Source organism: Cajanus cajan, chromosome 3 (genome assembly GCF_000230855.2).
Source record: "Cajanus cajan strain Asha chromosome 3, NIPB_CcT2T_4, whole genome shotgun sequence".
Classification (NCBI taxonomy): Eukaryota; Viridiplantae; Streptophyta; class Magnoliopsida; order Fabales; family Fabaceae; genus Cajanus; species Cajanus cajan.
In genome coordinates, this window is record NC_138519.1 from 34,442,702 (window position 1) to 34,512,748 (window position 70,047).

The 70,047-nt window shown below is 33.2% G+C and overlaps 3 protein-coding genes across 4 annotated transcripts in view; all 3 read right to left on the reverse strand.

Annotated features, from left to right (window-relative positions):
• The window catches only part of LOC109819174 (2-alkenal reductase (NADP(+)-dependent)), a 3,715-nt gene extending 3,201 nt beyond the window's left edge, over positions 1-514 (reverse strand). Inside the window, exon 1 of the mRNA XM_020384803.3 lies at positions 258-514. Coding sequence (XP_020240392.1) covers positions 258-491 — 234 coding nt within the window. The 5' untranslated portion in view covers positions 492-514. The remainder of the gene's footprint in view (positions 1-257) is intronic.
• A 47,208-nt stretch (positions 515-47,722) lies between these two features.
• Positions 47,723-48,529, reverse strand: LOC145956260 (uncharacterized). The gene is made up of 2 exons (XM_083071831.1): positions 48,454-48,529; positions 47,723-48,117 (listed from the first exon to the last, which is right to left on the reverse strand). Exons 1-2 carry the CDS (start codon positions 48,527-48,529, stop codon positions 47,723-47,725), a joined length of 471 nt encoding a protein of 156 aa, XP_082927957.1.
• A 7,255-nt stretch (positions 48,530-55,784) lies between these two features.
• LOC145955743 (2-alkenal reductase (NADP(+)-dependent)) lies at positions 55,785-60,298 on the reverse strand. Of its 2 annotated transcripts, none has more exons than XM_083070860.1 (5): positions 60,011-60,297; positions 57,219-57,396; positions 56,580-56,746; positions 56,355-56,437; positions 55,785-56,262 (listed from the first exon to the last, which is right to left on the reverse strand). In XM_083070860.1, the coding sequence occupies exons 1-5, from the start codon at positions 60,233-60,235 to the stop codon at positions 55,884-55,886; spliced, it is 1,032 nt and encodes a 343-aa protein (XP_082926986.1). In that variant the 5' UTR covers positions 60,236-60,297; the 3' UTR covers positions 55,785-55,883. The 2 variants fall into 2 exon arrangements, with proteins under 2 accessions (XP_082926986.1, XP_082926987.1); XM_083070861.1 differs by having other exon boundaries at positions 56,108-56,251; positions 60,011-60,298.
• Positions 60,299-70,047: the final 9,749 nt, after the last annotated feature.

Below are 70,047 nucleotides of genomic sequence, written 5' to 3' on the forward strand. Positions count from 1 at the left end.
ATCAACACGGTATACGCAACCGACTTCCTAGCATGCAACAACTCCTTGTTAAGTTCAAATTACCGAACAAATTTTCAATGCTGCAGATTCCTTGAACAAGTGACACACTTTGCTTAAGATGTTACATCAACATTTTTCTTAAAAGTGTGAAAATTGAGGCATGTTTCACTTGTTCCTTGTGAAATCTGAAATTTGTAAATCATGTTCAATGATAAAGAGTAAAAAAGTTTTGTGGTGAAAGAGAGTGCAGGACTCACAGATGCAAGGGTGTAGGTGCCAGTTCCAACAGTACGGTCCTGGGTCATGAGGAGTCGCATGTATGGATCACAGGACAAGTAGAGATTTTTTAGGAGGACCTCACTGGAACCTTCTGGAAGCTTCAAAACCACAGTGCTTTCAACAATGTTCATGTCGGATTCTTTGGGGAAACCGGTGACATAGTTCTTTAGAACCACTTGTTTGTTCCTCACTTGCTCCATGCTGTGTGTCATTCCAGTGTTGAGAACTCGGTGTTGTGTTATATTGTGTTGGGTCGTAGGGATTAGGATAAAACAGGAAAATCAAATATATATTTTTTAATATAAAAAAATTATAAAAATAATCCCGATATAAATTAAATTTATATTTCATGTTTTTAATTATTCTAACCTCGTCTTTTTTAATCATTAAACTAATTTAGTGATTAAAATATTTTTTCTTTTTTATGTTTGTGAATAAATTGAATTAAATTCAAGAGAAAAAAGAGTTACTTACAAATTATGTGTATTTTTCTGTTAAAAGACGATTTAAAACCAGAATGTCATTGATTGCCTTAACATGCAGAAACAACCCTTGCGCTTTCTTACAAGTGAATTACCATTTTGTCCTTGGCTTTGTGGGGGCACTGTTATATTAGATTTTGATATATGAAAAATGACAAATTAATTTCATAAATTAACTCATAAATTGGAACGTTGTTTCTTGTTTGTGACATTGATCACAAGGTAGATGAATAGTACATGACATCATATTACAGATCAAAATAACATTACGTGCCAAAATAATAACAAATAACTATTTAAATAAATAATATTATTTAAATTCTTAACATATACAATTTATTGTTATTTGAATCTTTAAATAATATAATTTATTATCATTTTAGTTTCTAAATAATTTTAAACATTTATAAAAAAAAAAAAGGACTTGAACTCAAATTGTTTAAGTAGTTAAAATATCTTGAACGACTAAATTACTATGTTTATTTAGTGAATAACTTACAAAAAAATTATTTATATATTATATATATTATGATATCTTGTACATGAAATTTACTCAAAATTTTTTGCACCGTCGAATTATTTTATATAAGATATAAATTATTAATTTATAATTTATTGATCAAATCATAATTAAATCAATGATGAATAATATAATAAATTAATTATTATTATGATATTATTTAGTTAAAATATTAAATAATATATTATGTAAAAAATTATTATAATATTTAAATAAAATTTGAAGTCATTAAAGTTTTCTAATTTGCCTGTTAATTTGATTTATGAAGACTCAAAGATAAGGCTTAAAAAAACGCTAATTGTACTTTTTTACAATATGAACTTTTTTATTTTAATTATAAAATATTATATTTATTTCTTTACTTAACTTTCTCACTTTGTTAATTCAACTTAAAATAAATATATTTTATTATTTACTAGTGTGAATAATAGAATAGATTAAAATCACAAAATATTAATAATTATAAACACTAATTAATTATTAACTATATTTCTCTAATACTTTAATTTTTTATCCTTTTTAAGTTTCAATATGTATCATCTTATTTTTAAAATCGTAAAAAATACAAAAATCAAACAAATATTATGTTACCATTTCTTTCATATTTCAAACATTATAATTCATAAAGTAAAATATCGAAAATTATCAATTAAAAAATTGAAAGAAAATTAAAAATAAATTAAAATTTATTTTTTCTTTTATGTTTTTTGCCTTTAGTAATATAAGATTATTGAAGACTATCTTATCTTATATTTGTTACTTATAATAAAGCGAACAACTTTGTCATTAATTTTTTATACAATAATTTTTGTGTGCGTATAAATATATTTTTAGTTTTTTAAATTTAGAGTAAACTTATTTTTGGTTTCTCAAGTTAAAAATTGTTGTGTTTTAATCTTTGTAAAATTTTATTTTAATTTCTTGGATTACTAATAACATATATAAAAGTAACAAATTGAAAAGATTATGTAAAATCAACTAGATTTAATGTTATGTTTTGATCACTAACAAAATACTAGTAAATAAATTTTATGTGAGAATATTTAACAAATTTTCTAATAAAATTTAAGTATAAAAACTAAAATTATATTTTTTTTAAATTATAAGGACTAAAAAAATATTTAATTCACACGCACACACACACGCACACACACACATATATATATATATATATATATATATATATATATATATATATATATACTAACAGCTTGCAGCAATCTCTCTTCATTATATTATTTCCTATGAGATTTTCTATAAAAAAATAATTATATTCGTAGCAAATTACAACTTTAGAGTTGAAGTCATTGGAAACATTAAGGATTACTTTAGGAAAAATTTCTCACACAAAATATTATTTCTATAAAATTTAAAACTATATTAATTATAAATTGTATTACCATAAGTATTGTATTACCATAAATATTAATCAATAAAAAAAATATCTTAACATTAATATAGAAAATCGTAAAGACAAAAAAATATCAATTATATAATTTATTAATATTAATATAATTATAAATGGTATTATAATAAGTATTAATCAATATGTAAAATACATGTATCTTATAATATTGTATAATTTTCTTACGAGATTTTCAAAAAAAAAATTAATTATAAACTATAATAACATAATAACATATTAATTATATTTATTTTTATTATTAATTATATTAATTATTAATTATGAATAATTTTGAAATGAATAAAAATAATAAAATCACGCTAAAATTTCTTTCATCAAATTTTCATAAAAAAAATATTTCATATATAAAAAAATTGCAGCAAAAATTCACGTCATTTTTTTAAAAAGTAAGTTAGATAAGAAAATTTATGCTAATTTTTTTTTTACAAAATCCACGTAAAATAATATTTCAGGTATAAGAAATTGTAATGGAAATTCATGTAAGAAAATTAATTATAAGAAATAGAAAGTGTAACAACACAATAAAACATTAATTTTATTAATTATGAACAGTTTTAATATAAATATAAATAATAAAAAAATAACAACTTTTAAAGTATTTTTTTTTCAAACAATTTCTAAAGCATTATTTCTTCATGAGATTTCCCACACACAAAAAATATTAATCATTGGTAGTTGAAACTATAATAACATAATAAAATAAAATATTAATAATAATATTAGTTATGGAATTTTGAAATAAATAAACAAAATTAAAAAAAAAATTGTGACACTCTTTACATCAAATGCTATAATACTTGAAATAAATAAAAATTGAATCAAAAAATCTCATAAATAAATCTTAATTGTTCAACATGGAAAGTATCACATTTTTAACTAATAATAAATTAAAGTCTAATTGAAACCTAATACATTAGAAGTAATAATTGTCCTAAGAGCATAACGAAAGAAATCAATGTTATTCCCTAATGTCACATCCTATGAGAGCAAAATTTCAAAAGCAAAGACTAGGCTTCATCACTAATATCATCACCATTTTGATGAATCTTACCTATAATAACATCCAAAAATGAACAATAAGAAACAAGGAGTAAGAAACATCTCACTTTGTCTCATGGCGTGGGAGATAGTCGGATAGTCAAACACACAACAAGATATAACAACAATAATATATACATATACATATACTGATGGACTCCTTCCACCATGGGGTTGATCATTGACGTTCAAGGTAGGAAGAAGCTCCTTGCTAAGGCCAAAATGATGACCTTAAGGGTGGATGTTCCTTCAAGGGTGGAGGATTTAGGGAAGGTGGGCGTGAAATGGGAAGGTTGGGCGAATATGGAAGATAAAGGGAGGGAGGTGTTTTGGGTGCTTCTAGGTTGGCTCTCTTCACTAAGTGGAGGTGAAGGCAACTCAAGGAACCCTAATCTCACTCAAGGGAGGAGAAAGGAGAAGTAGGCCGTGGAGACTTAGTGACTATGGAAAGGATTTGAGGCAAAATGCTCTCTCAAATTCATATAATCCAAAGTGTGTACAAGGTACTAGGCTAAGGGTACTTATAGGAGTGGGAAGGTATCTAGGGTTGCATTTAGGGTTACATGGCCGTGTAATGCAGCCCAAATGCAACCTAAATGAACCCCTAGATGATGTGTGGGTTCCTTCCTACCAAAAGACCAAAATACCCTTTGACCTAAAAATAGAAAAAGTGGACTTTTGACCTCACAAGTCAAGGTTTAAGCCCAAAAATAAATCCTAAACTAATTTGCCCCATAATACAAAGGCTAAATGAAAATACATAATAAAATCCTATTACCTAAAGTACCCCAAAATACAAGGGTAAAAAAAGGAAATAAAGCAATAAAGTCATATACTACTCAAAATGGTTCTAGGAGATGAATCAATACTCCACACTCATGATAAGTATGGCTCTAGTATGGTGTCTCCTTCATCTTCCTCCATTCTCCTAGCCATGGACCTAGTAATGGGTCCAATATGAAACTCCAAGGGTGGTCCTCCATCATCCCCTCCTTCTTGAGAAGGATTTGTCCTCAAATCTTCAAGATTATCCATATCATTAGTTTCTAGAAAAGGTGTAAGATCACAAACATTAAATGAGGAACTAACTCCATAGTCAGAGGGAAGATCTAAAATATATGCATTGTCATTAATTTTTTGGAGAACTTGGAAAGGTCCATCTCCCCTAGGGTTGAGTTTGGACATCCTTTGAGTAAGGAATCTATCCTTTCTCAAATGAAGCCAAACCTAATCCCCAACCTCAAAAGTCACCTTTTTCCTCCCTTTGTTGTTATATTTGGCATACTTTTGGGTTTGTTTCTCAATTTGGCTCTTGACTTTCTCATGGTATTGAATGATAAAATTAGCCCTTGATACTCCTTCTTTGTGAAACAAAGAAGTAGTATTAGGGAGTGGTAGTAAGTCAAGAGGGGTGAGAGGGTTAAAGCCATATACAACTTCAAAAGGGGATAGATTAGTAGTTTTTTGAACTACCTTATTGTAGGCAAACTCTATGTGGGGGAGACAATCATCCCAAGTTTTCTTATTTCCTTTCAATATAACCCTTAACAATGTGGATAGGGATCTATTCACCACTTCGGTTTGCCCATCAGTTTGTGGGTGACACATAGTGGAATATACAAGCTTGGTTCCTAGTTTTTCCCATAATATTTTCCAAAAGTGACTTAGGAACTTCGTATCCCTATCGGACAAAATAGTCTTGGGTAGACCATGCAAACGAACCACTTCCTTGAAGAAAAACTTAGCAATATAGCTAGCATCATCTACTTTGTGGCATGGTATGAAATGAGCCATCTTACTAAAACGGTGCACTACCACAAAGATAGAATCAAAGCTCCTTTGGGTTCTTGGGAGACCAAGCACAAAATCTATATTAATGTCAACCCAAGGGGAGCTAGCTATAGGAAGGGGTGTATAGAGTCCATGAGGCATTACTCTAGATTTGGCTTGGAGATAAGTAATACACTTAGAAAAATGCCTTTGTACGTCTATTCCCATGTGTGGCCAATAAAATTTTGATTTTAAAAGACTTAGGGTTTTATCAACCCCAAAGTGGCCCATGAGTCCCCCTTCACGACTTTCCTTGACCAAAAGCTTCCTAATGGATCCTTGAGGTATGCAAAGTTTTCCCATCCTAAAAAGATATCCCTCAAGCAAGTAAAATCCATCAAAAGGCTTTTAGAGGCATTTGGCAAAGATGGATTAGAAATCTTGATCAAGTTCATACAATTCCTTTAGATTATCAAATCCAAGGATTTGAGACCCTAAGGAGAAGAGTAATGTGTGTCTCCTAGAAAGAGCATCGGCCACTACATTATTCTTTCCTTTTTTGTACTTGATAATATAAGGGAATTGTTCAAGAAATTCAACCCACTTAGCATGCCTTTTGTTTAATTTCCCTTGCCCTCTAATGTAATTGAGTGACTCATGATCGGTATGAATAATGAATTCCTTAGTCACCAAGTAGTGCTCCTAAACTTGGAGGGCTCTAATAAGGGCATACAACTCTTTGTCATAGGTGGGGTAATTCAAGGTGGCCCCGTGAAATTTTTCACTAAAATAGGCAATGGGATGTCCCCCTTGAAGTAGCACGACACCTATGCCAAAACCGGATGCATCACATGTTAGAAAAGAATGGCTCAATCCAAGAGGAGGGGTGAATTGGATTCTATTACACTTTAAAATTTTTTAGAGTTCTTAGGATCTTTATTTCAATTCAAACTTTTCTAATATGAATTTTCAAAGAAGTTCCTTAAAAGACTTGTTAATGAAAATTGTAGACACCCAATTTCGTCTAGGGGCATACAAACAAGGAAATAGACCGCTGTTATGGAGGGAAGGAGCTCCCGAACCATGCAAACAACAAGACAGGACTTTAGAAGGCCCAAAAACCCAAACAAACTGATTTTAGAAGATTGGAACGGGCTGTTCCAAAACTGGAATGGGCCGTTCCCAACTTGGAACGGGCCGTTCCAAGTTCCTAAAAGGGTTTAGGTACCCATGTGAAGGGTCCTTGATGGTTAGTTCTCAACCCTTGGCTCTTTTTTATCTAAATCATTTCTCCATTTGGAACACCATACTTCCTAGAGTAGCAATTCCTTATTGTGTGACCTTTCTTACAACAATAATAGCAAGTTGTTTGTTTAATGAAATTGCCTTTGTATTTTCTGAAAAATTGGTTTTTCTTAAAAACTCTTTCCTTTGTTTTTAATGGCATGTTCATGCTTTGATTAAAACCAAGTCCACTTCTATCAAAAATATTTCTTTGCTTTCCCAAAATGATATTCAAATTTGCATTTCCATTTGTGAACTTTGCAAGAGTGATTTTCAAATCAACATTTTCCTTTTCCAAAGCCTTTCAATTTTCACAAACAACTTTTGAAGAAGGGGAGGTTTCACAATGAGCTTCATTGAAGTTCAAAATAGTTTGAATATTGTCATGCTCATTTTTCAAATTTTCGAGCTCTTGTTCAGCTCTAATTAAAGCATTTTCATACCATGACAGCTTGTCTTTAAGCTTTGAATTTAAAGCATCTAATTTCATAGCCTCTTTGTGAATTTGAATGAATGCTTCTTGAAGTTGATCATAATCTGGATTAGATTCAAGGTCAGAATCACTTACTATTATGTATTGATCAGCCCCATCCATCAAACATAAATTGTTCTCTTCAAATTCAGATTCATCACTTGTTGTGCTTGAGTCATTGTCTTCCCAAGCAATGTAGGCTCTTTTTCCTTTGACATTTTTCTTCATTTTCTTTTCCTCTTGTTGCTTCTTTAAGAGGTTTGGACATTCAGCTTTTATGTGTCCTAGTTTTCCACACTCAAAAAAATTGTAAGAGGATGTATTTGCTTCCTCTTTCTTATTAGCCTTCTTGTTGAACTTGTAGGGGGAATTCCTATTCTTTCTTAGGAATTTTCTAAACTTCTTCACCAGCAAGTTGAAGTTCTCTATTTCAGAATCTTTGGAGCTTGATTCTTCATACACTTCTTTGCCTTTGACTGGTTTCAAGGCTCTTAGTGACACTCCTTTGCCCTTTTTGTCTTGTTGTTCATTTTCCTCAAATATATGCAGCTTTTGCTCATGCTCTCTTAGCTTTCCAAAGAAAGTAGCAAGGGTCAATGAAGCCAAGTCCTTTGATTCTTCTATGGCAGTAACCTTTGCTTGCCATGATCCATCCAAGCATTGCAACACTTTCAAATTTAATTATTCTTCAAATTTCCTGCCAAGATCAACAAGGTATTTATCAAGTGTGTAAACCTCTTTTGAAAATCAGAAATTGATTCACCATTGTTCATTCTCAACAATTCATATTCTTTTATGTGAGTATGCTTTCTAGATCTCTTTACATCACTTGTTCCTTCATGAGTGACTTGCAAAGTGTTCCACATTTCTTTAGCAGATTTGCATTGAGAAATTCTAAAAAACTCATCAATAGACAATGCACATGTAATGATGTTCTTTGCTCTATAGTCATATTGGGCTCTTTTTCTCTCATCATCACTCCACTCACTCCAATGTTTTTCTCTCTTCCTATCATCATCTTTGGTCATAGGGATATAGGGTCCATTTTCAATTGCATCCCACACAGCAATGTCAATTGCTTCAATGAAAATTCTCATCCTAATTTTCCAATAGACATAGTTTTCACCATTGAAAACAGGAGGTCTATGAATAGACACACCCTCACCATAAGGTAGGTTGCTGTTGGCCATTTTTGAAATCTTGAATAACTCTGAAGAACCTTGCTCTAGATACCAATTGTTAGAAAAGAATGGCTCAATCCAAGAGGGGGGCTGAATTGGATTCTATGACACTTTAAAAATTTTCAGAGTTCTTAGGGTTTAAAGTTCAAAGTTAAGAACAATCAATATGCAACTCTTTTATTCAGTTTAAAGCAATGTTGTGAATACAAACATGTTAATCAAAATTATTCCCTTTAACACACACTCAAGATATTACTCAAAGTAAAAGATAAGGGTAAGAGAAGATTGCACAAGTCTTTTATCCTGGTTCAACCACTCCACATGTGACCTACCCAGTCCTCAATCATAACCTGATCAAGATTTGTTCCACTATCTCAATGAAGAAGGTTTACAAACATACCACATATGCATATACTCCTACATTCAAGATAACCACTTTCTTGACCCCAATAAAGCACCTCTTGTAGAAACTCACTACAAGAATTCCTTACCACTTGAGACACCTACTCAAGATTTACAATTATTCAGAAAGAATTAAAGGAATGAATTCACCTGGAAGCTGAACAAATCAGACTGTGAATTCAGAAGTAAATCTCAATCCTTCTCTTCCAAGAATGTGACGATGATGATGATCTTTTTCAAAGCATTTGAAAAATGTTTTACTTCTTGGTTTCACAAAGAAAACACTCCAAGAAGGTCACAAAGACTTCACAATAACGTTTTTCTCTTTTTGATTGTTAACTCATTCTCTGTTCTAAAGTTTCAAAGTGTGAAAACTATTTATAATATTTTCAGAACTAGATAATCGATTATTTTAAAGGATAATCGATTATTTTGTTCTTCATGATTTCTGGAAATCAACCAAGAACAGATTAATCGATTATTTTGTAGGATAATCGATTATTCCAGAGAGTGATTCCTGGGACAATCGATTATTTCACAAATAATCGATTATTACAGCAAGGCATCCTTTTCACCTGTTGCTGGAATAATCGATTACATTTAATGATAATCGATTATTTTGAGTCAGTTTTCAAAAACTCTGTTTTATATCTCAAAATAAATTTTCAAGTACCTAACTCATCATCATACTCACTCTTAGTCAAATTAGATAAAGATGGACTCATGCACAAAGCACACACATGCAAAATAAGCTAAACAAAATAATACAACTTATGAGCTATCCCTATTACACATCATAATAGCCATATCTTCTTCTTGACTTTGTTTTTGACTTGTTGATGTCCTTGGTCAGCTTTGATTCTCATAAACCATATTTTGTTATCATCAAAACCTTCATTCTCCAAGTTTGAGTTGATTCACCACTCCATGAATCTCAACATCACATTCTAGCTCAAAGGTTTGAGAAAAATTTGGAAGGGCTAGAATGGGTGCATTGGTGAGTTTTCCTTTTAGAGTTTGGAAGGCTTGTTCTTGGGCTTCACCCCAAATGAAAGGTACATCCTTCTTAACAAGTTCGTTAAGAGGGGATGCAAGTGTGGAGAAGTCCTTCACAAATCTTCTATAGAAGCTTGCTAAACCATGAAAGCTTTTAACTTCTCCAACACTTTTTGGGGTGGGCCAATCTTGGATGGCTTTTATTTTCTTGAGGTCAACATGCACTCCATCTTTTCCAACTATGAATCCCAAGAAATTGACTTGATTTTGACAAAAGGTACATTTTTCAAAGTTGGTATAGAGGTGGTTGTCCCTAAGAATTATTAAGACTTCTCTTAGATGTCCAAGATATTCATCTAAGGTCTTGCTATATACAAGTATGTCATCAAAGTAAACTACTACAAACTTTCCTATGCAATCCCTAAGAACATGATTCATTAGACGCATGAAAGTGCTAGGGGCATTAGTGAGGCCAAAGGCATCACTAGCCATTCATACAAACCAAATTTGGTCTTAAAAGTGGTTTTCCATTCATCACCTTCTTTAATTTGAATTTGGTGATAACCACTTTTAATGTCAATCTTGGAAAATATGATGGCTCCATGCAATTCATCCAACATATCATCTAACCTAGGGATTGGGTGCCTATACTTTATTGTAATATTATTGATGGCCCTACAATCGGTGCACATCCTCCATTTGCCATCTTTCTCGGGCACCAAAAGAACGAGGACGGCACAAGGGCTAAGGCTCTTTTGAACCCAACCCTTCTTCAACAAGTCATCAACTTAAGACTCTATCTCTTTGGTCTCTTGAGGGTTAGTCCTATAGGCAGGCCTATTTGGAAGACTAGCACCCGGTATGAGGTCTATTTGATGTTCTATCCCTCATAAAGGTGGAAGTCCACTTGGAACTTCTTGAGGAAATAGGTCATCAAACTCTTTCAAAAGTTTTTGAACCTCTTGAGGTAGAGACTCAAGCTCATGACTAGTGGCAACTAGTGTCTCTTTGAAGTAGAGAAGGTACAAAGGTTGTTCAATCAAAAGTGTTTTCTTAATGTCATTCTTAAGGGATAAATGAATTTTGTGAACAACTTCTTTAGAGGGGACACTTGCCTCTAAACTTGGTAGCCCCTTCTTTGTTCATTAGGGGAAGGTCTTTCTTTTCTTTCTTTGGTTTTCTCTTTTTATTTTCTTCATCCTCTTTTTTGACTTTCATTTTGAGTTGGTCCTCACTCACTTGAGAAGGTGATAGAGGGCACAACATAATTTTCTTGCCTAAGTGATGGAAACTTATTTTGTTGGTAAGGCCATCATGAATAGTCTTTTTGTTAAATTGCCAAGGCCTTCCAAGTAGAATATGACTAGCATCCAATGGCACTATGTCACATAAAACTTCATCTTTGTATTTTCCAATGGAGATAGGTATATTCACTTGTTGATTAACTACAATACCTCCCTCCTCATTGATCCATTGTAATTCGTAAGGTTTTGGATGGGGTATAGTAGTTAAGGCTAACTTATCCACTAATTTAGTGCTACAACAATTACAACTAGATCCACTATCCACAATGAGAGAATAAGTATTTTCTAAAACTTTGCACCTTGTATGAAACAAGTTCTCTCTTTGGGATTGATCTAGATCACTAGGTTGGTTTCCAAGAAGCTTTATAACCATTAACAAGTCTCCTTCACAAGGGTAGGTTTCTTCCTCGGACTCTAAAATTTCTTCCTCATTACTTGAAGAAGAAGAAGTAGCTTCATCAAGGCTACTAAAGTGGTATTGGCCCTTAAAATCATGGGTTTCTTTGTTGGGCATTGAGAGGCAATGTGCCCTCGACCAAGACACTTAAAGCACTTGATGTCACTTTTCTTAGTTTCTTTGGAAGATGTCCTATGAGTGGTTTTATCCTTTTCTTTTTCTTTTTCTTTTTCATTAGGAAAAGGTCTGGAAGAGGGGCCCACCTTCTTGAAACTCTTAGAATAAGAAAGAGTGGAGTCTTTTCTAAAAGTTTTTCTCTTAAGTTGATGTTCCACTCTAGAACAAAGTTGAGCAAGTTCATTCAAATCTCTATATGGTACGAGTCCAACTTTGTCTCTTATTTCAAGGTTGAGACTGTTGAGCTTAAGAGAGCTTGAAGCCTAAAGAAGTTTTGATGATCACAACACAAGTGTACAACAACAACTTACAACTTGGAAGCACAAAAACAAAGTCAAAGAAAAGTCAAGAAAATGCTATGTAATGGAGCAATGTAATAGAGTTTACAAATTAAGTTGTTTTGAATGAGATTTTATATTGTGTGTGCTTAGTATGCTTTGTGCATAAGCAAATCTATATCTAAAGCTAGGTAGAGGTATATGATGATGAGTGAAAAGGTTGGAAAGTTATTTTGAGACTTAAAAACGAAGTTTTAAAAAATAACTCAAAATAATCGATTATCGTTAAATATAATTGATTATTCCAGCAACAGGAAAAATGGGAAGCCTTGCTGCAATAATCGATTATTTGCCAAAATAATCGATTATCCCAGAAACAACTCTTTGGAATAATCGATTATCCAGCAAAATAATCGATTATATTGTTCTTGGTTGGTTTCCAGAAAACCTGAAGAACAAAATAATCGATTATTCTTTAAAATAATTGATTATCTACGTCTGAAACTTTTATAAATAGTTTGAACTTTGAGAAACTTCAGACATTTGAGTTAGAACTGATAATCAATTTGTGAAAAACGTTTTGGGGAGTCTTTGTGACATCTTGGAGAGTTTTCTTTGTGAAATCCAAGAGCAAAAACGTTTGTGAAAAACTTTGTGAGATCATCATCATCATCATATCTTGAAAAGGGGAAGATTAAGATTTGCTTCAAGAATTCCAGGTGAATTCATTCCTTTATTCTTTGTGAATCTTTGTAAAAATCTTGAGAAGGGTTTCTCCAGTGGTAAGGTTTCTTGTAGTGGGTTCTACAAGGGGTGCTTTCTTGGGGTCAAGAAAGTGGTTATCTTTTGTGTTGAAGTATATGCATGTGTGCGTGCTTGTAAACCTTCTTGCTTAAGATAGTGGAACAAATCTTAACCAGGTGTTGATTAAGGACTGGATGTAGGTCACATGTGGAGTGGCTGAACCAGTATAAAAGACTTGTGCAATCTTCTTTTACCTTATCTTTTACTTTGAGTAATTGCTTGATTGAACATTAAAGAAGATAATTCTTGATTAACATGAGTATGTGAAACTTGTTGGTTTAAATCTGAATTAGAACATTATATTTGAACCTCACAATTTTGTAATCAAGAAAGCATATTGCATTCATACTTTCATAACAAGTCTTTAAGAGAGCTTCATTTGAAAAATTCAGTCTTAGAAAAGTTTAAGTGAAATAAAGATCCTAAATACTCTGATAATTTTTAAAGGGTCATAGAATCCAATTCACCCCCCTCTTGGATTGTGCCATTCTTTTCTATCAATTGGTATCTAGAGCAAGGTTCTTGAGAGTTATTCAAGATTTCAAAAATGGCCAACAACAACCTACCCTATGGTGAGGGTGTGTCTATTCATAGACCTCCTATTTTCAATGGTGAAAACTATGTCTATTGGAAAATTAGGATGAGAATTTTCATAGAAGCTATTGATATTGCTGTATGGGATGCTATAGAAAATGGACCCTATATCCCTATGAAAAAAAATGGTGATGAGCTAAAGGAAAAACATTGGAGTGAGTGGAGTGATGAGGAAAAGAAAAGAGCCCAACATGATAAGAGAGCAAAAACCATCATAACATCTGCATTGTCTATTGATGAATTTTTTAGAATCTCACAATGCATATCTGCTAAAGAAATGTGGGACACTTTGCAAGTCACTCATGAAGGAACAAGTGATGTGAAGAGATCAAGAAAGCATACCCTCATAAGAGAATATGAGCTATTTAGAATGCAAAATGGTGAATCTATTTCTGACTTTCAAAAGAGATTTACACACTTGATAAATCACCTTGTTGACCTTGGCAGGAAATTTGAGAAGGAAGAGCTGAATTTAAAAGTGTTTCAATGCTTGGACAGATCATGGTAAGCAAAAGTGACAGCCATTGAAGAATCAAAGGATTTGACCTCCTTGACATTAGCTACTCTCTTTGGGAAGCTGAGAGAGCATGAGCAAAAGCTGCACATATTTGATGAACATGAGCAGCAAGATAAGAAAGGCAAAGGAGTGTCATTGAAAGCCTTGAAATCTGCCAAAGGAAAAGAGGTGTGTGAAGAAACAAGCTTCGATGATTCCGAGACCGAGAACTTCAATTTGCTGGTGAAGAAGTTCAGAAAGTTCATGAGAAGAAAGAAGAATTCCCCCTACAAATTCAATAAAAAGAAAAACAAGAAAGAGGAAGCAAGCACATCCTCCTTCAATTGCTTTGAATGTGGAAAACCGGGACACATGAAAGCTGAGTGTCCAAATCTCTTGAAGAAGCAACAAGAGGAGAGGAAATTTAAGAAAAATGGAAAAGGGAAGAGAGCCTACATTGCTTGGGAAGATAATGACTCAAGCACATCAAGTGATGAATCTGAATGTGAGGAGAACAACTTGTGCTTGATGGCTGGAACTGACCAAGACACAATTGTAAGTGACTCTGACCTTGAATCAAATCCGGATTATGATCAACTCCAAGAAGCTTTTATACAAATCCATGAAGAAGCTGTAAGATTAGGAGCCTTAAATTCAAAGCTGAAAAATAAGCTGAAATGGTATGAAAATGCTTTAATTAAAGCTGAACAAGAGCTTGAAGATTTGAAGCATCAGCATGAAAATCTTCAAACTATGTTTAACTTTAGTGAAGCTCATTCCTCAAAAGATGTTTGTGAACATTGCAAGACTTTTGAAAAAGAAAATGATGATTTGAGATCAACTCTTGCAAAGTTCACAAATGGAAATTCAAACTTAAACATTCTTTTGGGAAAACAAAGAAACACTTTTGATAAGAGTGGACTTGGGTTTAACCAAAGCATGAGCATGCCATTTAAGTCAAAGAAAGAAGCTTTTGTGAAAAACCAAAATTTTAGAAAATTTAAAAGCAACTTTTCTAGACAAACAACTTGTTTTTATTGCTATAAAAGAGGCCATACAATTAGGAACTGCTATTCTAGAAAATATGGAGTTCCAAATGGAGAGATGGTTTGGGTTGAAAAGAGTCAAAGGCTGAGAACTAACCAACAAGGACCCTTCACATGGGTACCTAAATTTTTCCTCTGAATTTGTGTTGTAGGAATGCTTGAGGGCCAAAAATCTACTTTGGTATCTTGACAGTGGCTGCTCAAGGCATATGACTGGGGATCCTTCAAAATTCTCAAGTCTGAAATTGAAGAATGAAGGGTATGTTACTTATCGTGACAACAACAAAGGGAAAATTCTTGGCCATGGAAATGTTGGTAATTCCTCCTCTCAAACATTGATTGAAAATGTATTGCTTGTTGATGGTTTGAAACATAATTTGTTGAGTATTAGTCAACTAAGTGATAAAGGCTTTAAAATCAAATTTGATGATACATGTTGCTTGATTTGTGATAAAAAGACAAAAGAAATCAGATTCATAGGAAAAAGAATTGACAATATATACATGCTTGACTTAGAACACTCAATAGCAATCTCAAGTACTAAGTGTTTAATAACCCAAGAAGAAAATATATGGCTTTGGCATAGGAGAGCTGCACATATTCATATGGATCATTTGAATAAGCTGTGTAGGAAAGAATTAGTGGTTGGTCTACCTAAACTCAAGTTTGGCAAGGACAAACTATGTGATGCTTGTCAAAAGGGCAAGCAAGTGAAGGCTAGCTTTAAAAGCAAAAATCAGATTTCCACAACTAGACCTTTACAATTAATTCACATGGATCTGTTTGGTCCTTCAAGAACCATGAGCCTAAGAGGAAACTACTATGGTTTAGTGATTGTTGATGACTACTCAAGATATACATGGGTTATGTTTCTTGCAAATAAAAATGATGCTTTTAATGCCTTTAGAAAATTTTCCAAACTTGTTCAAAATGAGAAGTGTTCAAACATCACCTCTATAAGAAGTGATCATGGAGGTGAGTTTCAAAACATAATGTTTCAAAAATTCTGTGAGGAACATGGTATAAACCATAATTTCTCAGCACCTAGGACACCTCAACAAAATGGGGTTGTTGAGAGGAAAAATAGGTCCTTAGAAGAACTTGCTAGAACAATGTTGAATGAAACAAACTTGCCAAAATATTTTTGGGCTGATGCTATTAACACTGCTTGTCATGTGTTAAACAAAGTTCTGATTCGGCCTATATTAAAGAAAACACCCTATGAAATATACAAAGGAAAGAAGCCTAACATTTCATATTTTAGAGTGTTTGGGTGTAAATGTTATGTGCTGAATAATGGGAAAGAGCAACTTGGAAAGTTTGATGCAAAGGATGATGAGGCAATTTTTCTAGGATACTCTACAAATAGTAAAGCTTATAGGATCTATAATAAGAGAACTCTAGTTGTAGAAGAATCTGTCCATGTGGTATTTGATGAGTCAAATAAGCAAGAGACTAGACAAACTGAAATTGAAGATTTAACTGAGTTGTTTGATCAATCCCTATTGGAGAATGAAACAAGTGAAGTACCTAAGGAGAGTGAATCACATGAGAAAGCAAAGGAAACATGTGAACAAATGCCCAAGGAATGGAGAACTTCTAGAGACTTATCAATGGATAACATAATTGGAAATATTGGTAAGGGAGTGTCAACTAGGAGTGCTATTAAAAACATTTGCAACACTATGGCATTTGTGTCACAAGTTAAACCTAAGAGCATTGATGAAGCACTTAAAGATGAACATTGGTTAATGGCAATGCAAGAGGAACTAAATCAGTTTGAAAGAAATGAAGTGTGGGATTTAGTGCCATTACCAAAAGATTATCCAATTATTGGAACCAAGTGGGTTTTCAGAAATAAGCTTGATGAATATGGGATAATTCTAAGAAATAAGGCAAGACTAGTGGCCAAGGGGTATAACCAAGAAGAGGGGATTGACTATGATGAGATTTTTGCCCCTGTAGCAAGGATAGAGGCCATTAGATTACTTCTTGCTTATTCTTCTATAAAGAATTTCAAGCTGTATCAAATGGATGTGAAAAGTGCTTTCCTCAATGGGTTGATACAAGAGGAAGTGTATGTTGAACAACCACCAGGTTTTGTGGACTTTAAGAATCCTAATCATGTGTACAAGCTCAAAAAGGCACTCTATGGCTTGAAGCAATCTCCTAGATCATGGTATGACAGGTTGAGAAAATTTTTGATTGAGAATGACTATGAAAGAGGAAAGGTGGATAATACATTGTTTGTCAAGAAATTTAAAAATGATACAATGTATGTATAAATATATGTGGATGACATTGTGTCTGGATCTACAAATACCTCTCTATGTAAAGAATTTGCTAAAACCATGCAAGGAGAATTTGAAATGTCAATGATGGGAGAGCTTACATTCTTTTTAGGATTACAAATCAAACAAATGCATGATGGAATATTCATAAGTCAAAGCAAGTATTGCAATGAACTTCTAAAAAAGTTTGGTATGGAAGGTTGTAAGGAGGCTGCCACACCTATATCAAACAATTGCAATCTTGACTTAGATGAGAAAGGAATTTTTGTTGATAGTTCAAAGTATAGAGGCATTATTGGATCACTCTTGTACTTGACAGCAAGTAGGCCTGATATAATGTTTGATGTGTGCCTATGTGCAAGATTCCAAGCTAATCCTAAAGAATCTCATATGAAGAGTGTGAAGAGAATCCTTAAGTATTTGAAAGGTACAACCAATGTGGGGTTGTGGTATCCAAAGGGAGTCTCACTAAGTCTGATAGGCTACTCAGATTCAGACTATGCTGGGTGTAGACTAGATAGGAAGATCACAAGTGGAACTTGTCACTTACTAGGTAGTGCACTTGTTTCATGGCATAGCAAAAAGCAAGCGTGTGTTGCTTTGAGTACAGCTGAGGCTGAGTATATAGCTGTTGGAAGTTGTTGTGCTCAAATTCTTTGGATGAAACAACAATTAAGAGATTATGGATTTGAGCTGAATAAAATTCCTTTGAGGTGTGACAATACTAGTGCAATAAATCTGACCAAGAATCCAATTTTGCACTCTAGGACAAAACATATTGAGATAAGACACCACTTTTTGAGAGACCATGTGCAAAGGAATGATTGTGTTGTAGAGTTTGTAGAAACTAGTAAACAACTAGCTGATATTTTTACAAAACCTCTATCAAGGGAAAGATTCAACAATTTGAGAATTGAATTGGGAATAATCAATGAATCATGTTTAAATTGAGCATGCTTTGAGAATGATAATTAGAGATGTTTGGAAGAGAGTATTTAAAGTGACAAATAAGACTTGGTGAAATTTGAGAAGTTAAAATTTCTGAGAAGCAAAACTTCTCTGGAATAATCGATTATCTTAAGATATAATCGATTATCTTAAGTAAACCCACGAAAATAATCGATTATTTGGGTAATAATCGATTATCTGGAACATGAAGAATTCCAAGAGCCTCTGAAATAATCGATTATTTGGGCAATAATCGATTATCTGGTAAGAAGGAACTCAAGAGTCACTGTAATAATCGATTATCTTGGGTAATAATCGATTATATGGGAGTTGGAATCTGAAAAGTCACTGGAATAATCGATTATTCGGTAAATAATCGATTATCTGGACTGTGTTAGGAGAAAATACCCTCTGTAATAATCGATTATCTTGAAAATAATCAATTAACTATATCAGATTGTGCTTTTAAGGGGTTGTTACTGATGCAAATAATCGATTATTTGCTTAAATAATCGATTATCTAGGCAGTTTTTAAAATTCTTGATGCGTTTAAACAGTTTAGTGTGCGCCAAACGTTTGGAACCTCCTATAACCTCCCACTTAGAAGCCATTAGGGCATAAACCCTCTCTTTTCTCATTTTCTCTCATTCTCTCTCAAACCCTCAAACCCTAACTCTCTCAAACCCTCTCAAATCTCTCATCTTCTTCATCTTCTTCAACACCCACTCATGGCATCTTCATCAAAGAGACCAAAGAAGCTTGAAGTGAGGGGGAGAAAACGACCTCTACCCTCTGGGCAACTGATTTCAAAGTGGTTCCCTGATGAGAAGACTCAAGAATATTATTTTGAGTGGTATGCTGGCCGGAGAATCATTCCTTCGAAGACCCTTAAACTTGAATGGTTTAAGAATGAGGGTTTCAGTTTTCCAACCCTTCTGGAGCACCAAGGATTGAAGAGATTTTTGGAGATGGATGGACCTTATTATCCTGAGTTGATAAGGTTATTCCTTTGTTTTGCCACAAGCAACGACGTCATTATGCAATCGGTGGTGAAAGGGAAAATGATTCGGTTGGACGGACCAACATTGGAGGCTGCTGCGGGGCTGAGTGGCACTGGACAGGAGAAACCCCAACCTTTCAACTTTGGGGATTTTGAAGAGCTGACAACCTTCCGGGACTGTCAAAGGAACCCGGTGAACACCAATTATGAGAAATTCCTTGCGGGAGGTATGAAAAAGAATTCCCGTCTAATTTCTTTTATTATTTCTTGGATGTTGAAACCCAGGTTGCACAATCATGCACAAATGTCAAGGGATGAAATTTTGTTGATGCATGTTATCAAGAAGAAAATCAAGATCGATTGGGTATCGGTCGTAAATGATTATATGTGGAAGGCAAGGCGAAAGGAAGACGACCCAATTCCTTATGCTCTTTTGTTATCCAAGATTTTTGAAATTGCTGGTGTAGAATTGTCTGGAGACAGAAAAATAGTTTTGCATGCTTCAAATAAAATAGAGATGTCTTCATTGCATCACATGGGGATGCTTAAACAAGAAGACAAATGGGTGTTTAAAGGTGATGTACCTCCTACTCCGGAGCAGGCAACCGATGAAGACGGTGTTCCGTCACACGATGAAGATCAGCCACCACAGGTGGAAACTGAACCGAGCAGGGAGCCTGAAGCGGATTTGAAGCCGTTTTCACCTTTTGAGCAATTGATGATCAACAAGATTGATGCGGTCATGGAAATGTCAAGGAGACATGAATCCTTGTTTTCCGGTATTCTTGACAGGTTTGATGACCTGGATCATGAAGTGAGGCTGCTCAAGACTCACCTTGGCATACCAGAGGATGACGATTGATCTTTGTTGTGATTCTGTTTAGTTTTAATTAGGAGTTTTAATTCTAGTTTGGAACAATTAATTTCGATTTGGTTGTAAGGTTTTTAATTTCTGAACAATTTTAATGTTTGGTAAATTCTGATGAACAATTTAAATTCTGATGAATTTGGAGCTTATTTTGCTGTTAATGGCTTGATTGTGGTTCAAATTGTGATTTGGAAAGCTAGTACTGAAATGCTCTGTTTTGTCAACATATGAGTTCATATTCTGTTTTGCTTGGCTGATGCAAGTATGTTCTGTTTTTGTGAGCATATGTGAATGCTCTGTTTATGAGTTTTGTGAGCAACTTGAGCCTTGATTAATGGCTGATTACAATACTCTGTTTTGAGTGTTGATGGTTTTGATTGGAATGCTCTGTTTATGATATTATTTGTAATGTTTTTCTTGGCTTGACTTGTTCTGAATTGTGGTTAAATTGTTGAATCACAACTTTTGACTGAGATATGGCTTGTATTGTTTTTGATAATGCCAAAGGGGAAGAAAAGGTTGTGTGTATTAGTTGTTGTTTTTGCAGGTATTGTGCTTGTGTGTGTGTAGTGTGCAGGTTTTATATGTTGGAATTAAAGGCACAATATGAGGATTGAAGCACAATAGCATTGGATTGATAATCATGGGTTGTCATCATCAAAAAGGGGGAGATTGTTGAGCTTAGGAGAGCTTGAAGCCTAAAAAAGTTTTGATGATCACAACACAAGTGTACAACAACAACTTACAACTTGGAAGCACAAAAACAAAGTCAAAGAAAAGTCAAGAAAATGCTATGTAATGGAGCAATGTAATAGAGTTTACAAATTAAGTTGTTTTGAATGAGATTTTATATTGTGTGTGCTTAGTATGCTTTGTGCATAAGCAAATCTATATCTAAAGCTAAGTAGAGGTATATGATGATGAGTGAAAAGGTTGGAAAGTTATTTTGAGACTTAAAAACGAAGTTTTAAAAACTAACACAAATTAATCGATTATCGTTAAATATAATCGATTATTCCAGCAACAGGAAAAATGGGATGCCTTGCTGCAATAATCAATTATTTGCCAAAATAATCGATTATCCCAGAAACAACTCTCTGGAATAATCGATTATCCAGCAAAATAATCGATTATATTGTTCTTGGTTGGTTTCCAGAAAACCTGAAGAACAAAATAATCGATTATTCTTTAAAATAATCGATTATCTGCGTCTGAAAATTTTGTAAATAGTTTGAACTTTGAGAAACTTCAGACATTTGAGTTAGAACTGATAATCAATTTGTGAAAAACGTTTTGGGGAGTCTTTGTGACATCTTGGAGAGTTTTCTTTGTGAAATCCAAGAGCAAAAACGTTTGTGAAAAACTTTGTGAGATCATCATCATCATATCTTAAAAAGGGGAAGATTAAGATTTGCTTCAAGAATTCCAGGTTAATTCGTTCCTTTATTCTTTGTGAATCTTTGTAAAAATCTTGAGAAGGGTTTCTCAAGTGGTAAGGTTTCTTGTAGTGGGTTCTACAAGGGGTGCTTTCTTGGGGTCAAGAAAGTGGTTATCTTTTGTGTTGAAGTATATGCATGTGTGTGTGCTTGTAAACCTTATTGCTTAAGATAGTGAAACAAATCTTAATCAGGTGTTGATTAAGGACTAGATGTAGGTCACATGTGGAGTGGCTGAACCAGTATAAAAGACTTGTGCAATCTTCTTCTACCTTATCTTTTACTTTGAGTAATTGCTTGATTGAACATTAAAGAAGATAATTCTTGATTAACATGAGTATGTGAAACTTGTTGGTTTAAATCTGAATTAGAACATTATATTTGAACCTCACAATTTTGTAATCAAGAAAGCATATTGCATTCATACTTTCATAACAAGTCTTTAAGAGAGCTTCATTTGAAAAATTCAGTCTTAGAAAAGTTTAAGTGAAATAAAGATCCTAAATACTCTGATAATTTTTAAAGGGTCATAGAATCCAATTCACCCCCCTCTTGGATTGTGCCATTCTTTTCTATCAGAGACCACTTTGAAACCTTGAGATGGTGGTCCTCTCTTCTTCCCTTATCCCAACCCTCATCATTAGTAACTCCATAGATTACCTATATTCTTGCACACTAGATGACCCTTGTTTCAATCTTTATAGCTTGTCCATAAGCTCACGGTCATAGTATAGAGGAATATGCCTCCTCCTCAAGGCACTATGGAACTCATTCTAATATTGAATTGGGGGCTCATAGTTTATTCTTCTCTCTTTTTCTAAGGAGGTCCACCAATACATGGCATGCCCTTGGAAGCTAAGGGTTTCCAAAGAAACCTTTCTTTCTTCACTCACTCCATGGCAAGAGAACAATTGTTCCACTTTCATTTCCCAATCTAAATAATTTTCAACATTGTCTTTGCCATGAAATGGGGGAAGAGTGATGTTGGGTTCCCTATTGGAAGACTCCCTATGTCTTGGTTGCCTTGGGGGTCTTTGATAGTAATCATCATTGTGATGACTACTATAGAAGTTATCACTTGGAGGTTGGGTATGATGTCTTTCCTCCTCATGAACACTTGAGGGTATTCTAACCCCTTTACCCTTTGAGGATTTAGGGGAAGAGACTCTTGGTCTTGAACCACTAGCCTCTCCTCCCACAACTAACCTAGCAAGCAACCTTTTTCTTTCTTCATTATTTTTCTCATTTTATTTTTCTCTTTTTCTAAGCTCTTCCTCAAAATTTAAAGGTCTTCAACTCCTCCAATTTGGCTTCCTTCACAAAGAATAAACTGGGTTAGTCCTCTCCTTTAGTGTTTACACTTCTTGAAGTATGGTAACCTTTCCAAGGTACTTGGGACCTTCACGGATTTAATCTCCTCTCAATCCCCCAAAGAATTTTGCTAAGGGGTTTTGAGATAGTGCTTCACCTACACCCAAAGACAACAAACCAACCAAGAGCAAGAAGGAGGCCAAAGGAATAAAAATGAAAAAGCTCAATTAAAAAGCTAAACTCAAAGAGAGATTAATGAGACAAACATAAGAATTCCAAGAAAGACAAGCAAAAATTAAGACACATTAAAAAGGCTAGCACTCAAAAGAGAAAATCCTAGAATGGCACTTGTAGACACCCAATTTCGTCCGGGGGCATACAAACAACAAGATAGGACATTAGAGGGCCCAAAAGCCCAAATCAACTATTTTTAGTGGCCCGGAACGGGCTGTTTCAAAATCAGAACGGACCGTTCCCAAGTCCGGAACGGGCCATTCTTGTATTGGAACGGGTCGTTCTGAGGCTCCTAAAAGGCCTAAAAATTGTAGGTTGGAACGGGCCGTTCCAAACCAGAACGGGCTGTTCCAAACCAATCAAAGGGGCTAAAAAACTTTATCTGGAACGGGTCGTTCCTAAACCAGAACGGGCCATTCTAAAAGGTTAAAAAGGCCTAACAAACCTAGTTTGGAACGGGTCGTTCTGGAAAAGAGAATTTAGTATTAATTTGTACCCCAGAACGGGTCGTTCTCATTTCAGAACGGGCCGTTCTGGTTTTCTGGAATGGCTCGTTCTGATTTCAAAACGAGTCGTTCTAGGGTGCAAAATTAACACATAACATTCAGATCCGGAACGGGCCATTCCGAATCCAGAACGGGCCGTTCCGGCCCACATCTGATGCCTATAAATAAGAAATCTCGGGCACAGTTCAAGGGGACCCCAAAAATTTCGTCCAGGACTCTTTAGAGCTCGAAATTTCTCTCTCTCTCTCTCCTATTGTATTTCTTGAGTATTGTGAGGCAATTGTAGTGTGAAAGGTTGCCACAAAGCACCTAGATTTTCCATATCTGAAGATCTAACAAAGCTTGCCACGAGGTATTTCATTTAATCTTCTTTTCTCTCTTTTATTTCTTATTTTTAATATACATTGTTATAACAAAAGCAATCATGTAAACGTTTTAGGGTCAACTGTGTAATTTAAATTTCAAGCATGTAAATAGTAATTCATAAAGGGATCTAATATTTAATTTATTATTTCTTATCACATTAACTTCATCATAGGGTACCGATTTAGGGCGTTGTAGGGGTGCTTAATACCTTTCTTACACGTAACCGACCCCCGAACCCAATTCTGGTTATCAAGGCCATTATTGGACCTTTTAAAAAATCTTTTCTTTTTCCAATGTTTTGAGTAAAAAATTGGTGGCGACTCCTAAGAACCTATTTTCAAAACCATTGATTAAGAATTTGTCTGGCGTCCAAGCATTCCTTAATTGATGAGATTTTCAAAAGGATGTCTAAACCATAGGTCGCAAGATCGAAAATTTTCGAGTTGCGACAGATGGAGACTCCACTAGGGACGTTTAAAGAGGGTCAGGCCCATTTAATTGATGAAGTTAATAAAATAAAAATAATAATTTAAATATTTTTCCCCTTTACTTTGTTTGCTTTATTTGTTTGGCTTTAATATCTGTTTTCTTGTTTAAATTTCGCATCTGTTTGAATAAAAAAATTGTACACAAACCTTTGCACACAACAGTTCTCCCTACACCCGGGGGCATGAGGGTATTAAACATAGGGAGTGGTTGACGTACAACCGGCCCAAGTTTGGCCTTGGAGCCTGCGAGCCTTGTCGGAAATCACACTCAAGGTGATAACCGGTTACTCTAGCCCGAAATACTATAACAGACCTTAGAGTTTGCCAGGTGACGGCGACAGAGATATTGGGTCCCTATAATGGAGGCACCTTGGGGGCCTTAAGACCAATGAGATTAGAACTGTCCTATACAATGCACTTTTCTTACAGGGACCACAGACCAAGGATTTGAATACGATCGTTCATGGGTGTATATTGATTGAGCATGTGTGTGTGCATTTGTTTATATTATTTCTTCTAATAAGATGGATTGGAATTTTAAAATAAGCAAACAAATAATAAAAAAATAATAAAAAAATAATAAAAATTTTATACTCCTTTGTACATTCTTAGGTCAGCATTCCATTAACATCATATAGGTAGTTTTCTTTTTGTAAATAAAAAGATCAATGAAAGAAATATCTTCTTTACCATGCATCATTCCCTTTTAGATAATAGAAACATGATAAAGTTTAGGCAAAAACAAAATGGCATGCATTCTAGGTTAAAATTAGGTATTAGCAACATATAGAGAAAGTTAAGAAAAGTGAATGCTCTAATATACGACAAAGTCCAAATCGATTTTAAAAAAAAATACTATAGTTGGGCCTTTGCTTTGATATGTTAATATTGTCAAAATCTATTTGAGCATTCACAAATAAAAAAATCAATGAGACTGATATTTATTATTCTCAACTTTCTCTTCATTTTGCATTGCATTCATTTAGAACATATCCTTCTTGAAAAAAAGAGTAAATGAGAATAAAAAAAGAAATCAACCTATGTGCGTTAGTCGGAAGTAATGGAAAGTGAGTCATGTATAAAGAGTTTAGGACAAAGAAATCCACAATCATCAAGATGCTAACTCTTTCCCTAAAAGGATAAAGCCGTGTCATACAACCGTGAAATCCAAGCGGAATAGAATTTGAGGAGGACGAATCCCTCAAACACTGAGCCAAAATGAATAGAGCTTTCTTGAAAGATGATTTTAACAAGACAAAAGCATTGCTTGTTAAGGAGCTGCTAGAATGAAAACTCGCAAACGACATTCTAGGAAAAAAAGAAAAAAAAATCGAGAAGCAATGTTTGTTCGAGCTGAAAATCGAGAGACCGCTTGAATGTTCCTCTTGAGAAGCAAGACTCCATGAAAAGCTCTATTATCTAAAGTACCCCAAAATACAAGGGTAAAAAAAGGAAATAAAGCAATAAAGTCCTATACTACTCAAAATGGGCCTAGGAGATGGATCAATACTCCACACTCATGATAAGTATGGCTCTAGGTATGGTGTCTCCTTCATCTTCCTCCATTCTCCTAGCCATGGACCTAGTAATGGGTCCAATATGAAACTCCAAGGGTGGTCCTCCATCATATACATATACATATACATATATCAATGACAAGATAGTGCAGCAAGGTCAATCATAGTTCACCTCAATGTTCATCACATGAATACACATTAACACATATAATGCAATAAATACAAACTTCAAGGTGCATATACATGTGGCACTAGTAAAATCAATTACCAACCATTGCTCGAAGGCCACACTGCTCGAAGGCTCACAATTATTAACTATTGCTTGAAGGCTAAATCTTAGTTATACGTATGACCAATATCAAATAGGACTTAATGCATTATCATATTATAAAATATGTAACACAAATGTATGTCAATTTACATGTGACAATAGTCTCATCAATATACTACGGCAAAACCTCATTCACTTTATAAAATATCAATGTACATATTCAAACAATTACTATTTAACGATTTGTCATACTCATTTCATTTACAATATTCAATTCTCATAACTTCAAAATTTCATATTCAATCATATTTATCAATTAGTATAAGAATCATTCCTTGGAAAAGATAACCAACACACAACACATAGTATCACATAAGAGTCACATTTTCATAGTTCAAACACACATTACAGACTTTAACTCGATATACCTCAAGTCATTAACAACCAACTCACATTATAACTTATTCACAATTGTTCTCTCTCATGACTTCTCTTTCTAAAATATTGTTATATGTATCCAAACTATTCACAAGATCAAACATGTAAAGCATAAATCTATTCATTATTATCCTTTACAAACTGTATTTTCATAACTTAATCTTCTAAGGCGTCGTTTTGTCCAAACATCTTATCTAGAGCTATACATATGCTATAATGTTAATCTTAATTTTATTAGAAATATAAGACAACTTTCTACAACTTCTATGTTGACCTCAAGAGTTAATTCTGTCATCTACTATTTTTTAAAAAATATAAAACAACAACATTTCAACCTAAATTTGACAATTTGACATATTCTTACTAATTTAATCATAAATAAAGTTATAGACCTCCTCTTTAAGTGATTCCAATGGCATTTGAAAGCTAAAATCCAAGGCTACAATTTTCATGAAAGGCTTACGACGTACACATGTTACATTTCGCACACAGAATATGAGATTCATCTTTTAACACAAATAACTCGATCATTCCTTAACATTTTTATGTAATTTTTGAGTCTAAACTGTAGTTTCAAATGTCTACTTTCTAAATCAATATTTATAACTCATTTTTTTGTAAATCACACATAGAGAAATAACATAAATACCAAAGTATATCATACTATAATTTTTAAAACAAGACACAACTCACACCCAAACTCTCTTCTCCTAATCCAATAGGTAAAAAAATAGTTTAAAGCCTAATACTACTCTATTATGCCATCAATTACTCAAATCCAACATCAATTTTATATATTCACACAATTAACATAATCTTCACTTTACTATATACATAAGGGTTTCCTTTAGGAATTACAAGCACTCATAGATTCTCAAATGATTTAGATTACATGAAATTAATTATATAAATAATTCAAACATCACATATAATGCACATAATTACATACTCATTCAACTTCTCATATAATCATCTAAAATGCATCCCTTAGGGTTCTCATAATAACTCACGGATAATTCAAGATCCATAAGATTAGTTCAATATACAAAATTAAACATCAATATTTGTAATTAAAGCAATGAAGAATTATATAAAAGACAAAATTGAAGGAACAAATACAAATTGGATTTTCTTCTCATACAACACATACAATAGAAAGGAGTTTTTGGCCATTCTCACTACCCAAAAATCATCTGATGGAACCCTTAAACCATTGATGGATGAGAAGTACCAATGGAAGGTCTCCATTTCTCCAAGGATCATAGTTCTTCAAATCTTCTAGCACTTGAACAAGGTGATAGCCCAAAATGAAAGTGTGGACAAGTGGTTTGATGAAAGAATACTCACTGTGAGCCAGAAGTGGTTGAGTAAAGAATACTAGCGTCGATGAGTGAAGTTGACGGGCTAGGAGTTGGTCAACAATACTCACTAAGAGCCAGAAGTTGCTGAGTAAAGAATACTAGCACTAATGGTGAAGTTAGCGGGTCAAGAGTTGGTTGAGAATAATCATTGGGAGCCAGAAATGGATGATCAAAGAATACTAGCAGTAGCGAATGAAGTTAACGAACCAGGAGTGGTCGTGACCTGGGTGGTCTAGAATACTCATTGCTAGCCTGAAGAGGCTGATTAAAAAATATTAGGACCAATGAGTGAAGTTGGCCGACTAGGAGTGGTCATGACCTGGGTGGTCTATAATACTCACTGCGAGCCTAGAGAGGCTGAACAAATAATACTTGTATTACATTGAATATCTAGTGAAACCCTTCATTTGAAGGAGACTAGATGTAGCTTAGTTTAAGTGAACCAATATAAAATACTTGCTCTATACTTTAATGTTTTCAGACGCACTTTTATTTGAATGATTTAATTTACTGAAAACTTCGTCTAATGCTTATCGTCTAAAAAAACTATCTTTAGACAAAAACCACACTTATTCAATTTGCTATTTGAAAGAAAAGTTTTCGCTTAAGAAGCATTTCCTTTAAGAAAATGATAAATTCCCAGACACAAAAGTATTTTGTTGAACCAATCCTTGGAAGTTCCAGTTTACCATTCACTAATATTATTTTACTAGACAAAAAAAAGCCTTCTTGCAAAAATATTCTTAAAATTCCTTTGTTCACATATACATATATTCAACCCCCATTCTATGTGTTTTTCATCTAACTTCAATTGGTATCAGAGCTTGACCCCTTGGGTTGAGCATCTAACAATACAGGGATACATAACGATCCATGGAAGAACAAAGGACAAGTTAAAAGCTGAAGAGCAAGAAACTCGAACAACTGGTATAGGTAAACCTAGTATCAAATCATCTACTTTAATGATGCATGTTGTTTATGTTATAAAAGTAGATCACATCTGATAATTTAGAATGTTATATATGTATATCCAATTTTTTTTGAAACACACATGATAACCAACGTAGTTAATCAGTATGTTTAAATATTTCTCAGAAGCGCAGTAAGAATTACTGCGTCCAAAAAATCCTTAATTGATGAAGCGTCTAGGAAGTTTTTCTTGCGTCTAAACATTCTTTTCTCACGTCTAGAAATTTAGTCTACCACACTCCTAATAAATAACCTTCATTATCAAACGATGTGCCCATCAAATCAGTTTGAGACAAATATTTTTTAAAAAAAGAAAGGAGGATAAAATCTTTAAGTTAATGAGTAGCATGACTGTCACTCACTACAAGAAATGACGATTTTGCGACGGTTATATGGCCTACATTGCGATGGTTAGAACTGCCGTAAAGACAACATTGCGACGGTTTGGGAACCATCGCAGAATTGTCCGTCACCAGAAAATTTTGTGATGGTTATCAGAACCGTTGCACAAACCGTCGCAAACTTGGAATTGCGACCCTTTCATCAACTATCGCACCAACTGCCTCTATATTAACATTGCGACCCTTTCATCAATTGTCGCACCAACTGCCTCTAAATTAATATTACGACTCTTTTTTTACTTGTCAAAAATTATAATTTTTTTTAATTTTAATAAATTTATTAATGTAACAATCCTCATATTTGGCCTCACAATCCTCATATTTGGCCTCTCAAGGGTTCTATTTCACAATATTTCACTATTTAGCGTGTTTTATCCTTACTTGTGCAATTTCTGGGAAACTTCCCAGAAGGTCACCCATCCATGTACTACTCCAGGTCAAGCACACTTAACTGTAAAGTTCTAATGAGTAGGCTACCGAAATGTATATGTATGTTGTTAGTGTAACTTATACAAATTAATTCATTTAAGTTATCCTCAAATATACAATCTCATATTTGTACTATAATAATAATATATAATAATTTTATATTATGAATAATAATAATAATAGTAATAATAATAATAATAATATATTTAGTTATTCTTTATTTATATGTACTTACTTTTATAATTAACATCTACTTATTTCTATTTAAAATTATAACTTAAATTATTTAATTTTATAATTTATAATGATAATATAATTTATAAAATTATAAATATTTATTTATTACATACTTATAAATTAAATTTTAATATTTTAAATAATTATTAATTAATTTAATATATTTATTTACCTTAAATCAAACATATAAAATTCAAAAAAATGTATTTATCCTTGTTTTATTTTCTAATTATCAACTATTAATAAAATACTAACTTAAAATCTTATCTAATTATATATAATATTCTCATATCAAATTTAAAAGAAGATATTAGTTATACAAAAATATTAAGATCATATAGTAAATTGTCAATAAGATTTTAGTTAAATAATTTAAAATAATTAATGTTTCAATTATATTGTTAATTAGCAAATAATTTATTCCAAAACTAATTAAATTTTTTATATTAATTATTAGTAAAATTTAATAACTTTTATATTAACAATTAATTGGATCGATGAAATTCGACACACACCATGAGTTATTGAGCGGAATAACTTTACCAAGAGTTATTTTGTAAGTTATCTTAAATCAAACATATAATATTCAAAAAATGTATTTATCCTTGTTTTATTTTTTAATTATCAACCATTAATAAAATACTAACTTAAAATCTTATCTAATTATATCATAATATTTTCATATCAAATTTAAAACCAGTTCTTACATTTTCGACAAATATAAATTTTTCTGAAATATTTCATCAATAATATAGCTTTTCCTACAAAAATTTTCTCATCAAAAATATAAATTTTCCGACAGATTGAATTTAATTTTATAAGAAATCATCTTCGATTAATATAACATTTTGTATATATGATTTAAGAGTAAAAGATTTTCAATTTAACGGTTGAATTTACAAAATTTACATTTAATATAAAGTTATTGAGCGGTGCAACACTTAGTAAAATTTACACCGATGTAATTATAACCCCCTCATATATATATATATATATATATATATATATATATATATATATATATATATATATATATATATATTAAATGTGACTTTTACTAAGTATTACACCGCTCAATAACTTTATATTAAATGTAAATTTGGTAAATCCAACTGTTAGATTGAAAATTCATATCTCTCATAGATTATATATACAAAACTCTATATTAATCCAAGATGATTTGATACTTCATTTTTATAAAATAAAATTGATGTAATATATTCATTTCAAAATACACTAAAATATAAACACTTTGATTACCTTCATGTTGTTCAATTTTAACAAAATTTGATATACACTTATAAAGTGATATGAACTTTCAATTTAACGGTTGGATTTACAAAATTCACATTTAATATAAAGTTATTGAGCGTCATAATACTTAGTGAAAGTTACACCGGTATATATATATATATATAGGGACGGATGCACGTTTGGAATAGTGGGGCACTTGCCCCCACTACTATTTGACATATACATAATTTTTTATCTAAAAAATAATATATTTAAAAAAAATTATATTCTAATAAAATAAAATATAGATTCTAAAAAAAATATTTATTTATTTGATATCTGTCAAATTTTTGAAAGAAATTAATTCTCATGTGATAAAAAAAATTTCTTAATAATGAATTAATTTTTAAAAAATTTTAATTATAATATATATATATATTGATATATATATATATATATGTCTTAATATTCACATATATAATGTAATATATTAAATAATTTTTTGATAAAATAAAATTTGTCCATGCATGTTTATCTTTTGTGTTTTTTATTTATTGTATACGTTGATTGAAAAAAATCAAAATAGTAAAGTTGTATATATTAATTAAAAAAATCAAAATAAGAAAAATCTGAAGATTTATGTTCCATTTAGAATTGTTATTATAAGATATATTTTAAAATAATTTATCATCTAAAAATATATATTAGATATTAAAAACAAATTTATATCATAAATAAATTAAACTGGATTTTTATAAAATTTAACATATTTATTTTTATATTTTTAATAGTGTTATAAAGATGGAATTTAAAATACAATTTATAAAATTTAACATTGTAAATTATTCAATAATATGTGATCTGATAACTCAAAAATTAAGTTATAAAATGATAATTATATTTATTTATATACTCTAACACATCTTACATACAAGATAAATTCATAAGTTTGTTGAAAGATAAATTTATATTCTAGTCACGATTTTAAAATTATATAAAGAAAAAAAAATCGTGTACCTCATGTTAAAGGAAGTATATATAAAATTGTTAATAAAATATAAGTTTATTAAGATAATATATATAATACTTAAAAAAAATTAATTTTAATAAAAAAAATTATCTTGTAGATTGCGACGGTTTATAGTAAATCGTCGCAATGCTGAAAATTTTGCGACGGTTTATGACTAACTGTCGCAATGTTAAAAAAAATTTGCAACGGTTTATGACTAACTGTCGCAATCTTCAACAAATTTTGTGACGGTTTACGATAAACCGTCGCAATGTTGAACAATTTTGCGACGGTTTTTGAAAAACTGTCGTGTGAAGGGTCGCAATATCAAAGCGACGACGGTTTCTAAATAACCGTCGCAATTTATCATTTTCCTTATAGTGACTCAGGGTTCTTCTTGGAAAAGACATTTCCCTTATCCAAAATTTAATGCATGTCGCACGTCTCACCATACAAGGACTACAACGGGCGCCATGTCGTAATAATAATAATAATAATAATGCAAACAAAAAAAAAACTCTTTGCCTAAAAAATCTCTATATATTCCTCTGCACTCAGTATCCTACTTCACATGCCTTAAACTCTCAAGACTTCAAAATCCTTTCTGAATCCCAACACTCTATTCTCTTCCAAATGTTCCTCACCCACTACAATGGATGCACAAGTGGAAAACGCTACACCGATGATCATCCCTGCTGAAATGCGCAAGGCCATCAACTGTGCCTACACCTTCTCCACGAAGGTAAAGCTAGTGATGTATCTGGAGAATCACTTCAACTTAAGCCAGATGAACAAATGGGGAATAACCATCTACGAGGATTTGGCCAACTATCGAATCCTAGGGTATTTCAACATTAAGGAGTCACAAAGGAGGCCACAGCATGAGATGGGTGAAGAAGTGAAAACAATTGTTCTGGAGTCCGTGTTAAAGAAGCAAAAGAGGAATGAGTGTTGGCAAAGAAGTTGTGAAGATAGAGGGAGCCAAACAACACACTGAGGAATACGATGAGCAGGAGAAGAAACTGAATAGGTTGAAGCATGAGGGCAAAGCCAAAACGACAAACTTAACCAGCTGTCTACATCAGCCTTCATTTCCTCTACCAAGAATTCATCCTGACATCCTTAAACTTCATTCCTAAAATTATAGGTCATATTCGCTCTTTCTAAGCGTCTGACCCCACTACAAGTGGTCATTAGAATCGATGTATAAATACATATATAATGTTGTTTGCCCCCTTTAAATTCCTTCCTTCTATGTCTGAACCTAAAGAGTAATATGATTTTATTGAGACATACAACAAGTTTAGAGCAGACTAAGACAGGAAGTTGAATCGTCTATTCAACCTGATGATGTCACAACCTTCCAAAGATCTACTTCCGTCTCTATGACCACCTTAGGGGAGTTAGAATAATAGGGATAACCATGTTAAAAGGAAATTCTTTTTACTATGTAAATTATTCATGGTGTACATATTTCTAAGTTAGGTCAATAATATATATATATATATATATATATATATATATATACATTTTCTTATCTAGAATTATTGGTTGACGTATGAAATAATCTGCTCAATGCTATTCTGGACATGATAACTCTTCTGGTATCAGACTATTTCTAGAAACTTATCCATTCCGTCTGAATGATCACAATAAGAAATATAGTATAACAAGGATAATCATAATAGAGAAAAAGAGTTTCTTTTGATTAAATAGACTATCCATGTTGTACATATTTTTGATTCAGATCAATGAATATTTTTTTTTTAAAAAAAAACTTCTTGTTTGATGTATGAATTGATCTGCTCATGATTATAGTTCTCTGACTCTCTAAGCATCTCACTTAATTTTTATGGTGTCTAATTACCCTCAGAAACTCATCTATCCTGATGACTACAAAGGGAGAAGATTATTAGATGTATTCTGTATCTACGTGATTGAATAAATTCTTCTTCTAGTTAAATATCTTTTCTATTCAATACACACTTTTATGAACGCTTGTAGTTTAACTCATTCTAATTGAACCAAAGTATACATGTATTATTCAAAGTTATTGTCTTAGTAACTGGAATGCTCTGATCAATGTCTTGATATCTATGTTATGATCGATATTATGATGAATATTCTTGCGTGGAATCTTGATTGTTATATTACTTATCCTGGAATAAAGGTATTCTTAAAAATTCTCACTCTGCTATGATATAAATCCCGGTATCTATTTCTTTTTTATGATTACAAAGGGGGAGAAATATAAAAGAATTAATCAAATATGTTACAAAAATCAAAGCATCTTAAGAGACAATCTAGTAAAAGAGAGAGCACAAACTTAGGGGGAGAGGTGCAATGAATTGACAATAACATATGAGCTTGCTGTGACATATGAATACCTCTGATTTAGTTTATCTGAAACCATTTGATCAATTATATTTGTCATCATCAAAAAGGGGGAGATTGTTAAGTCAGACGAAGCAATTCCCAATAAGGATTTGAATGAGACAAATATAATGCATATTGTTATTCCTAACAAATGTGTTAGTGTTTCAGATAAACATAAGTACATGCAAGATGAAGAGTTCAAACGAAATCAGGTCCAACACAAAAAGGAAAATAATGAAGCCTCAGATAATACAAGACCACAGAGGATGGAAAAATCTAAATCAAAGCATCCTAGATGAAGATAAAAGTCTGCACAGTTGACTAGACGAAAGAAAAATTCAAAATCTATCTTTTGAACAAAGACTCAAATATACAGACGAAAATGAAGAATGTTGAATTGTGTCTGAAGTCTACTAAATCACAACGAGAAGCACTGCTTATCATCCATACTCTCAGAAAAACACATGAATTCATAAAAAATAGGAGAAGAGAGAAGAGAAAAATGGACTAACGCTTATCCACAAGTCAAGTTGCATGTGTAAGAATAAGTACACCTACTTTTTAAAGAAAGACAACGCCTCTGCAACTACAATGCCAGGAAAGTACAAAGATTTCTAGGTCAAGATTAAAGCCATACATAGAAGTAAACAAATGGTACAAAATACTTCGTGTAACGCAGATTCAGCGAGCAAAAATTTAATGCAAGATCAAATACATTAAATACAAGATCTACAAAGCCTGGACGTACTAAAATCAAAAAATGGTCGGTCAAGCAACAAGATTAAATCTAATAAAAAATAAAAGAATATTCAACAAACACTGGACAAGGCCTACTACAGGTCAAAACCTTGAAGCATCAGATGAAAGGCTAAAACATGGCTAAATCTGGAACAAGACAAAGATGGGTTAAATATCAGATAAAACCAGATGGCCAACTCTGATAAAAGAACAATCAAGGCAAGACACATCTTGAGAAACAAACTAATCAAGCTTACTAAATAGATAAAGTATAATATGTGCACCAGACATATATGAGTCTAATATCAGACAAAGGTGTGTGAAGGACAACCTCCAGTGCAACATAAGGAATCAGACGAAGCATGTGTCAAAAACCAAAAGAAAGTCAACAACATATAAGACGAAGGACAAAACAAACTGAAAGACATGTCAGACAAAGAACAAAGTCTGTCCATCTGTGACGTTGACTAGATCAAAAAAAAGTCAAAGCATTAAACTCAAATGCTCAGATGAAAATCACAGATTGAGATGTATAAGACTAACAGACGCAGACGAAGATTTCCACGAAAGCACTTAAAGAATTAAGTCCCAAAGTACAAATTAAGGCATCGTCTACAATCACCTAAATGCTCTCAACATGAGAGCATGATGAAAGAAGAAGAAGAAAAGCACGCAAAAGCAAAAGCATGCATTTGTCAAAAAAAGTACATAACTTTTTTACATAACGACAACACTCTATAGCTACGTGACTGAAAAAGGACAAAAAAGTTCTTAGGTCTCTGCTAAATTCAGACACAATTGCTAACAAGACAAAAAAGACTTCACACAATATCTATAACAGGAAGCAACATTTAATACGAGATCTCAAGCATTAAATGAGAAAATCAAACTAGTCATGAATGACTATATCTGCTTCAACGGACACTTGCAACGGGCGAATTCTACAGGTCAATATATATATCACTACCTCAAACCTTGAAAGGTTGGCTTTTGACTTTTCATTCTTAACAAAAGTGATATCAAGCCCACGAAGCAATGAAACCAGAGATAAAGCTTCTAGAGTCAAATATACATTGATGTAATTATCTTTGTAGACTAAGGAGTTCCAAGTATGCATCTTAGGAACATGAACCTTAGTGAGTGTACTCAACCTATGTATCTTCTCTATGAGAGTAACCCACACACTCAAACTAAACCTGTCTAGTTAATATATGTAAAGCCTGAAGAGGCTATGGAAAAAATACTTGTAAAGCCTGGAGAGGCTTGTCAAAGAATACTCACTGCGAGCCAGAAGTGGCTGAGTAAAGAATACTAGCATCGATGAGTGAAGTTGACGGGCCAAGAGTTGGTTGATAATACTCACTGAGAGCCAGAAGTGGCTGATTAAAGAATACTAACGCTAATGGTGAAGTTAGCGGGCCAGGAGTTGGTCGAGAATACTCACTAGGAGCCAAAAGTGGCTGATCAAAGAATACTAGCATCAGCAAGTGAAGTTGACGAACCAGGAGTGATTGAGAATACTTAGACCAGGAGTGGTCATGACATGGGTGGTCTAAAATACTCACTGTTAGCCTGAAGATGCTGATTAAAGAATACTAGGACCAATGAGTGAAGTTGGCTGACCAGGAGTGGTCGTGACCTGGGTGGTGTATAATACTGACTGCGAGCTTGAAGAGACTGAACAAATAATACTTGTATTATGTTGAATATCTAGTGAAACCTTTCATTTGAAGGAGACTGGACGTAGCTTAGTTTGAGTGAACCAGTATAAAATACTTGCACTATACTTTAATGTTTTCAGACCCACTTTTATTTGAATGATTTAATTTACTGAAAACTTTGTCTAATGCTTATTGTCTAGCAAAACTATCTTTAGACGAAAACCACACTTATTCAATTTGCTATTTGAAAGAACAATTTTTGCTTAAGAAACATTTCCCTTAAGCAGATGATAAATTCCCAGACGCAAAAGTATTTTGTTGAACGAATCCTGGGCAGTTCCAGTTTATCATTCACTAATATTATTTTACTAGACGAAAAAGAGCCTTCTTGAATTTATATTTAAAATTCCTTTGTTCACATACACACACATATTCAACTCCCCCTTCTATGTGTTTTTCATCTAACTTCAATTTAATCTAGGTAGCTACTTATCATTATTTCCTTCTAAACTGAGTGTAGTAGAGTAGTGTCAACATAGAGCAGTTGAGACTGGTGCAAAGCAGTCATTTTTAGTACGTTTTCTGTGATATCCAGGATTTTGCTTTTTGTTTTTTCATAGATATTTTATCTTTTTCCTCTTTAATGTGCTTCGAGAGTTTCAATAGTCCTTTTTGTTCAATCTGCTAAAAAAAATACATTAAATGAAGTTCAATGTTAATCTTATATAATAGTTGTTCATTTAATGTCATCAGACGGACTATATGTTTCATCTAAATTCTTTCACCTTACAAATGATATGTATTTTCTTCACATTTTGTCTAATATGTTTTATCTTTGAAGAATGCTAACTTTTGCTTAAAGAAAATCTTTTGTTTGTCATTATTAAAACATAAAAGATCATATGTTATCTTAAAATAAGATTTTTTATTTAACATACTCACTATAGAGTTGACTCTTAAAACCCCTCCAACACTGACCAACATAACTAACATATTTATTCATCAACTAGTCAACATTGGAAATGTCATAAGTGAGTTGCATATATAACCATTTAGTTAGTAAACGTCCAATATATAATGTTTCATACCATGTTAGTCTACCATATCTAGTTCTTGACACTCTCAGAGACATGCTTCAAACTCTCATAAGTAATGGAATCCTTGCTCCTCCTAGTTAAGGTTACAAAGTCGTGAAACCGTTGCTTATGCATCCCAATAGCAATCCCTTTTTCCATGTCAATGTCAAAGTACTTAAACTCCCTTTTTATTTTGGCTAGTAGTCATGTCTTTCAATGTAAAAGGTTGCCTAACCCTCTTCTTGTTAGGTTGACTCAACTAACTATGCTCTACATCTTCTGAATGAGATGAAGGACGAGAAGAATGAGGAGGAGGAGAAGGATGAGAAGTATCATTTATTATAGCTATAGGTTTGTAAAAAAGAAAAGCAAACATGTAATAACAACAAATGATTATACATTAATTATGTGACCATTATATTCAATCTCAATATTATTTAATTAATATAACACTTTGAGATAACTAAGCATATAAATATGCTTAGTTAAACCCATATATAAAATAAACAATATAATATAGTAAACATATAATTACAAATATCAAGACAACAAAAATTAAATTATTAATAATTAAAATATTATTAATTATTACTAACTTATAATGTAATTCATTTAATTATTAATAACTTACAATTAATTTTTTATTTAAAATACTAAATAAGCACCCAAAGTCCAAACTAGCTCCAAACTAGCAACTCAAACCAAACCCAAACTAGCAAACCAAACCACCACCAACTATATAAGCACCCAAACCCCAAACCAATATCCCAAACTAGCAAACCAAGCCAACACCCAAACCAAATCACTATCAACTAAATAAGCACTCAAACCCCCAAACCAAATCCAAACTAGCAAACCAAACTAGCACCAAAACCAACACCTAAGTACCAAAATATGCACCAAATCAGCACCCAAACAAACCCTAAACCAACACTCAAACATCATTTAATAATCATTCAAAATAATCTAACTTTAACTGCTCAAAAAAGAGAAAAACAAGAGGAGAACAAATTTGAGAGTAGGGTAGTCTAAGAGCAAGGTAATGACTGAATGAAGAAGCTCGAATGGAGGAAGTGGTTGAACAAATGTAAAAGCAAAGAAGATGATTCACGTTATCCGAACACAAACTCTAAAAACCATGCAAGTGAAGGAGAAAACTATTCGAAGCTTGGAGCATGTAGAGAACGAAGAAGAACGTCATTGGACTCGAAGGTACAAGTCCCCTTGGTTGTAGGAGCATTTTGCTTGCAATGGTCATCGAAGTTGCCTAAAGAATGTGCATAAAGGAGTTGTAGGAACAGTTGTCGCTTTGTCGCCAAAGAGAAAGAAGAAGAATAAAGAGCGTGAATGGATTCACAACCTCTTGTGGCCTAATAACAAGACATTCTATGGTCGGTAACTATTTACTCGTCATAGAATGTGAACTTTTTATGACAGATAAGTCAACGCCTGTCATAGAATGGTTAGAGCAAAAAATTGACTAATACATTCTATAAAGAGTGTTGACTTACTTGTCATAAAATGTTTTGACCTATTTACAAGTATGTTATTGCATCACTTTTTAGGTTGCGTGGTTGACACCTAACATAAAAAGTGCGTAAAAAAATGTTTATTTTACACTAGTAACATAAAAAGTCTCTACTACATTAGAATACTACATTCTTAGAAATGTTACTATTAGAAATCACATTCTTAAGAATATTACTATTAGGATTTTTTTAGAATATTTAAAAATTTGTTTGATAAGATTCACTAATAAGAAAAAAGGCTTTTAAATTAAAATCGATTATTTATTCAATTTTTAAAGAATCAATTTTGTAAGTTCTGGATTTTTAAAATAGATTAAAAACCAATTTTTAATTAAAAGTCTATCTTTTAAAACTAATTATTACATAATCAATTTTAAAAGTGATAATTTTTTATATATAAATAACATGTCTTTTTGGGATGATCCAAAACCAAAAACCTTCAGATTACATTTACAAGGTAGTTCATTTACAGATTAAGTCAAATCGATAATGAATATCAATGCAGCAAGCTATCTACATATTTTATGCAATAGACACATGTTACAAACTATATAATAATCTCTAAATAAGTCAAGTAAACATACTAAAATAATGTAATACAACATAAACTACAAAACATGTTACAAACTAATAATCCTAAGTCTTGGTATATCTCCGTATATGACGAGTGGAGTAGCCGAACATGTTAGTTAGCTTTACAAAATTAGTTTCACACTAGCCTATTTTATAACTACATACAAAATCGAATATTTTGCAAACTAATTTTAAAGGTGATTACCCTAATTACAAAAATGTCACCATCTTACCTTTAAAATTGGTTCTCTTATAACCAATTTTAAAAGACTAATTTTTTAGCTATGTTTTTCACTAGTGGTTATAACTTTCTTGAAATATTTTTAAATTTTAAATTAATTAAAGCAAAAAATGAGTTGAAGTTGAATAAGTAAGTTAAAATATAATTTCTCATGAAAATATAACTTTTTCATCTTCCACCATGAAAATAAAAATGAAGTAACTATTTTCTGTTAATAAATAATACTTGAGAATATTTTTAAAAAAAATTATAAAAAAAATATATAAATATCATATTCTCAAATTCATGTTTCAGATAATAAATCTTTAATTGTGAAAGAAATACACTCTTGTGGCCATGATTCCGCATGTAAGGACCACAAGATAGGAGAGGTAGAGATTTTTGAGGAGTACATCATTTTGGAACCTTCGATGTTGAGAATGGGAAAATTAGGGCTAATGGGTCATTATCATCTATTGGTACGTTATTAGCAATGTTGCTTACCATGTCATTTTTGGTCTTTCATACCGTCCCTTTTGCCTTTGCATCGGTTTCACCGTTTCAGGATTTTATTATCGATCAGTACTATATAAAATTTATAATAAATAAATATTTTCAAAATTTTAGATTACATTTTAGATTTATAATAAAATATTTAAATTATTATATATAAGATTATTTTTTGTTACTTATATATTTTAAAATATAAAAATTTAATTTAGATAAAAATGCAGACAAAATGAGATAAATTGATGATAAATATATTTAGAGAATTTCCATGATACCTTCATCATTTTCTATTTTAATAGTGAAATTGGTACATGTATTATATGAAATATTAATAAACATCTACAGATCTTGTTTAAAATTGAACTATTGTCTATTGTGCTTCATAGAAGTGTATCCACGAATTTTATCGAAAAACAGAGATAAACAAACGAAAACGCAACAAATGAGGTACCAACTTCATATTGAGAAGATTTACAAATTTTGTTTACTATCAATGATTTCGAGGAACCTGTTGTTGGGACGACATGAGAGGTTGCGAAGAATACTAATGGAGATAGAAAAATGAAATGCTAGTGAATGAACAACTCACTTCCTATTAGGTACACAAGTTTGGATTATTACCCAAATAGTTTTGGAAACACAACCTTGATGGTTGTTTCAAGGTGTGCATGGTGATTTTGAAATTTCAAAAAATACATTATGAGAATCAAATAATATATTTTGAAAAATAAACAAACATTTTATTAAAAAATTGCAAGTCTGATATTGGAAAAAATCCAATTCCCACATCGATTAGAAATAAAATAATTAAATAATATATAAGTAAAGAGTAATCCTCATTTTATAAACTGGTTTTATAGGATTAAATTAAGTTTAAATTCACTATTCTAAGATAGTATCAGAACTATTCTAGATTATTCAAAAGGGTCACTTATCATTAAAATAACATATATTAACCATTCATAAAAAATAACAACTAGTATCGAAATCCCTTAAACAAACATGATTTCGAAATAATTCACAAATATTTATTAAGAAAATAAATCTGTTAGAAAAGTATTAGATCACTCAAGTGTGATATAGTTATTGATCAGTGATAAATATTTATTAAGAAAAATATAACTTATTTTATGATAGAACAACATCATTGTATACACGTGTTTACGGTGAAACTCGTTTTATAGATTCTTTTTATTCGGACTAGCACGATACACATTTCAATTTAGGTATGTTTCATTTTGAGATATTTGAAGTACCACGAGATGGAGCAGAAAGATTTAAAAGCTACTTGTTTCTAAATATTCATCAACGATTAACAAGTAATAATATTCATGAAAGTAAATCCTTAAATAAACAGCATGAACGATAGATACATTTGCAATACAGATCATGATTCACTTGCATAATTAACAGGAATTACAATGCCAGAATGCTAGAACTACATAATCAAAAGAAATAAGAAGAACGAACTACACTAATACTACTCCTAAAAAGAAAACGGAAAAATGGCCGAGAAGGAATCATATCCAAAAATAATTTCGTGCACGAAAGCCATATGCGTAGGCAAAGAGTGCTTGAGAGTATAGTTTTAGTATGAGTTTTCCGACCCCTGTGAAGGTACGTAGCTCCTGTATTTATAGAGCCAATCAAGAACGGTTAATTTCATGCATGTACGCCACTAGGGGATAACCGCTATCCACTATGCTTGTTACGTGACTCTAAATTGTAACTTCCCATAACCGTTCGCCTCACGCTTCAACTTTACTCGATTCGACCCTTAATAGCCACCTTAGTGCGCCTTAACTGTTAAGATCCCTTTAATAACAACTCTTTACCATTTCAAGTTACTATTACATTTTCGAGTTACTATCGAGACCGCGTTCTAGCTTCTCTTCAATGAACAACAGATAAACTTTTGAGCACTCCTTTGTTCAATTTAATTAATTCTATTCGAACACATTCACGTGTGAACAAATAAGGCTCTCAATATGGTAGGTGTTGACCTTTATCTTTTGTTTCGAGTGGTTTTCACACCCTTTTCGAGTCACATGGTTTCGAGTGACCTTAACAAATGCCCCCCTAGGAATTCAGTCTTGATGAGCCCATTGCGATGAAAGATTTGAATTCCTATCGAACATTATTTTCGATGTTTCTTGGCCTTCTCGACTAGTGAAGCATTCATTTCCCTTCGATGAAAACCTACTCTGGTCCGTATTTAATGCAAATGACCGTTTTGATATGATATTGATGGCTCTGACGGCGCGTGCCTGCTTTTCCCCACAAATCTTACCTGTCCCAGATTTTTTGGCGGCCGTTTCTGTCATTTGATCTGAAATTTAAATTAATTTATGGGCCTGTTTTACTTCAGGCCCGTTAAAAGTCTTTTTACCCTAAAGTGAAAACAAATTTCACTACTTTTTTCCTTCGCGCCCAAGTCTCTTTGCTTCACTCTCTGCTTCTTGGCTTTTCTTTTCCGGCGGTCTTGCACACTCTCTTTCTGCACCATCTTTCCTTTCAGTCATTACTATCATCTCCGGTATGGCCTCTTCTGCTGCATCCACTTCTGCCGCTGTAGCTTCCACAGTGTCTCCTACCACTGCATCTGCATCTTCTCCTATCCTAGCCACTGCAACATCTCCTAACATGGCCACTACCACTATGACCACCATGGTCGCTGCGACTTCAACTCAGGCGGGTTCAACCCAGGCGGGTTGTTTGTTGATGGCTGATGCCCAAATTTGTAAGGTTCCAGATGGGAACGACACCTTCATCCCTATTCCAGGCATGGAGGAAGAAAGCCTCAAAATTTTTAATTCCCAGGTACTTCTTCCCTTCTCTCTTGAGAATGGTAATATGCATGCTTTTCTAGGGCCATTTGTTGGTCAAAACAAGAAAAAATTTGGTAATACTCTATTACCTGAGGACTCGTCCACTCTACCCTTTATTCATTCACCAGAAATAGATCTTTCTTTACTTAAAGATACTACCAAGAATTTTAGGGCCTTTCCCCCCACCAAAGATAGGCATCTACAATGGTTACTTCGTGTGGAAAATGCAATGAGTTCTTCATGGGTCGAAACTGGTATATTCGAATTCATTCATCTTGCAAAATTTGACTTACATTTGTTCGACCCCCAAATTCTCCTTTCTGCAATTTTCTTCTGGAATAGAGAGACGCAAGCTTTCGAGTTTCCTTGTGGGTTCGTTTGCACTACCTTATTGGATATCGCGGCAATAACTGGTTTAACCCCTTTAGGAGATAGGTTTTACCCTGATGTCTTCGAGGAAGAAATTTCGATCAAAGAGCTTTCCATCACATGGGATAAGAAGACATATCTAGCTTTCATTAACGCACATGTAGGGCAACCTGGGACCCCCGTTTCGACTTCTGAACATATTGCCTTTTTACTGTACTGGTTATCTACCTGCGTTTTTTGTACCCCCTCTCTTCAAGTGCCAAAATATTATTATACTCTAGCTCAGGCCTTACATTTAAAAAAGAAAATTTGTTTAAGCAAACTTTTGTTGGCATCCCTATATACATGCCTCGATGAAGCCTCAGAAAGTCTATTTCGCGAATCTGGTCCTCGGAATCTTTCTGGTCCATTATGGTTACTTCAACTGTGGCGAAATGCTATCTTCCAGAAAAAGCTTTCCCTTACTTCAACCTTTACTCCCTCTTGTGAACTTGAAGGTGCTCGCTTGACCACTTTGACCCCTCGAAAGCGCTCAGTGGATAATTTTGCAATATATATAGACGCTATTCTTAGTTTCAAAGACTTTAATGAGGATTTAGCTCCTTTTATTTGTCCTGCTTTGCCAGGCCCATCTTGGCTTCGACAGAATAACCAGGTTGGCAATATGACTTCAGATTCGACTAAGATCTGGTTTGGATTTTTATCTTGGGACGTAATCATTTCTGGTATGAGGCAAAAAGATGTTAAACTTTATCCTTACCAACCTCAAATGTTTGCTCGTCAGTTCGGTCTCTGTCAAATGAAGCCTCTTCCCTTTTGACGGAAAGAAAGTATCGATGCTGATATTTCTGTCGAAACTGGGAATTATGAGGAGGTCCTAGAGTTTATTTTGCGTCCCGACAAAGAACTTAAACTCACCCCATGCAGTTTTTCACCCTCCTTCTTAGTTTGCAGATGCTACCTTCGATGGTGGTATCAGTATTATGTAGATAAACTTCTCTCTTTTGATGCTTTTTTGAAGAAGCTGATCAATTCTCCTCTTTCTTCTTCGCAGGGCCCCAAACAATCAGGTACTTTCAAGAACCGAAATATTATTTATCAATTCGAGCAATTCTTTAAAGTATGTTATCGACCTGACAACATTAGTCGAACCATCTTCGATGCATCTGTCTCTCTATCGAAAATGGTACAGAGGAACATCCGCTCAAAAAAGGTAATCAATCCTTGAGGGAAAACTGATTTCGAAAAATTTTGCCCTAAAAATATACCTCCTCTTCCAAATGCTCTTTTTGGTTTAGCTAAATATTTGTCTTATCCCCCTTGGGTAAAAAAACTCGACCCATTTTACCTCGAGCATAAAACGGTTCCTGTAAAGAATCGAGTTACTTATGTGAAATGTTCCCTGTATGATTTTCCTCGAAGAAGATGGTGGCCACTATGTTTCATCGTACTTATCTCATCTCTTTGCTATGTTGTGTTATACAACTGCCATTTCTCAGCATGTTCCATAGCACGATGAGCAAAATCCCGATTGGGAGAGTGATGATAATGATGATGCAAAGGGATCATCATTACAAGGTCGAAAAAGAAAGACTGTTGCTGACAAGGTTTCTTTACATTCTAAGGTACAATTCTTTTCGACTTTGCCCTTTAATCTGACTTCTAGCATTTATTTCACTACCTTTTCTGGTTCTTACATTGTAGAGTATTGAAACCTTGAAAAAACAAAAGGTACAAAAGGTTCTTAAAAAGAATTTGTCTTCCAATTTTAGGTCTCAACCACAAAAAAACAGGATAAAGGCAAGGGAAAGTTAGTAATTCCTCTTTCCAAGAAACCTCAGAAGCCCTCTGGTGAGAAACTTCTTCAAGATGCAATGAAGTCATTTCCCAAGGTACTTTTGATTTGATTTTCGATTACATTTCCTCACATTTCCTTCTTTCTTATACTTTCCTAAGATACTTGTTCATAATAGGGTACTGAAATCATCCACATTGATTCTTCTCGAGAAATGTCGAGAGATCTTCCTCCCGTCACTGGGGCATCTCCACAGGTTCCCCTTTGCTCTTTCCTAGTTTCTTATCATTTTGTTCGAGAAATGTTTTTTAAAAAAAACCATTTTCTTATGATCTCATCACTGGTTTGTAGTTGGTCACGTCCCAGTTGAATGTTACTGAAATAAATTCGATTGTGGCCTCGATTAGATTCCTCCTCAAGTCGAAGAGGACAAGGTTCCCTAGTCGGAACCTTTGGTGAATGTGGAGACTTTGCAAGAGTCTGCCCAAGGTGAAGATTCTTTCGCGCTCCAACCCCCCTTGAATCCAAACAAGGGTATATTTCCTTTAACTCCACACCTTTATCGTGACTCTTAACGGAACTATCTCATAGCTATTTTCTCTTTTTGTGCAGATTCGACTGAGTCTCCTAGGCCTTTCACGACTTCCCCCTCGACTCAAGGAGGTGCTATCTCTTCTATCCAAGGCCTTTCATCAATTCTTTCCCCAGACTTAGACTTGATGAGCTTCTTTAACGACGAGGATGAGGATATTAACAGTATCGAGGTGCTGGACAACTGGACAAGTGGTCCATCCGGATCTGGGCAGGAAAAAGAAAGGGTTGTCGAGCAAGTGTTTGAGACACCATCTTAGCAACCTTTGCTCGAATCTTTCCGATCGAAAGCATACGTAGAAGATCTTGATCAAGCCTTTCTTGTTCCCGAATTTAAGACAGAGGTGGAGCAGATGGTCGAAGACCTGTTGTCTTATTCGGATCTTCCTCCTGAGGTCCATTCTGAGTTGCAGGAATTTATCAAACCCTTTAGTCTCGCATGGGATCTTCGAGCTCAATGGTCTACTGCATTCCAAGAAGTAGACCAGGTTGAGATCGAGAATGAGGGAGACCGTGCCAAGCTTGAGAACCTCCGTCATGAATTAATTTCTATCAAGAAATCAACGGAAGACATGATTTCCGCTTTGCAAAAATTGCAAAAAGAGGAGGGAGATATCGAAAGAACTATCGAGGCTTTGCAACATGAATTGGATAAAACTCGCTCGAAGAAAGATGCTGTAAAAGTTCAAAGCCAAGAAATCAAGCAACGTCAAATAGGTCTTAAGGAGGAAGGCAAGGTCATATCTTCCAAGCTTGCGAAGGCCTTGGAACAAAAGAAGCATCTAGAGGCTCAGTGCTCTTCTCGAAGGCAGAATTTGGACAAGGCCTATCGAGCTTATAAAGATTTCAAGTCTAAGTTTTGTAATCATTGAATTTCTGAACATTTTCAATTTTCTCTTTTGTTTGTATTTATCGAACATCTTGTTATTTAGTTCTTTTATGAAAGCACTTCAAGTATTTCCCATTCATTATTTTGCTTACATTCGAACTCACCTCTTTAATAACGTATGCATTTTTTGAATATACTTGTTCGATTACAAAGGGGCCTTCCCAATTGTAAGACCACTTCCCTAGGTATCGAGATTTCTGATCCATGGGAAGGATCACCTTTAACATTAAGTCCCCAACTCGAAATCGTTGTGCTTTGACTTTCTTATTGTATGATTTCTCGACTCTTTCTTTTTGTTGAACAAGACTCTATAACGCTATTAACCTTTCTTCGTCTAAAGATATTAATTCATCATACATTAAGTTCCAATAATCCCCAATAGGCAAATCATTTTGTTTTTGCACGTGAATTGATTGCAAATTAATATCTAAAGGCAGAATGGCGTCATGCCCATATACCAGTTTATAAGGAGTATTCTTCGTGGCATCTCTGGGGGAATTCCTATATGCCCATAAAATTTGAACAAGTGTTTCATGCCAGTTTTGAGGCTTACCCGAAATTTGCCTTTTAATTAAACTGATAATAAGCTTATTAGCAGCCTCTACTTGTCCATTTGCTTGTGCGTAATATGGTGTTGAAGTTATCAACTTAATTCCTCGCGATTCAGCATATCGAGCAACTTTCCGACCCGTAAATATTGTGCCTTGATCAGTAGTGATTGTTTGAGGAATCCCAAACCTTGTAATAATATGATCTTCGACAAAATCAATTATGTCTTTTTTGCTCGACTTCTTTTAAAGGAATAGCTTCAACCCATTTTTTAAAGTAGTCTATGGAAACCAATATATACTTATGATTTTTCGAGGAAGGTGGATGAATTTGCCTATTATATCAATTGCCCAACCTCGAAATGGCCAAGGCTTAATGATCGAATGCAATTCACTTGCTGGTACCCTTTGTATTGGCCCATGTCTTTGGCATTCTTCACAACTTTTTGCAAATTCAATGCAATATTTAATCATGGTTGGCCAATACAAACCTTTCCTCGACAAAGTCCACTTCATCTTTTCTCCTGCTTGATGTGCACCACAAATACCTTCATGTACTTCTGCCATAGCTATATAAGTTTCATGATTTCCAAGGCATTTGAATAAAACTCCATCGAAACCTCTTTTATATAATTCATTATTTAGCAAGACATAATTGAGAGCTTGGAGTTTAATTTTTCTCTCGACCTTCAAATTAGGATTTTGCAAATATTCGACCAATTTGCTTCTCCAATCTTGTTGACTCGAAGAACCAACACTTAGAATCTTTAGATGGCTTATCAATTCCTTTTCTGTATGAATCATACACTCAAGACATTCTTTACTTACTTTATACCCTGATGCCATCTGGGCCAATTCATTTGCGATGGTATTCGAGTCTCGAGGAATATGTTGTAACTCAACCTCGTCAAATGCGTTTAACAGTTGTACAGCTCAAGATTTGAGTTCGACTAGTTTTCATTCAAACATTTATATTCCTCAGTTAGTTGTTTAATAACAAGTTGTGAATCTCCTCGAATTATTACATTCTTAGCACCTAACTCTTTAAGGATCTCGAGTCCAGTAATGATTGCTTGATATTCAGTTTCATTATTCGAGTATCCTCTATCTGTTTTAAATGATATCTTAGTAGGAATCCCTTCAGGTGAAATAATTAATAACCCTATCCCAGTGCCTAATTCATATTTCGAGCCATCGAAAAATAATTCCCAAGGCTTGGTGGTTAAGTAATTAATTTCCTCAGTTTCTTTCGAGTGATCTGCAAGAAAGTCTGCAATTACTTGCCCCTTAGTTGATTTTAACAGCTCGAAAGTTAAAGAATATTCAGTTAACGCAAGTGCCCATTTGCCGACTCGAGAATGTAAGACAGGTTTACACAACATATACTTAATCACATTACTTCGACAAAATATTACAACATCACGAGGCCTAATATAGTACTTCAACTTTGTACAAGCAACATAAAGACTTAAACATAATTTCTCTAAAGGAGTATATCTAATTTCTGCTCCTACTAACATTCGACTTAAATAATAAATGACTCTCTCGATGTCATTATCATCATCTTGCGCCAGCATGCCCGCAATAGTCGAATCGCTAGCTGAAATTTACAACTTTAGTTGCTTCCATTTAGAGAGTGGTGCAAGCACTGGAGGATGAGCCAAAAAAACTTTGATTTCATCGAACGCTTTCTGCTGCTCTTCATTCCATCGAAATTCTTGCTTCTTTTTTAAACGTAAAAGAGGAGAAAATACTTTAGTTTTACCAGACAAGTTCGATATAAATCTTCTCAGAAAGTTTACTTTACCTAGGAGAGATTGAAGTTCCTTCTTGTTCGATGGAGGTTTAGTCTCCATGATAGCTTTCGTCTTGTTTCGATTTACTTCAATTCCTTTCTGGTGTATGACAAACACCAGAAATTCTCCAGCTGTAACACCAAAAGCACATTTTAGTGGATTCATTTTCAAACCAAGTTTTCTCATTCTCTCGAAAGATAATTTTAAATGGCTTAGGTGATCCTCTTTTTGTTTCGACCCAACAGTTATATCATCAATATATACTTGTACAAACTTACCAATTAAATCATGGAATATTAAATTCATTGCCCTCTGATAAGTGGCACCTACGGTTTTTAGTCCAAATGGCATCATCGCCCATTCATAGACGCCTAAAGCACCTGGACATCGAAAAACAGTTTTCGATACATCATTAGCTGCAATATAAATTTGGTTATATCCAGAATAACCATCAAGTAAACTCATAATTTCATTACCTGCAACAGCGTCTATCATAGTTTCAGCAATGGGCATAGGATATTCATCTTTGGGAGTTGCTGCATTAAGATCTCGAAAGTCGATGCATACTCTGAGTTTTCCATTCTTTTTATAACAGGCACGACATTCGATATCCACTCAGCATATCTTGAAGTTCTGATGAACTTCGCTTTCAATAATCTCTCAATTTCTTCCTTGATTTTCTCGATTACTTCAGGAGCGAATCTTCGAGGGCTTTGCTTCACAGGTTTCTTTCCTGGGATCATAGGTAGCCTATGCTCTACCAATTCTCGATCTAATCCTGGCATTTCATTGTAATCCCAAGCAAAGCAGTCTTTATATTCATGCAAAACTCGAATTATTTCCTCCTTCAACTCCCCTTGCAAGAACTTGCTAATATAAGTTACCTTTTTATTTTTGACAGTTCCCAAGTTAATTTCCTCATGTGGATCTTGAGATTCTAACTTATGTTCTCCCTTGGTTGCTCTTTCGAATCCCAACGGTGAATCATCGAAAATACAGTCTAACTTGGGTTCTAGCTCTTGCTCTTTTCATTCTTTAAAGTTTTCGACCTCCTGGTCCATATCAGTTTCTATTTTTTCTTCTGTTTGTTTCGAGATGACCTGGTCCCTTCATTTTTTCTCTATTTTTTCTTTTTCTTCCTTCTTTTCGACTTCGAAGTCCATATCTTCCTTCTTTTGTTTTTGTTTTTCTCCCTTCTTTTTGACCTCGAAATCTGTTCCCTCTTTCTTTTTTTGTTTTTCTTCGGCCAAAGAGGTCGTGCTATCTTCATCATCCTCAACTTCATTTTTATGAACCTCCTTGTCTTGTCTTTCCTCGGCCATGTTGGCCGTTCAATCGGCCATGTAGGCCGATATTCGAGCTAAGAAGCTCGAATAAGGATCTCCATCCTTCATTCTTCGATTGGAGCCGAATCCTTTTCGGCTCGAATTATAAAACCTTTCTTCACATCCTAACAGAAAGTTTTCTTCACTCCTTCTTCCACATCCATCACTCCAGAATTGTAGGCATCGAAAGGCTTGGTCTTTGTAAATGCTGTCAATTGTTGATCAGTAAAATACATACCAACTTCATACGTTTTCTGGTCAGCCTCGAGAACCTCCAACCCCTCATCATCGTTCCAGAAGAAGATTTTTTGATGCACCGTGGAAGGGACAACACCTACCCCATGAATCCATTCGCGTCCCAATAACACATTGAAGTTAGCCTTCGAGGGGGTTACTACGAACATGGTAGTCCTTTTTACACTCCCAATCTGCACATCAAGCAGAATCATTCCTTCAGGATGTGAAGACTTTCCCGCATAGTCCGAAATCAATATATTATGAGGCTTTAGATCGACCATGGACTTTCCAAACCACTTCAGCATTGTCCTGGGCAAGATGTTCACAGCTGCACCTCCATCGACCAACACTTTATTTACTTTGTGACCTTCAATCATCAAGGTCAGTAATAGAGGTTTAAGGTGTCCCTTCATCTCTTCGGTGGGGGAATCGAAAACAGCTGAATTGAACTTTGGGATAACCCTCGAGATTTGATTAACCCACACGATCTTGGACTCGTAATTCGGATCATCGAAAAAGTCTTCCCGATGAATATCCTCTTGCTCATTAACAGATTCCATTGCTCCCGCATACTCGGAAGGAAGAATGGAAACTATCCCACAGATGTCCTCTAAGGAATCATCAAAACCACTCTCGAAACAATCAGTGATCAAGTCTTCATCGTCTTCGATGAACTTTCGAGAGGATTCCCCTTTTTGAGGTACAGGAATCGAAAACCGGTTTCCTCGAAACCCATCAAATGTAGCCTTTCTCATCCTTTGATGTCTCCTCGACTGAGTTTTGGTTAAGTTATTGAAGGGCTGTCGAAAACCGCGCCCATAACTTCCAATTGGGAATTTACCAGAACCTGCAGCCATATTCGAGAATTTCCCAGGATTTCCATGTACTGGGTTCCCAGCATAAGTTATCACTTGCTTTCCTCGACCCATTCCACCAACCACAGGCCTTGGTGGTGCATTCCATTTTCCAACGGGAACGTTTGCATTTGGCACAAAAGTGTTGCCGAATCTCGACGAGTTGTACATTTCCATCTTTCCTACTGGAGCATTATATTGAGGCATGTGAACCTGCCTCATAGTTAACCCAGCACTTGATCCAGCATTAAGCTTGGGTTTTTCTCGAAGTTTTTTAGCCTTGTATCTCCTCATCATATCGGATTCTTCAAAGGCTTTAGCAGCAGCTCTATCGAAGAAAGCACTGCATCAGGGACACAACATAACTTCCCTATCAGCCTCTTTCTTTTTTTACAAGAACTCGACTAAGCTATCTCCCTCTTTTGGATAAATAGGCTCCTGTTCCTTAGCAAAATCTTCCATTAATTCCTCGAGCTTCTCATCAGAAATGGGTTCAATGTTCTCATCGTCCTCGACAGCAACGTCCACCATATTGATCCCCATCGAAACTGGTTCCACATATCCAGTGTGAGCAGCGAATGGATCGGTGTCAACTTTCATATCTTTCTCTTTGAAAGCAAGGCAACCATCAATAATCGCCTTTTCGATCAAATTCCTGAAACGCACACAGTTGTTAGTCCAATGACCATACAGATTATGATACTTACAAAATTTCTTCCCTTTTCTATGCTCGAATGGTGGAATTTTATGATTTTCTGGGAGTACAATTTGTTTATCTTTTAATAAGATATCGAATATTTTTTTTGCCTTACTCACGTCAAAACTATATCTCTTAGTCGAATTTCCTTCTACAATATGTCCTGGTTTTAACATTTGACACTGGTAAGTAGGACCAGGACGCAATTCCGCCAAGTTTATCTCAAAATCTTCACTCGAAATCTCATAGTTAGGATCATCACTGAATTCAGAATTTTCTAAATAAGCCATTTTTCCCTTTCGAACAAATTTATCAAATTTTCTTAATCTTTCTTTTTCTAGCTTGATTTGTTCGATCCTTCTTACCTTTTCGGCTAACTGGGCCATATCTCTCAACTGTTCATTTACTAATTTTTTACGTATCGAGAAATCTAACCCTGTTGCTGCAATCCTAACTAATTCATGTTCAGGTATATTAGTATAACATCGAGATTTTAATTTCTTGAACCTATTTAAATAGTCATCTAAAGTTTCATGGCTTTGTCTCTTAATGTTCATTAGATCGACTATACTAACTTTCGTTTCTTCTCTGAAGAAATGTTCATGGAAACTACCTTCTAACTGAATCCAAGTGTGTATCGAATTAGGGGGCAAGGTTGTGAACCATGTAAAAGTGTGCTTAGTCAACGAACTTGGAAAATATTTCATCTTTAAATATTCATTATTTGCTAAATCCCCACATTCGACTACATACCTAGCTATATGTTCGACCGTAGACTCAGTTAATTCTCCCGCAAATTTTGAAAACTTGGGGACTTTTGTTCCTCTAGGTAGTTCTACTTGAGTTACATAATCTGGGAAGGCTGACACAAAATAAGGACGTTCATTTCGACCTACATCGAATCCATGTCTGTTTAATATCCTTTCTACTATTTGATCTATATTGTCATTAGGATTCCTATTAGGTCGACCTACGTTTTGTCGAAAAATCCCATTCCCATCTAGATTATCCATTTCATTCAGATTTGCACTCATGGCTCTCGAGGGTGGTCCCTCACCTAGTTTATCTCCTATTTTGTTTATCAATTCATATAGAGGAGTCATAATATTGTGCATCTGGGTTGACAACAAATTGACCATGTCATGATTACTATGGTCCATCTGTTGTCGAAGAGCCATCATGGCTTGATTACTAATACCAGTAGGGATGTAACTACCCTGTCGAATCAGGGAACCTTCCTGACTCGTTCCTACGTGTTGATATGGGTCTTGCATAACAAAACCCAAGCCATTTGGTCCAGGATTATATCCCTGTGGGGATACGTGCATTTGTGGATTAGGACCTAAGAAAGGTATTGGCATTTCGACCTGTACTGGTTGGGTATTTCGCCAATTGTGTGGCATACCCCAGGGATATTCCCTAGTGACGTTTACTAGTTCCTGAGTGACATTTGTTTGCCTAGCTGTATTTTCAAGTAACACAGGGGAAGTTGCTGCCCCCCTGGTCACATTGGTCACATTATCGGGGTTAGGGTTTGCTTGTTCTACATCTACGTGATTATTATTGTTCGTGTTTGTTTCTCTCTGATTATTAGATGTAGATATGGTTATTCCACTCCTAAGTCTCATGCAACATGCATACCTAAAACTAGTCCAATTATGTTTGACTTAAACGGGTCCCACCGGGCGTGCCAATTTGTTTACGGTGAAACTCGTTTTATGGATTCTTTTTATTCGGACTAGCACGACACACGTTTCAATTTAGGTATGTTTCGTTTTGAGATATTTGAAGTACCACGAGATGGAGCAGAAAGATTTAAAAGCTACTTGTTTCTAAATATTCATCAACGATTAACAAGTAATAATATTTATGAAAGTAAATCCTTAAATAAACAACATGAACGATAGATACATTTGCAATACAGATCATGGTTCACTTGCATAATTAATAGAAATTACAATGCCAGAATGCTAGAACTACGTAATCAAAAGAAATAAGAAGAACGAACTACACTAATACTACTCCTAAAAAGAAAACGGAAAAATGGCCGAGAAGGAATCATACCCAAAAACAATTCCGTGCAAGAAAGCCATATGCGTAGGCAGAGAGTGATTGAGAGTATAGTTTTAGTATGAGTTTTCCGACCCCTGTGAAGGTACGTAGCTCCTGTATTTATAGAGCCAATCAAGAACGGTTAATTTCATGCATGTACGCCACTAGGGGATAACCGCTATCCACTATGCTTGTTACGTGACTCTAAATTGTAACTTCCCATAATCGTTCGCCTCACGCTTCAACTTTACTCGATTCGACCCTTAATAGTCACCTTAGTGCGCCTTAACTGTTAAGATCCCTTTAATAACAACTCTTTACCATTTTGAGTTACTATTACATTTTCGAGTTACTGTCGAGACCGCGTTCTAGCTTCTCTTCAATGAACAACAAATAAACTTTCAAGCACTCATTTGTTCAATTTAATTAATTCTATTCGAACACATTCACGTGTGAACAAATAAGGCTTTCAATATGGTAGGTGTTGACCTTTATCTTTTGTTTCGAGTGATTTTCACACCCTTTTCGAGTCACATGGTTTCGAGTGACCTTAACAACACGGTAAAAAAAAAGAAGTTTAAAGTCCATCACAAAAGACTTTATCACATAATTATAAAGTCAGCGAAATTTACATTTTAATTAGCATTAGCTTGCAGCGCTTATTTGAATAGTACTCTATTTGATACCTTTATATAAAGTTGTTTAAATTTTATAGATTAAAAAATATAATTGAGAAGGGAGATTCTATTCAAAGTGACTCGATATGTTTTCTAACAAAAGGTAATTATTAATATTATTGATGAATATTTTATACTAATATCATATTTATATATATAAGAAAAAATATCACAGACACAGCAATTGAAAATGATAAACCATACAAAGAAGCCTTAATTAACATTCGACACAAAAACAGAACAAAAACCTAATTAAAGGATGGACTAATATGTCCAAATGCATTCAGTCGCGAGTAACAACCACCACTTGTTTGCCAACATTGCGACCATTATAAAGGCCAACCAAGGCTTTAGGACCATTCTCAAGACCCTCAACTATGTCTTCTACATACACAACATTCCCTTCTCTGATATGAGGCAAGAGAAACTCCAAAAATTTGGGATATAAGTGATAAAATTTAGTAACTATAAAACCTTCCATACGAAGTTGCTTGAATATGAGATTTGACAAATTTGTTACACCTTCATGTTGAGTAAGATTATATTGTGAGACCATTCCACAAACAGGTATGCGACCTTGGAGTCTCATATTCTGGAGTACAGCATCAAGTGTCTTGCCTCCAACATTTTCAAAGTAAATGTCAATGCCTTCTGGAAAATATCTAATATATAAATCAATATCCATTAATCATTAGTGCATGTGTATGAACCAATTTAATTAAAACTTTCATATCACGAAACTATTAATATTGACCTTTTCAAAGTTGCATTGAGGTCTGACTCTTCTTTATAGTTGAAAGCTTCATCAAATCCTAACTTATTCTTCAATAGATCCACCTAATTGTAAAAAACACATTCAAATGAAAATTTTGTGACATAAAGTGAATATTATAGACTGTAACTTCTGATATTTGACATAAACGTACAACTTAATTATCATTCATGCATACATATATAGTGACAATGATTGGAAGAATACCTTCTCTTTGCTTCCAGCACTTCCAACTACATAACAACCGGTCAATTTAGCAAACTGACCAACAAGTTGGCCAACAGCACCAGAGGCGGCTGAAACAAAAACATTCTCTCCTTTCTTTGGAGACCCTATTTCAAAGAAACCACCATAAGCAGTCACTCCTGGCATACCTGTGTTCAAAGAAGAAACTAACATGAATAATAATGCACAATTATAAGTGAGAAAACAATGATTTATTTTGAAGAAGTACGAATTACTCATGAGTATTTGTCTAAATATTACACAACCAATTGAATTAAGAGTTTGTATCTAAATATTCTCTAAATCTCTGTAGTGAAAAAACATAGTATTTGTCAAAAAATTTGGCCGATTATTTTTAGTGAGATTTCCTCTCTTAACCACATTGTTTTTTATACAGAAAACTTGAACTCAAGACTTTTATTAAAGAAATCAAACTTAATTCTACTCGGATCAAGGATTTATTAGTAAAAAAACACGTATGATATATATGTACTAAGAAAATCGAGAGAAAAAAATAGTCCAACATAACCGATATAAAATGAGGCTAGCATATCATACTGGCATGAGGGGCATAAATGATTGAATAAGAATCAACATAAATTGTGCTTATTGGATACATACCAAGAATACCGGTGTAATACGAAAGAGGGACATCAGTGTGATCAATTTTGAAATGTATTAGAGATGAAGGGATCAAGCTGAATTCTTCCCATTTAGTAATTCCCCATACTAAGTCTCCTTTCTTAAATTTGGGGTCTCCAGATTCAAGGACTTTAGACACCCCATATCCGGTTAATGGCTGCATTTAAATAACGATTAGTAAACACTAAGTTTATGATTAATAAAATGTATTTTCAGTACAACACTACAAACATTTTATTTTTAATCAAAGTTTGTCTTCAACAGTTCAATTTAATAACTATTTACACTAATCGTTAAAGTTTCACAAAACACCAAACTTCTTGAACCACTACATTCTCATCGCTGAACTGTTTTCTTAAAATTTTATTTTGAAAATATTGACTTGATACATATACCATTAATAAGCAGCCCAATATGATGTCCTTAGCTTTTCACTTTAAAAAAACGCCTTCAATGTTTTGATATCAATTTGTTAGAGTTAAGTACATGACAATAGGGGTGTTCAAATTGCTAAACTAAACTAAACTAGAAGAAAATTAAACTAAACTATAATAAATAGTTTACTAAACTAAATTGAACTAAAATAAATATTGACTAAACTAAACTAAACTATTATCTAGATTAGTGCACTATAGTTCTAAGAGTTTGAACTAAACTATTAATATCAATTAAATTAAATTATTATTAATTATAAATTAAATTATCATTAATTATAAACTAAATTGAACTACATTAAAAAAAAATTAAAATCAACATTTTTAAATTAAACTACCAAATTATTGATATTAATTATAAATTAAATTTAAAATAATGACGCGTTTGTTTTAATTTATATATTCAGAGATTGAATCTTCGTCTTAAATATGAAATAGTATAAATTATGTTCAGCAAAAAATATTTATCTCGAATATTCTGTAATGATTGTCCATTTAAAATAATTCTGTAAACTAAATAAACATTTAACTGAAAATGAATTACTACAAAAGAAGAAGAAAAAAAAGAAATTTCGTGGTGGTGTTATTGATTGGATCTCAAAAAACTACAAGAAGCGAGAACAAGGAGTAAATGAGAAAGCAAACGTAGGCAACAAAGCGGGGGTGTTCGTCCCAGCGCGCGACCTGTCCGAGGAGCTTGGCGCAGACCCTGGTGACTCTTCGATTCTCCGTAAATGTGCTTCTTGTATTTAGTTTTAGTGAACTGAACTATTAATTTTAATAGTTTAGCTTTATAAACTACACTAAAAATAATAGTTTGGTTTAAACTATTAAAAAATAATTTAATTTATTTTAGTTATTTAAAAAGTTTAGTTTTAAATAGTTTTGTGAACACCCCTACATGACAAGAGCTTAATTGAAAAGATTAGTTCATTTGCTCAAAGAATCTTATAACTTAAGTATTATATTGAGTTCTTATTCTACATGTGTAAAGTGTAATACAAAAATAATAGTGCTATATTTGAGAGTTTTGAAAGAGATATGATATAGTGGTTTAAAAATTAGTAGGTTGAAATGGAGTGGTGAGGAAACTTGAAAGGAACGAGTTACGAGTATGACACCGGAAGATGTTGTAGGGTAGTTCTCCATTGTTTAGAATTCATAATGGTAAGCAATGGATTGAAGAAAATTGATATTATAAAAAAATTGTAGTTATAAATTGTTAACTTATTCAAGCTAAAAAACAAGTGGATTTAAATTAATATATTTATTACTAAATAGTTTTGAAATCATATGAAATTTGATATATATGATCTTGTGTATAATATAACATAATTTAATATTTGAATAAATTAAATTTGTATTATATCAAAAGTTATTTATTAAAAGGGTAAGATTTAACTCATACAAACACACACACACACACATATATATATATATATATATATATATATATATATATATATATATATATATATATATATATATATATGTGTGTGTGTGTGTGTGTGTGTGTATATGTATATATGTGTATATATATGTACACACACATATATATACATGTACATATATATATGTGTGTACATATATGAGCACAACATATATGAGAATTGATTAAATTATATTGATATAGCTTTTACAATTATTATACCATTCAATAGATTTATATAAAAAATAAATTTTGTTGATCTTATTATTGAATTACAATTTTATATTATCTTATATACCAAATTTGTTAAAATTTAATTACAATAATTAAGAAGACAATCAAATTATTTATACTTTAATATATTTAAAATACACATATATATATATATATATATTATATCGATTTTAATTTATATAAATGTAAAAAAAAATTGGATTACTATAAATTTTTTTATATATAATCTGAAAAAAAAACTTTTTATGTAATATATTTTTTTTAAATAATCATTTAATTATATATATATATATATATATATATATATAAAAGTTGGAAGTATAATTTTCTTTTCATCGAATCAGTCTCATTAAAAATAAAAGTTGTATCTTTAATTACAACTTTATGTCTAAATTAAATCAAATTTCAATTCTTAATTAAGAAATATATTAAGGAACTCAGTTTAAATCACTTGTACAAACAACCCTAAATTTAACTGTCTAAATTGAATCAAATTTCAATTTTTAATTTAGAAACTCTTGTGATAAATAATTTTTACTTAAAACAAAAATTTGTACACCTATGTATAGGTTAGGTTTTATATAAGTGGTTGATGATGGATGCATGAGAACTAAATATTTCAAAATAAAAGCAAAAAAAGAAAAAAAACAAGTGAGAAAAGTTTGAGGACTAACGGAACCAGGTGTATAGGTTTGAAAGGCGTCGATGGTTTCCATTTTGGTCATGAGGAATCGCATGTAAGGGTCACATGATAGGTAGAGATTTTTGAGTAGCACATCATTGGAACCTTCTGGAAGCTTCAATTCTATTGTTCCTTCAACCATGTTCATGTCGGATTCCTTAGGAGAACCTGTCACATAGTCCCTCAGAACCACTTGCTTGTTCCTCACTTGTGCCATCGCAATTCTAACTAGCCTCTTAATGTGTTGTTTTGGGTTGTCTTGTGTTGTGTGTCACCTTGTTTACAGTGGATATCTTTATAGAAGAAGAAGGAAGGATAAAATGGTGAAATCGAATGACTGGTATTAAATAAAAAATAAATAAAAACTTTGAATATATCGAAACAATATAGAATGATTTATGTCAAATTAATTGGTAAGCTCTTGATGTAAAAATAAATAAATAAATAAATAAATAAAAGCAAGTCATTGAATTATTTGAGAATTTTTAATTTGGTTTTCGTACTAAAAATATGTATAATTAGATCTTGGGTTTTATTTTTGTATTCAATATCTTAAAGATTTTAGAATAGTAATAATATTTTTCTTTTTATGATTTAAAGTTATTATAAAATATATTAGTTTAGGGTTCAATAAAAAATAATTTATAACTTTTGAGAAAAATTAATTTTGGTTTATGGATACTTTTATTTTATTTTATTTTATTTTCTTATACTTGTGGAAAGTTTATCTAACCAACTCTTGATAATTTTTACTTGATAAAAAGTATATTTAATATTATAATACCTAGAGTTTTTTTTCTTCTAAATAATTAATAAAATATTTTAATTAATTGAGAAAATTTTCTGAGGAATAATGGACTTAAGTTATTTAATTATGTATGTATTTAAATAATTATCTAATTAAGTGTATTATGAAAATATATAATGTAAACTGTAGGTTATTTAAGAATATGTTATCTTTTTATCTTAAAAAAAAAAAAAAAAAAAAAAAAGATAAGGAAAGGAGAAAATTTATAAGGTTGTGAGCGTATTAGGGGTACACTAGTTACTTTAACATTTAAGCTATGCCTTTTGTGCTTTAAAGAAACTGAGGAGTCGTCGGGAGATGTGGAAGGTGACCACTCCAAAGGTGTGTGATTGTCTGCAATTGCTTATAGAAAAGTTAGTACTCTCACTTTAGGATAAGTGATATTTGTGGGGTAGTGAGGTGGTCCCCAACCTTGTTGATTGTGTGTGTATGTGGGGAGAGAAAAATTTTGATTTTGTTGTGTGATCTATAAATGAGATCTAATTATTGTGATCAATAGTTATGGATTTTTAATTCAATGTTAATTTATGTGATCATGGATCTTAGGGTGCTTGTAGGTTTCTATGAGAACCTTTAGGATAGAGTAAACTTAATTAGTAAGAAATTAATCTTGCATGAGAAAGCATGCAATTAGGGTTTTACTAATGTACGAGTAAGACTTAGAAAGTGTCCACTAATTGAAATTCATAAACTGAGTTTTGTATATGTACTACTTGATTTTCGTGTTTCTATGGTGGCAAAAAATTTTATGACACTGTGAAGGGTTGTCGGGCATAAGAGTGGCAGGAGCATAGGTTGCCCTTTTGTCACTTACATTGAGCATGGGATGCTTCACACTGGTCGTGGGAGCTCCACGGGCTTCCTTTGTATAGAGGTGGGCAAAATGAACTGAACTGAACGGAACTTATAAAAACTATACTGAACTTAAAAATAGTTCTCATGAACTGAACTGAACTGAAAATTAGATTACAAAAACTGAACTGAACTGTTTTTATTCTATTAAACTGTATTGTACTGAACTGTATTGAACTATACTGAACTATAATATGAACTAAACTGAACTGCTATACACCTTAATCTATTTCTGAACTGCACTATTTTTGAACTGAACTATTTATGAACTGCTTCTAAACTGTGCCACCAGTTTATGAACTGTTGATGAACTATACCAAAAAGGCTAAAACTATTCATTTGGTCACTTATTTTCATTCAAAGTTTTAGTCTTTATACAAAATAATAAAATTTATGAAATTATATGAAACAAAATAATAATTAAATCTAATTTAATTAATATAACTTCAACCACGTATAGTATTTATTTATTGAATAAACTCTCAATTTTCTCTTTAAAATATTACTTTTTATTTAATAATGTTTCAAATAAAAAATATATGAATAAAAATCCCATGATAGCCTCCATGGAAGAACTGGCCCACCACATGCACACCTTTCTCCTCCACCAATTTCGTGAACCCCACTTGACGGTCCACCAGATGGGGACCCGAACACCACAACCCTCCATCCAAGCCCTCTAATCTGCTCCAAAACCGGTGATCCACCGTGAACCGTTGGATTGGAAAACTCGTGATCACGGTTAGCGCCTATGGGCACTGGGCAGTGACAGCTTCCACGCAAGATCAGTGGCGAACAGAGGCAATTCCAAACTGCTCGTGCGTGGTTTTATTTTTTAACGTGTAGTTAATTTTAGTTAATCAAATTGTAACTTAAATAAGTTTAGTTTTTTAAAACTGAATTAAAAAATAGTTTAGTTCAGTTTTATTTTAAATAATTTTAGTTTTTTAGTTTAAAATAATTCAGTTATTAATAGTTTTAGTTAAGTTAAGTTAATTTTGCTCAGTCCTACCTTTGTACATGTTCATTGGGCATGTTTCTTCTAGTGAGAAGCATGTACTCTCTGTATGAATTATGTCTAGCGTAGGGTGCCCCACGTTGGGTGTTACGTTGTAAATGCTTAGTTGATCGGTTTTCTATATATATATATATATTGATGAACTTTATTAAATGTAACAAAATGAAATAATTTGTGACATATAATTAATTATAATATGTTAATTTATTATGGAATTTGTGTGTAAATTAATGGTGATTACAACCTTGGGTGTATTTAGGTGGTTGTTCATGGAATGTATGATGTGCTATGTGTGGATCATGTGACAGTTATGCGATGTAAAAGTATAAGTCGAAGCTTAGCCAGGATGAAAGTTTGGGTATGATTGCTAAGATGTGATTTGCATATGACTTGTATAATATGAGCTTGAGAATGTAAAAAATAACATGAATAATATGCATCATGTCTTGTGTGTAACATGCATCATGTATATAACTTGTTTTTGTGATGGGTATGTAATATACTGCCATAGAAGGTCTCTTTTGTCTAAAAGCTTGGAGATTCATGGCCTTGGGGATAATCAGGCGTTGGAGGCTTAGTTTCACATGTTGTGTGCACATATTTGTAACTTGGTCGAAACCTCTATCTCGTCATGTCTTAGTATATCTCCTCCTAGTGTAAATTGATAACAATTCAATGCATATCTCTCTTTGTATATAAAGCTTCATTTTAGTGCAACTTTCATCTTGAACAAGGATTCGTCTTACTGAAAAGTTGTGTCTTACTAGAAGATTTGTCTTAGTCATTTCGAAAACTTACTCTATTGATCAAAAGTCTCTTTGTTTATTAACAACAAAACCTTAAACCAGAGGGATCTAAGATTGACATTTTACCTAATAGGACGTGAACTAAAGTCACTACCACTTTGAGAAATGTGTGAAGTATTCTTAGGCATGATTCAAATTTTGTTAGAAAAAGATTTTTTGTAAGACTAATGAAATGCAACCTAATGTATTATAAGAAATCTTTGGAACCTTTTAGACATTCTAACGCTTGACAAGAAAACTAAAGAAAACAATAAAGGAAACAAATATGCAACTAGATGTGATCTTATGTGAAAGTTTGGGTGGACACTTAAGAGTCTCCCAACACACTTTCACAAGTACTAAACAGGAAAATGATAAATTGCGACGAACAAATTGCGACGGTTATCTAGAAACCGTCGTCGCTTTGATATTGCGACCCTTCATACGACAGTTTTTCAAAACCGTCGCAAAATTGTTCAACATTGCGACGGTTTATCATAAATCGTCGCAAAATTTGTAGAACATTGCGACGGTTTATGATAAACCGTCGCAAAATTTGTTTGACATTGCGACGGTTTATCAAAAACCGTCGCAAAATTGTTCAACATTGCGACGATTTATCGTAAACCGTGAACATTGCAACGGTTTATGATAAACTATCGCAAAATTTGTTGAAGATTGCGACAGTTAATCATAAACCGTCGCAAATTTTTTTTAATATTGCGACAGTTAGTCATAAACCGTCGCAAAATTTTCAGCATTGGGACGATTTACTATAAACCGTCGCAATCTACAAGACAATTTTTTTTATTAAAATTAATTTTTTTTTTAAGTATTATGTATATTATCTTAATAAACTTATATTTTATTAACAATTTTATATATACTTCCTTTAACATGAGGTACACGATTTTTTTTCTTTATATAATTTCAAAATCATGACTAGAATATAAATTTATCTTTCAACAAACTTATGAATTTATCTTGTATGTAAGATGTGTTAGAGTATATAAATAAATATAATTATCATTTTATAACTTAATTTTTGAGTTATCAAATCACATATTATTGAATAATTTACAATGTTAAATTTTATAAATTTTATTTTAAATTCCACCTTTATAACACTATTAAAAATATAAAAATAAATATGTTAAATTTTATAAAAATCCAGTTTAATTTATTTATGATATAAATATGTTTTTAATATCTAATATATATTTTTAGATGATAATTTATTTTAAAATATATCTTATAATAACAATTCTAAATGGAACATAAATCTTCATATTTTTCTTATTTTGATTTTTTTAATTAATATATACAATTTTACTATTTTGATTTTTTCAATCAACGTATACAATAAATAAAAAACACAAAAGATAAACATGCATGGACAAATTTTATTTTATCAAAAAATTATTTATTTTAATATATTACATTATATATGTGAATATTAAGACATATATATATATATATATATATATATCAATATATATAATATAATTAAACTTTTTTAAAAACTATATTATTGATGGAATATTTCAGAAAAATTTATATTTGTCGAAAATGTAAGAACTGGTTTTAAATTTGATATGAAAATATTATGATATAATTAGATAAGATTTTAAGTTAGTATTTTATTAATAGTTGATAATTAAAAAATAAAACAAGGATAAATACATTTTTTTGAATATTATATGTTTGATTTAAGATAACTTACAAAATAACTCTTGGTAAAGTTATTCCGCTCAATAACTCATGGTGTGTGTTGAATTTCATTGATCCAATTAATTTTTAATTTAAAAGTTATTAAATTTTACTAATAATTAATATAAAAAATTTAATTAGTTTTGGAATAAATTATTTGCTAATTAACAATATAATTGAAACATTAATTATTTTAAATTATTTAACTAAAATTTTATTGACAATTTACTATATAATCTTAATATTTTTGTATAACTAATATCTGCTTTTAAATTTGATATGAGAATATTATATATAATTAGATAAGATTTTAAGTTAGTATTTTATTAATAGTTGATAATTAGAAAATAAAACATGGATAAATACATTTTTTTGAATTTTATATGTTTGATTTAAGGTAAATAAATATATTAAATTAATTAATAATTATTTAAAATATTAAAATTTAATTTATAAGTATGTAATAAATAAATATTTATAATTTTATAAATTATATTATCATTATAAATTATAAAATTAAATAATTTAAGTTATAATTTTAAATAGAAATAAGTAGATGTTAATTATAAAAGTAAGTACATATAAATAAAGAATAACTAAATATATTATTATTATTATTACTATTATTATTATTCATAATATAAAATTATTATATATTATTATTATAGTACAAATATGAGATTGTATATTTAAAGATAACTTAAATGAATTAATTTGTATAAGTTATACTGACAACATACATATACATTTCAGTAGCCTACTCATCAGAACTTCACAGTTAAGCGTGCTTGACCTGGAGTAGTACAGGGATGGGTGACCTTCTGGGAAGTTTCCCAGAAATTGCACAAGTAAGGATAAAACACTCTAAATAGTGAAATATTGTGAAATAGAACCCTTGAGAGGCCAAATATAAGGATTGTTACATTAATAAATTTATTAAAATTAAAAAAAATTATAATTTTTGACAGGTAAAAAAAGATTCGTAATATTAATTTAGAGGCAGTTGGTGCGACAGTTGGTGAAAGGGTCGCAATGTTAATATAGAGACAGTTGGTGCGACAGTTGATGAAAGGGTCGCAATTCTAAGTTTGCGACGGTTTGTGCAACGGTTCTGATAACTGTCGCAAAATTGCCTGGTGACGGACAATTCTGCGACGGTTCCCAAACCGTCACAATGTTGTCTTTGCGGCAGTTCTAACCGTCGCAATGTAGGCCATATAACCGTCGCAAAATCGTCATTTTCTTGTAGTGTAAACTAATTGAATCCTTACACACAAATTGGAAGTTTTGAGTAGGAACTTAGAACCTCTCAAAATCACTTCTAAGTAAAAGACCTTTACTAAACAAAATTAAACAACTACAATAAGAAATCAAGAACAAAAATCAAAGCACAAGTCTTCAATCTTTAATCTTCTCCTACACAATGAACAAACTCATTAGTGTATTTGCCTTCCACTCCACTCTAAGTGTTTAACTCAAAAGATCCTCCAAAAGATAGTTTCTCCTAAGGAGCCAAGTTTCCTAGGCCTAAATCAACCTTCTAAGAAGTTACCTTATGACAAGATCCTTGTTTACAGGAGCCAAGTCTCCTAGGCCTAAATCAACCTTCTAAGATGTTACCTTATGACAAGATCCTGGAAAGTCTTTAATATCCTTAGGAAAAATTATCTTTTTGCTAATCTAGAGAAATGTACTTTTTGTGTAGATAGTGTTGTCTTTCTAGGTTTTATTATTAGTAAAACAGGGGTTCATGTGGACCCCGAGAAAATCAAGGTCATCCAAGAATGGCCCATTCCTAAAAGTGTTGGAGATATTAGGAGCTTCCATGGTTTGGCAAGCTTTTATAAGAGGTTTGTTCCTAATTTCTCCACACTTGCCTCCCCATTGAATGAAGTGGTTAAGAAAAATGCGGAGTTTATATGGGGAGAAAAACAAGAGAGAGCCTTCCTAACTCTTAAGGATAAGCTCACCCATGCACCACTTTTAGCTCTTCCAGGTTTTTCAAAGACTTTTGAGCTAGAATGTGATGTCTCTAGGTTTGGTATAGGGACTATTTTGTTACGGGGTGGGCACCTGTAAACACCCAATTTCTTCCAGGGGCATACAAACAAGGAAATGGACTTCCATTATCAAAGGAAAGAAGCTCCCGAAGCATGGAAACAATAGAACATGACATCAGAAAGCCTAAAGCTCAAATAAACTGGTTTTAGTAGCATGGAACGGGCTATTCCAAAATCGGAACGGGCCGTTCCAATTTACAAAAAGGGCCTAAAACCCTAGTTTGGAACAGGTCGTTCATAAAATGGAACGGGCCGTTCCAAGCTCCTACAAAAGGCTAAAACCTAAGTTTGGAACGGGTTGTTCCTAAATTGGAACGGGCCGTTCCAAGTTACAAAAAAGACCTAAAACCTTAGTTTGGAACGGGTCGGTCCAGCATAGGTAGTTATGTGTTAAACTCACCTCTGGAACGGGCCGTTTTGGTTTCAAAACAGGTCGTTCCAAGATACGAAATTAACAAATAACGTACAGATCCAGAACGGGTCATTCCGAATCTGGAACGGGCCATTCTAGAAACTTTTTTACTTCTATAAATATATAGCTCGGGCACAGTTATCAGGGCCTCAAAATTTCGTCCAAGACTCCTTAGAACTCGAAATTTCTCTCTCTCTCTCCCTCTTATTGTATTTCTTGAGATTTGTGAGGCATTTGTGTAGTGTGAAAGGTTGCCACAAAGCACCTAGAATTTCCATATTGGAATATCTAACAAAGCTTGCTACGAGGTATTACTAATGAATCTCTTGTTCCATCTTTCTCTTCTTTTATTTCAAATATTTCTATAATAAACGCAATCATGTAGACATCTTAGAGTTCATCGTGTAATTTTATGTATAAAGGGGATTAAATATTTAAACTATTAATTCTTATTACGCTATCTTCATCATAGGGTACCGATTAAGGGCATTGTAGGGGTGCTTAATACCTTCCCTACACTTAATCGACTACCGAGCCCAATTCTGGTTATCAAGGTCATTATTGGATTTTTAAAAATATTTTCTTTTCCCAATTCCTAATGAGTTTGTCATTCATAGTGACCATGAGTCACTTAAATATTTGAGGGGTCATGGAAAACTCAACAAAAGGCATGCTAAATGGGTAGAGTTCTTGGAATAATTCCCATATGTGATCAAATACAAGAAAGGGAAAAATAATATTGTGGCTGATGCCCTTTCTAGGAGACATACTTTGCTAGTCTCCCTTGGATCTCAAATCTTGGGGTTCAATCACATTAAGGAATTATATTCCAATGACTCCGAATTTAATGAATTTTATACCCAATGCTTGGCAAAGCCTCAAGGAGGTTTCTATATTTTTTAGGGGTACTTGTATAAAGAAGGAAGAATATGTATTCCCCAAGGATCTATTAGAATACTCCTTGTTAAGGAAAGTCATGAGGGTGGACTCATGGGGCACTTTGGAGTTGAAAAGACTCTAAGCTTTTTAAAAGGAAAAATTATTTTGACCCTACATGAAAAGGGATGTTGAGAGGTTTTTCTCTAGATGTATAGCTTGCTTACAAGCAAAGTCTAAAGTAATGTCTCATGGCTCCTATACACCCTTGCCAGTTGCTAACTCTCCATGGGTTGATATAAGTATGGATTTTATTTTGCACTAGTGCAAAAATTGGATTTAAAATCGGAGTGATCGGTTACAAGGTAACCGATCTTAAAAGTGACACGGTGGCAATTTTGTAAATAACATGAACACTTTTAGGATGGGTTAAAATTTAACCGATCTTAAAAATACTTTTAAGATCGGTTATAAAAGAACCGATCTTAAAAGTGGCACTTTTAAGATCGGTCATAAAATAACCGATCTTAAAAGTACTTTTAAGATCGGTTCATTTATAACCGATCTTAAAAGTGCCGCTTTTAAGATCGGTTTTTTTATAACCGATCTTAAAAGTGCCACTTTTAAGATTAGTTCTTTTATAACCGATCTTAAAAGTGTTACTTTTAAAATCAGTTATTTCAAAATCGATTTTGTTATATTTTTTTTTAATTTTTGGTGGGCTGGCCCATATAACCCACCAACCCGTGGTGGGCCGGGCCGGGCCAAATTTTTTTTGAGAAAATCACAAGGGAGCTGGGTTGGGTTGGCTCGTTTTTAAAGTGGGTCAAGGTGGGCTGGCCCACATGGGCCGGGTTGGCCCGTTTTGACAGCTCTAATTCCATCTCCCCCTGCTGAGGTCGCGCCGAGCCCCTTGTCTCGGTGAATCGTAGCAGTCACAGGTGGAGGTAATACCTCCACTATCTCATCCTCGCTGTCCTCCTGATTGACAAAATTCGAGGGAAACACAACTTCACATTGCAAGGGTGATAACCTCGGCACCTCGCTCGAGTCCGATTCCCCTCTTCCAAGCGAAGACATCGACACCTCAGATGATGTCCATCTCCTAGCCGAGGAATATCCACTCTCCATCTAGCACTACAACCCAAAAATACAAATTCTCACCTTACGCGGTCACCTCAGATGTTCTTGGATGGTTGATGGTTCTAAAAAATTTTAAAGTGCATAAAATTCCAAACACCCACCACCTATTTATAGGCAAGGTAAAAGGGGAAGGTGAAAAGAAGTCTCGAATCTCCAGCCGTTGGATCTGAACTATTGAACTATCCAGATCTCACGATCGTTGGGCTCTCAACTGCCGTCTCAGAATCGGCAAGACCTTCCACGCCTAGGGGACTGTCAGTCATGCCCGGATACGAGTGGTTGGCTCCACATCCATGGAAAAACCAAGGTCATTACTGGCTCGAGGGGTCGGCAAGGCCTTCCACGCCCATGGGACCGTCAGTCAT

Excerpts from the sequence above, each read along its gene's own strand:
- LOC145955743 (XM_083070860.1), bottom strand. The coding sequence starts at position 60,235 with ATGGCACAAGTGAGGAACAAGCAAGTGGTTCTGAGGGACTATGTGACA. Across the intron at positions 56,747-57,218 it reads GTATTACACCGGTATTCTTG|GTATGCCAGGAGTGACTGCT; the intron begins GTATGTATCCAA and ends CTTTGAACACAG. Across the intron at positions 56,438-56,579 it reads GTGCTGGAAGCAAAGAGAAG|GTGGATCTATTGAAGAATAA; the intron begins GTATTCTTCCAA and ends TTTTACAATTAG.
- LOC145956260 (XM_083071831.1), bottom strand. The coding sequence starts at position 48,529 with ATGGCAGAAGTACATGAAGGTATTTGTGGTGCACATCAAGCAGGAGAA. Across the intron at positions 48,118-48,453 it reads GTGGACTTTGTCGAGGAAAG|GCACAATATTTACGGGTCGG; the intron begins GTTTGTATTGGC and ends CTACTGATCAAG.